Source organism: Bos indicus x Bos taurus, chromosome 1 (assembly GCF_003369695.1).
Source record: "Bos indicus x Bos taurus breed Angus x Brahman F1 hybrid chromosome 1, Bos_hybrid_MaternalHap_v2.0, whole genome shotgun sequence".
NCBI lineage: Eukaryota > Metazoa > Chordata > Mammalia > Artiodactyla > Bovidae > Bos > Bos indicus x Bos taurus.
This window is the reverse complement of record NC_040076.1, coordinates 71,762,024-71,833,542: the sequence shown is the minus strand read 5'-3', so window position 1 is coordinate 71,833,542 and position 71,519 is coordinate 71,762,024. Positions and strand designations below refer to the sequence as shown.

Sequence of the window (71,519 nt, the reverse complement as noted above, 5' to 3'; positions counted from 1 at the left end):
TCATCAGGTGTTCTTATGAAGTGGGCCTGTGGTCTGGGAGTCCAGACCCTCTTCATTCTCCTGTGGCTAAAGCAGGTGGAGAGGGGACCCTCACTAGGAACCACAAAGCCCTCACAAGAGCTTTGTGCCTGGTGTCTAGATGTTTCCTCCGCCTGGACTGGCAGTCAGGAAAGCTGGATGGGAAGACTGCAAGAAAAGCTCACACTTGGGAAGCCAGCAGTGGGCCTCCATTGGTGGGTGGTTTCAGTGCAAACGTTCTCATCTGTGAAACATAAAGCAGGAAACACTGAAGATCGCCAACAATCTTCTTTAAAAAAATATTTCCTATCAAGAACATTCTAAGGCACAGAGGAATTTTCTTTTCACTTTTTCTCATATGTGGGGTTTTCTAGCTAGCATCATGAACTGAACTGAACTAAAAATGAAGCCAAAGTGAATACTAGCTTTGTCCCTAGAATTTTGTTTTTAAACTGTGGCACCTATACTGCTGTATTGTAGGTAACTAACTAGAATGTTCTTATTACTTGCTTGTCATTAATGTTTGACCTACTTGGAAACCCAACTGTGTCCAAGATAGAACCTTGCATGCATGCCAAATTGCTTCAGTCTTGTCTGACTCTTTGCAACCCTGTGGACTGTAGCCTGCTAGGCTCCTTTGTCCATGGGATCCTCCAGGCAAGAATACTCGAGTTTGTTGCTGTGTCCTCCTCCAGGGGATCTTCCCAACCCAGGGATCGAACCTGCATGTCTTAAGTCTCCTGCATTGGCAGGTGTGTTCTTTTCCACTAGCGCCACCTGGGAAGCCCAAGATAGACCCATAGTAAACACTGACTTTCACTCCAGTACTCCTGCCTGGAAAATCCCATGGACAGAGGAGCCTGGAAGGCTGCAGTCCATGGGATTGCTGAGGGTCAGACACGGCTGAGCGACTTCACTTTCACTTTTCACTTTCATGCATTGGAGAAGGAAATGGCAACCCACTCCAGTGTTCTTGCCTGGAGAATCCCAGGGACGGGGGAGCCTGGTGGGCTGCTGTCTATGGGGTCACACAGAGTTGGACACGACTGAGGTGACTTAGCAGCAGCAGCAGTAGCAAACATTGACTTTATCTTAATTTTATGAAGATCCACTGTACCCCTAACACTCTAACATTCCTAATTACAATGCTCAGCTGAGCTTATCAAAGGCAATGAATTATATTTGCCACATCTCAGAGGAAAGTCCAGAAGCATATTTGATTCTGTGCTAAAATGGCTACAGTGCAGGATTGTAGACCTCATGGGTGACTATAGTTGAAACTCACTTTGATCTTGCTAAATCCCTCTAAATAGGAAACAATGAATTAAGCCTGCAGGATAAATTCCTTCCAGCTCTTTCAGGGTCAAAGAGAACACATAAACACATTAACTGCTTTTGTTTCATATTTCTTCTCCTTCCATAGCAGAACACAGAAATAAAGAAAATTTATACAGAGTGGGCAGGAATAAAGTCTTCTGGTTAATCAAGTTAGCACACTTATTAAATATAAGATTATATTTCTTGAAGAATTAGAATGTAATAAAGTCAGTACTAAAATAACTCTCAGTGGAATTTAGCATAAATGTCTTTTGCTCCCATCTCCCCCACACAGGCATCAAACTCCATTTCCAATCTTCCCAGGCTCTGGGACCTGGCCAAACCCTTTCTTTCTGAGCCAGCTGCTTCCAGGAGCCAAGTAGGCTAGCATGCTTCTCTCCTAGCTCAGGCAGCTTTTAGAGAGTTCACATGGCACCATGGACCAGCTCTTAGACACCCACGGCCAGTTCCACTTACTTGGCCTGCAAGCCTGTTACCCCCAGCCTCCCTGGACCTGAGACCTCATTCCCCACTGTCACCTTCAGGCATCTCAGTGCTCATTCTCCCCCATTGCCTTTGCTGCTGGCACTCTAGCTTCCATGCCTCACAAACAAGCTGCTCAGAATATTGGATAACCAAAACGGTGTGGGCTAGCTCCAAACAGGCAGAAAGAAAAATGACCATTGTACAGGTAGGCAAGTGTTCCTCCTTTAGTTTCTGGGCTCACTGGGGGACCTAAGGATGGCCAAGTGATGGGGAACAGTCTGGAGACTCAGAAGAGTGGCTGTATACCAAGCAGGTCTGTTGTGATGGCATACACGCTGAGTGTTGGCCTGAGACTCCAAATGACTTTATCAGAATATTGCCTGCATTCATCACCTTAGCAGAATTCTGGTTTTTCTCTCCCACACAGCTCTTATAAGTCATGGCTGGCAGCTCACCCATGTGTCATGGAACCCTGGGATTGGAAGGAAGGGTGGGCCTTTCTCCTTGATTCTCAAGGCTGCTTCCTTTATCATCACTCCCACTACCCTGACCCGTACCCCAAGGTAAAAACTCCTTCGGGCTCATATCAGCTAAAATATTAGATAAATACTCTGTCTGCCCCTTTCAATTGCAGCCATCTCCTAAGCTCCTGCCAGTCTCTAAATTGCATCCAGAACTTTGACTCATTTTTTTTTTCTCATATAAGAAATAGTTGAGAATTTCCTGGTGGTCCAGTGGTTGGGATTTGATGCTTTCACGGCAGGGGCCCAGGTTCTAGCTCCAGTTGGGGAACTAGGATCCTATAGGCCACATGTCATGGCCAAAAATAAATAAATGAAAAGAAAGAAATATTCATTATTAAGCCTTCATTGTTCCAGTGTGCACTATGTACAAAGATGTGTAAGAATTCTTATCTTTAAAGATAAGCTCATAGTTTAAAGAACCAGACTAGATAGTAAATGCCTGCATAGACATATAGCATTTACAAATATGGAAATATGAGCACAAAGTAATAGTTGGTATATTAGTTTTCTGTAGCTGCTGTAACAAAGTACCACCAAGCAGCTTAAAAAAGCAAAACTTTATTCTTCACAGTTCTAGAGGCTAGAGGTCTGAAGGCAAGGTGTCAGCAGGGCTGTGTGCCCTCTGAGACTCTGGGCAGAATCCATCCTTAGCTCTTTCTGGTTTCTGTCAGTGGCCGATAATCCTAGCTTTCCTTAGGCCACTTCATCATTCTAATCTCTGCCTCTGTTGTCACATGGTGTTCTCCCCATGTATTTCTGTCTTCATGTGGCATTTTCTTCTTCTTATAAGGACAGCAGTTGTATTGGATTAGGATATACCTTAATAACCTCATCTTAATTTGATTAAATAGGCAAAGACCCTGTTTTCAAATAAACTCACATGCTCAGGTCCTGTGGGTTAGAATTGTCAATGTATCTTCTGGGGGGATACAATTCAACTCATAACAGTTGGGTAGGAAAGAAAGCAAGGGAAGGGCCAGAGAAGGCTGGCTGGACAGAACTGGTGAGCTGGTAAGTTGCAGTCATCCAGGAAGAGCAGGAGAAGGGGAGCGTATCATGTCATCTGGAGCTATGTGTACAAAGGGACTAAGATCTGAAGGGTAGGCACCTTTGGGAAACTGCAAGTGATTCAGTCAAGCAGGTGAAAAGGATCTATACTCAGCAGTGGCAAGAGGTAATCCTAAAAGGTAGCAGGAAGCAGGTCATGAGTCTAGTTATCTTCCCATACAAACATGCCTTCACACCTTGACTCTCCCTCTACACCTCCTGGTAACCATTTATCTTAGACACCCACTTCCCCATCACTTCCCACATTCAGTTGGTCCCTAAGTCCATCTGATTCTGCCTGCTAAGAATATCCTAAGTCTGCCTTGTCCGTTTCATACCCACTGCCTTAGTTCAGACCCTCAACATCACACACATTAGTGCAACAGCCACTCCAAAGAAGCTCCCACTTTTATGCTCACCTGTCTCTCTCCATCTTCCTTTGCTGCCAGGGCCATCACTCAGCTCAGAACAGTGTCCTTCCCAGGAGGAAGGTGTCTGGGAGGTGGTAGGTAGATGTGTGAAGGTGGACCCTAATCCAATATGACCACATCATGTGTGGAGTGGTCTTAGCCTGCTGTCTGAATTTCACCAACTTCTTCATCACGCCCTGGCATCCCCTGCAGCCAACTGAAGGCAGAGCACTAGCTTCCCAGAGGACTCCAGCTTCTGATCTACTCTTTAGGGACTGTTTTCACTGTGGCTTAGTAAGCTGGTATTCTGGTTTTATTTTTCTAATGCAAGTTCTATTACTTCCTAGATTTGAATCCTTCAATCATTCCCCTTCACCTTCAAATTGACATCGGAACTCCTTGTCATGGTTTACAAGGCTGTGTGTGATCTGACCTTGGTCACTTACCTAGCTTCATATTCCACTGCTCCTCCATAGACCCTGGGCCCCAGATCTACTGAGTTCTTTGAGTTCTCTCGAGTGACAGTCTTTCTTCTGCCTGGGATGCCGCCTCTTCATCCTTCTCTTTCTGGCTGCCTTCAGCTTGTGTTTCCAAAGGTGCATCAGGATTCGCTCCTGAGAGAAACCTCCCCTGACCCCTCAGGCTGGGGTTGGGTGCCCCTGCTTGGTGCTCCCAGTGCCCAATTCTCACCTCGATTACAGCTCCTAATCCTATGAGGCTTCTTAATCCTACATTGTAATGGTTGATTTTCTTGTTTATCTTCCTCTCTAGAGTGTGAGCAACTTCATGAGGCTCCACGTCAATTCTCCGAAAAGCAGTGTACCCAAAGTACTGCACTCTCGGCACCTGTGGAGGTATCCTTTGCTTTTTTGGCCTAATGTTTGACATTTTTGTTTTGCTTATTCTTGATGGAATTGCTGAATTCCCACAGACGTTAGAGGTGTACTCTAAGACAATCTGCTTCAAATAGGTAATGTTGGCAGTTTCCCTTGATGGAGCCTGAGCAGCAAAGCCCCAGTGAGGTGGGGATGGAGCCCTTGCAGGCAGCTGGACACATAGCTGCGGATGAGATGTGGAGGTTATATGGACTCTCTGAAAACCATGGTCTGTGGGTGGATTATAATTGTAAATACTTGAAATAACTTGCTCTCAGTTATCCATAATACTTGGTACAAGTTAGTTTTTATCATTTGTAGTACTTGTAATTGGAGAAGGCAATGGCACCCAACTCCAGTACTCTTGCCTGGAGAATCCCATGGATGGAGGAGCCTGGTAGGCTGTGGTCCATGGGGTCGCAAAGAGTCTGACATGACTGAGTGACTTCGCTTTCACTTTTCACTTTCACACATTGGAGAAGGAAATGGCAACCCACTCCAGTGTTCTTGCCTGGAGAATCCCAGGGACAGTGGAGCCTGGTGGGCTGCCATCTATGGGGTCGCACAGAATCGGACACAACTGAAGTGACTTAGCAGCAGCAGTACTTGTAATTAACATTTCAGAATCCAGAATATTAATATTATTTAGCAATTTGAAGATCTTGACTCATAGTAAATAAAAGAAAAATAACAGCCCCAAGGGAACTAACAATATCATCCTTCATAAACGGTGCAAATCTATTATAAGCTAAAGTCTGAGGTGCTTTTGGTCAAAATAGTTTAAAAAGTCCTTCAAATGCCAAAAAGATAGGTATAAAGAATAGAACAAATAAAATTTTAAAATAAAGGGAATTTATTTTTTTCCCCACAATTTGAACTTTTAATTTTGTATTGGGGTACAGCTGATGAACAATGTTATGATACTTTCAGGAGAACAGTGAAGGGACTCAGCCACACATGTACATGTATCCATTCTCCCGCAAATCCCCCTCCTATCCAGGCTGCCACATAACATTGAGCAGAGCTCTATGTGCTGTACAGTAGGTCCTTGTTGGTTATCCATTTAAAATATAGCAGTGTGTGCGTGATAGCCCCAAACTCCCTAACTTTCCCTTCCCCGAAGCAACCATAAGTCTGTGAGCCTCTTTCTGTTTTGTAAGTTCACTTGTATCATTTAAGGGAATTTGACTTTTGAGGCAGGCTTCACACCTGTCCATGTGTTAACTCCACTCCTCTGTAATAGAAGTGAGGGAAACAAAACTGAATGGCTGCATCCCTGCGCTAAGGCCCTCATCATCTAGTGGGAAAGGCCAACCAATGACTAGGAGTGAAGGAGATTATTTAGCATTGACACATCGGATTTGTCTTTGGAGTCAGTAATCCTAAGAACAAGAAGAGCTGCTTTCCTGTCAAAGCTAATATGTGAGCTGTTGGCGTTCTTAGGCATAATTTTAATAATGAGTCAAACCAGTCCCCTGAGCAGAGAACTGAACACATTGCAGGAGTTACCAGTCTTTGTCCCTCAGGCAGAAAACTATCACATTGTTTCTTCACATACTGAATTTGGTGGCCTAAAATCATGTTTTCTGGAATGTTCTTTGGATTCTGTTTTCACAAAGTTTCTTTACTCCCTGAATAGTTAACTTTTATTATGCTGAAATAACAATTTTTTCTTAATTTTAAATTGTTTTGTAATTATTTTTTTCCAGTTTGTGTTTAACATTTAGGGAACCATCATCCTCTATTGAAAATTTTTCTCTCAGGTAGCCACCTGCTGGCTGTTCTTGGTGACTTTAAAGGGAGTTGTCTTTTTTAAGATGGTGGTGGAAGTGGTTGGTACAATACTAGACATTATTGATAAACAATATCAATGAATAGTAAGGTTTGTTTGAGAGCAAAGAAAGAGTCTCTAAGTTAGGCTATTCTTCTGTAAAACACTAATGTTCATAGTCTCCCTTTACTGTGGGTAACTCTTTTGCTGTAGGTTGGCAGTGAACTTACTTACTAGAAGATCTGGTACCTCAGGGCTTTTATTTGTTTGAAAGGGAAAAATTCCTTCTCCTTTCAATGGCAATCATACTTTCCTATTACAATTCAAAACTAGTTTCAGAAGGAATGACATTTTCAGAGTAAAAAGTAAGCAGGAGTGAACCAATGAGCAAGGTATACTTTCTATAACGTTGTTGCAGTTGTTTAGTCACTAAACCGTGTCAGACTCTGGCGACCCCAGGTAGCCTGCCAAGCTCCTTTGTCTGTGGGACTTACCACTGAGAACACTGGAGTGGAGACATTGCTATTTCCTTCTCTAGGGGCTCTTCCTGACCCAGGGATTGAACCCATGTTTCCTGCATTGCAGGTGGATTCTTTACCGTTGAGCCATCAGGGAAACCTTTCTATAATGTGCAAAGGGAGAGCTGAACACAGAGAAAGTATTCACATTTAGTAAGAAATTATGGTTTTCCAATCAACACATTAAGTACATAAAATCGGCATTTGTCCCTCAAATCAGGAGGAGGCCTCAGACGCTCATGGGAAGAGGGGGTGTTAAAAGCTTCTGTTCTTCATGCTTCCTGTCCTGTCTTTGTCCAGATGGCTCTAGATGCTGGGAAGGCCTCATGAAGTCAGTAGGTTCCCTGCTTCCTGGTAGAGTTGCCGCTTGGCCATATGAAACCATATTCCTAATGCTAAAAATAACCAGAGTCTGAGTCCAAAACTTCCTTGTTGTTGACATCTCATGTGTCTGGTAGCCCTGGGAAGCAGGACATCCTACTCTCGTCTCTAATAACATAGAGGATCACCAATCTTAGCCAAAAGTCCCGCCATAGTAGCTATTCCTTGACTACAGCCCCATATAGAGAAGTTATTGTCTTCTCAAATGTAACACTGACTTTGTCCCAAATATTTTTCTCACAGCAGGTGTTTTGTTGTTGTTTGTGGCAAAAGGAACAGAAAAAGTTAAAAAAAAAATTATCCTGTAAATTTCTGCTGTGGTAGAAATGAGTGCTCAAATTCAAGTCATCACTGTAACTAAGCATGTAGTTTTGTTCAAGTCCTTTCACTTTGCTGGGAATCAGTTTCTCTATTTGGAAAATGAATATGCATATGAGGGGGATGATATTCCAGTAGTAAATTGTAGAAATGTAGCAGAAACAGCAAATTGGAGGCAATCTTAGCTGAATATGTCAAAGCACATTAATTAGGATATTTGTATTTATTTGGATTCTACTTTCATTTTCCATGACTGATGCTTTTTGGGCCCTAGGGCATTTATTCATTTGCTCATTCCCACATTCATTCAATAAAAATTTACTTTGAGTGTCTATTCTGTGTCAGGCATCATCCTAAACTCTGAAGATGCAATAACGTACCAAAAAGCAAGGTTCCCGTCTTCAGAAAGCCTACATTCTTTTTTTGGCTGCACCATGTGAGTATGTATGCTAAGTCACTCCAGTCCTGTCTCTTTGTGACCCTGTGGACTGTAACAGCCCGCCAGTCTCCTCTGTCCATGGGATTCTTCAGGTAAGAATACTGGAGCGGGTTGCCATGCCTTCCTTCAGGGGATCTTCCCGACCCAGGGACTGAACCACGCTGCATGTGAGATCATATATCCCTAGCCAGGGATTGAACCCACACCCCCTCTATTGGAAGTGTGGAGTCTTAATCTCTGGATTGCCAGGGAAGTCCAGAAAAACCACATTTTAGTGGGACAAATAGATAATAAATACTTGATAATTGCAGATTGTGAAAAGTGGTAAGAAAGAAATTTTTAAAAACATATGGAATGGATGGTAACTAAGGCAATCATCTTTAGGTATATGGCTGTTGTGATGCCATCTGAGCTGAGAAATGAATGTCAGAAGACATGCCAACAGCCTCAGCTTCTAAGCCTGGCAAAGCAGAGATTATTCACATTAATAACTCATAGGTGCAAAAATGACCCATGTAGTCTGTTTCCTATGCACAGAACACTTTGTTGACACAGTGCCTTTAGGCAGAATGCAGAGATGTCAGATTTCCATAGCATCCTCCAGTAGGGTTGGTCTTGGTCATCACCAACCAATCCCTCATTTGGGGAGGGTGGATGCAGGCAGTCCTCTGACTCTGTGCAGGCCCTGAGCTCACCAGTCCTGCTCTGACCAGGCTGCAGACAAAGAATGAATATGCGCTTAGTCACAGCCAAACTGTGCTGACAAAGGAGTGACCAACTGCTTTTCCATGTACCCATTCTGGTCGGGGAGCTTCTGAGCCCATTTGTCACCTCCTGGGGGCAGAGCAGACTCACAGAGGGCTGGTAACTCTTTTGACCTGGGAAGGGCTGGAGACAGAAGGCTTGGATTAAAGGTAGGTACAGCTGGTGACTGCCTATGTATTATGACTAGAATTTTTCTTCCCTGACCTGTCCTCAATGCCTGAAATTCTACTGCTAGAAGTTAGCATCCAATCCACTCAGTTTTTGAAAGGTTTTTTGGAGGGAGATTTGTTTATTTTTTACTCTTCCAGCCCCTGAAGACTAAATTTTCTTCAGGGAAGACTTGAAAGTCTTCTTCAGGAAAAGACTTGAAAGTCTTTTGGAGAAGTAAAGTGTTTCACTCTCTAAACATTTTAATATGACACCTTAAAAGAGACTCACAAAAATTCTACAAACAAGAGGAGTCAGTTTATAGGTGTCATGCCCTGAATCTTATCTGAGCCAGAATTGACCTGTGAAATGACAAATGCATACACCCTACTCTTAGAACATGACTCCTAGTTTTCTAAGCTTCCCACTGAGTTACTCCCACTACAACTCTTCAATCTCCTGGAGACCTCTCCTTCCTCGAGAGGTTCATGGTCACGGTCAGTGTCCGATGTAAGATACACGCACAGATAACAGTATCTCATGGTAGACAGCTATGGGCCTATATGTGCTATCTCTCCCCATTGAGCTCAAGAAATAAAACATTGCTGTGGTAGCTGAAAATGTACCCCTCCCAAAGATATCAGGTCCTAATTCCTGAAACTTGTAAATGTTAAATTTGGAAAAATAGATCTTTGCATGTGTGCTCAAATTAAGGATCTTGAGATGGGAGGGGGGGAGGATTATCATGGATTATCCAGATGGGCCGTAAATGCTATGGCAAGAGTCTCATAAGAGGGAGGCATAGGGATATTCACATACACACATTTGTCTGCACAAGGAGGTCTTGTGAAGATGGATCAGAAAGAGATTTGAAAGTTGGAGTGATGTGGACACAAACCAAGGAAATGCTGGCGGCCACCAGATGAGGGAAGAGGTGAGGAACAGATTTGCCTCTAGAGCCTGCAAAGGGAGCATGGCACTGCCCACACCTTCACATTTTGAACTTCTGGCTTTCAGAATTTTCAGAGAATAAAGTTCTGTTGTTTTCAACCATCAAGTTTGCAGTAATTTGTTACAGCAGCAACAAGAAAATAATACAATTCCAATGCAATGGTAGCTACCTGTGTTGCAATCCAATTGCAACCCTCCTCTCTCCACCCTCTGGAAGTAACCTTGAATTTGGTGTCTAATACTCTCTGAATTTCCTTATGCTTTTATTGCATATGTTTGTAATCTGAAATAATAAGCCACTTTATATACAGTATCATACCATATCCTTCTGCCTATTGCCATTTGCTTTTATCCTCTGCCTCCCTTTGCATATTTTATATTATATATATACGTAAACACATATTTTATACATTATGTATGTTGACACATGTAGCTATAGTTCACTTTAACTGTTGCATAGTATTTCTTTTATGTGTGTGTGTGTGCATGTGTGTGTGTGTGTGTGTGTACCACAATTTTAAGATCAATTCTGCTGATGGACATTTAGGTTGTCCCTGGTTTCTCAGTCCTTCAGGCAGTGACACAATGAACGTTTGTGCTCATATACAGGAATATTTCTAGGATATTTACCAGAGAATAGAATCACTAGGTCGAAGTCTGTGTCATTCTCAACTTTGCTAGATATTGTCAAACTGCTCTGCAAAAGTACTGATGTACACCTGATGGTTAAATAAGGATTTTGACAGCAGCAGATGTTAGTAAGGGAAAGGATATGCATGAAAAGGATTGGGATGGGAGACAAAGGGAGAGGTAAATAGTTCTAACAAAGAAAGAGTTCTCTACTGAGGCATTAAGCAATTTTGAATTGCTTGGGGAAATTTTTTGTAAAATTTTCCCTCTTTAGCCCACACTCTCCCCATTCTGGGATGTCTTCCTAAGGGAAGCATGTATTCTCTCAGGAAACTGGCCTGCATTAGTTGAGAGCCAGTAGACTGGGTGCCTGAGAAGTAACAAAGGGAGGAGAGACAGGAAAGGTGGAATTGAGGGGCCACCAGGAGGATGGCGCTAGGCCAGGAGGGTGTGTTAAGCAAGGAACCTGTTATATGGTGCAGGGGGCTCAGGTGCATGCTCTGTGGTGACTAAACGGGTGGGATGGGGGGTGGGGGGAGGACCAAGAGGGAGAGGATATATGTATACATATAGATGATTCACTTTGCTGAGCAGCAGAAACTAACACAACGTTGTAAAGCAACAATACCCTCCCTCTGGAAAAAAAAATCAAGGGGCACTGAAATAAACAGAAGTGAGCACCTACCCCTCTGCAGGAGTCCAGAGGCACCATTAGGGCTTCAGCATGCTTGAGTGAAGGGATTGGGACAAAAGTCCGAATACTTGACTGTACTTATCCAACTTTGGCTCCTGACTGCTTGTCCCAAGCCCTCTTCGACATTTTGTTATGGAAGAGTCACTTTATAATTCAATAAACTACTGCCCCCCTGGGTCTCTGAAGAGGCTGAAGAGTTAAGGTTGGCATTTTTACATTGGAATTAGCAGCCTAGGAAAGTTCAGGAGAATTAAATATAATACTCCCAATGCATTTACAGAACATAACATGTTATGGAAGTAAAATATTCATCCAAATACTGTAGAGTAGGAAAAAAGATACATGTACTGATTGAAAAACAGAGTAAAGTGTGCGTTTGTATGTGTGTGTGTACGTTGATAAGGATAAGGAGAAAAAACGATTCAAAGAATTGGTCTTTTAAATTTATGATGTCTTTTCTCTATAAAGCTACAGGTATTCCTCCCCTCTTAGAAAAAGTTACTTTATTAACAGTTAGAACTGGACATGGAACAACAGACTGGTTCCAAATAGGAAAAGGAGTACATCAAGGCTGTATATTGTCACCCTGCTTATTTAACTTCTATGCAGAGTGCATCATGAGAAATGCTGGGCTGGAGGAAGCACAAGCTGGAATCAAGATTGCTGGGAGAAATATCAATAACCTCAGATATGCAGATGACACTCCTTGATGGCAGAAAGTGAAGAAGAACTAAAGAGCCTCTTGATGAAAGTGAAAAAGTTGGCTTAAAGATCAACATTCAGAAAACTAGGATCATGGCATCCAGTGCCATCACTTCATGGGAAATAGACAGGGAAACAGTGGAAACAGTGGCTGACTTTATTTTGGGGGCTCCAAAATCACTGCAGATGGTGATTGCAGCCATGAAATTAAAAGACGCTTACTCCTTGGAAGGAAAGTTGTGACCAACCTAGACAGCAGATTAAAAAGCAGAGACATTACTTTGTCAACAAAGGTCCATCTAGTCAAGGCTATGGTTTTTCCAGTGGTCATGTATGGATGTGAGAGTTGGACTATAAAGAAAGCTGAGTGCCGAAGAATTGATGCTTTTGAACTGTGGTGTTGGAGAAGACTCTTGAGAGTCCCTTGGACTGCAAGGAGATCCAACCAGTCTATCCTAAAGGAGATCAGCCCTGGGATTTCTTTGGAAGGAATGATGCTAAAGCTGAAACTACAGTACTTTGGCCACCTCATGCGAAGAGTTGACTCACTGGAAAAGACCTTGATGCTGGGAGGGATTGGGGGCAGGAGGAGAAGGTGACGACAGAGGATGAGATGGCTGGATGGCATCACCAACTCAATGCACATGAGTCTGAGTGAAGTCCGGGAGTTGGTGATGGACAGGGAGGCCTGGTGTGCTGCAGTTCATGGGGTCGCAAAGAGTCAGACACGACTGAGCGACTGAACTGAAGTGAACAAAACTATAATGTACAGAACTATAAATGTGTGACCTGGAAGAGTCCTTAAAGGTGCATGGTGTAGTTCAGTTCTTTTAATGACACATAGGTGAAGAGACAGGCCTGGAGGGGAGAGGGATGCTGGCTAAGTCCTCTGAAGCCAGGACTAGAGCCCTGAATCTCATCTGAGGTCCCAACATGCTTTCCATTACACTCCCTTTCAGCTCTCCCAACAACGTAGTTCAGATTGTCTTATTCTGCTGGAAAACCTACATTTGATGAACGTATTTTCATCTTATATTTGATTTTAGCATAAAAGTTAACCATATTTAACAAATATTCAAAATGTTAATAGTTTCTCCTAATTATTAAGATGAAAGTGATTGTGTTGGGGGGAACTTTTCAATAAAATAATACAACAATTAGACAACTGTGAAAACAGACATTTTCTAAATTTCTATTTCTTTGGCATTTGGAACTCAGCTTGCCAGAGGGTCGGGCTGAACTAGAAGAAGGTTTTGGGGTCTAAAGTTTTAAGGCCTACACGACAAATACCAGCAGCAAAAATAAAAAAGGAAAGCACATCACTGTGTAATTCCACTATTCTAAGACATTAATTGCCTTCATTTCTTTGTTCACCTTCAGTCCTTGATTGCATGCCATCATTTTATGTAACTAAGTACAACTTAAGTACAATACTGCTGTCTTTTTTCACTCAAAAAGTGAACACTTTTGTCTTAGGGCTATTTTAGGTTGCAAAGAACATTACTCAGTCAAGTTAAATTAGCTCAAAAGAAAAAAAAGTTGTGTGTGTGTGTGTGTGTGTGTGTGTAGGTGGGTGTATGTGTGAGCCTAATCTTAAAGAAATCCAGGGACAGGAACCTAAGACAGCTAAGCCCCACAGGAATTAGAGCTGGGACACAGCCATCGGCTACTGAAGCCACTCTCAGAAGCCTTAGGTGGGGTATGAGCTTATCTGTGCATTTCTCTTCTGCACTCTTATAACTTCAGTTGTGGATCGACAAAAACGGCCACCCCAAACCACACGACCTCTCAGTTATTACTTACAGAGTTTTCAATTATGCTTTCTCTAGATCTCTTAAAGCCAAATTCCGATTAGATTGGCCTAATTTATCTTTTCCATCCAGGTAGGCCGTCAGAAGTTTGTTTAGCTTGTGGATGGGCAGTCATTAACTCAGGTGGACACACCTTGATCCTATTGGATGTGGTGGGGTCAGCACAGCACATGTTCCAGACTCTCTGCAGGCAGCAAGGCCACATACAGGGACCCCTAATCTTCCTCCCTACTCCCCCTTCATCCTCCCTACCCCCATCAGTAGTGAGTGTGGCAGGCAGGCATCAGCTCTCACGTGACCTCTATCTTCATAACGACAAATTTACTGAGTATGCCACATTACATCAAGTGGCTGTTCCATAATTTATGATCTCACTCCTCTGCATGCATGCTAAGTCGCTTCAGTCGTGTCTGACTCTTTGCGACCCTGTGGGCTGAGCCCACCAGGCTTCTCTGTCCATGGGATTCGCCAGGCAAGAATACTGGAGTGGGTTGCTTGCCCTCCTCCAGGGGATCTTCCCTTCGCTCCTCTGCTGTTAGTTTTCATTTTACTTTAGCTCCTTTTAGTTTGGGGGCTGCTACGAGTAAAAGTATGATGAACACCTCTGTACATGTATCTTCCCTTTCATATGGAAAATATAAAATAATCTTTATATTACATAAATTACATTCTCTGAGTACTTTCAGGATGTAAGATATAACCTTGCTTTTCTTTTCTTTTTTTTGGTTTAAAAAGTGCCTGTACTTGCTAGAGATTTATACTTAAGTAGTTAACAGGAAAAATAATAGGATGTGCTATTTAGTATTTTTCAAAACACTATTTGAAAAAACACCAGAGGTGGATGGGTGATAGCTGAAGCAAGATTGGTGAAATGTTGATGACTATTGGCACTGATGATGGGTATGTGGGGGTCATTTATTTATGGGCACACGGGGGGTTGCTACTGTCTCTATTTTGCTGTTTAATTCCCACTTCTTTTGCTTTCTCTTCTGAAATTTTTGTTGTTTTACCCCATGATGCCCCCATGCTACCCTCTGAATTCCTCCCATTTTCTCGGATTCAATGACCCCTGATACTTGCTTCTTAGTTTCCTTATCCTTTCCCAAACATCTCAAGTCCACCCATCTATTGACTTACTCAGTAATTGATTCACACAAGAATTGTGAGCCTATGTTTGGGCAAGACGCTGTAAAAGGTGCAAAATGTAGTCACGTTTGTTGTTTTAGATGCTATTAGACAGCCGTTAAGAGCTATTAACACAGTCATGACTTCTTGAACTATGAGGTAAGAACTAGACAATCAGCTTAACACTCTGGGAAGAACTATAGAAGTCAATAGAACAGTCTTATGGACTCTATGGGAGAGGGAGAGGGTGGGAAGATTTGGGAGAATGGCATTGAAACATGTAAAATATCATGTATGAAACGAGATGCCAGTCCAGGTTCGATGCACGATACTGGATGCTTGGGGCTAGTGCACTGGGACGACCCAGAGGGATGGTATTGGGAGGGAGGAGGGAGGAGGGTTCAGGATGGGGAACACATGTATACCTGTGGCGGATTCATTTTGATATTTGGCAAAACTAATACAATTATGTAAAGTTTAAAAATAAAATAAAATTAAAAAAAAAAAAAGAAGTCAAGCCAGGCGCCCTTCACTGGGATGGGCAGTGACATAAGGCACAGGAAGCAGCAGAAGGCTGAGATGTGGGAAGAGGCTCTTCTTTAATACCTACAGCTTCCTTCCTACCTCTTTGTCTAGTGAGTTTCAGCCTTTAGGAATTTTGAATTGCAAGCTACCTTTTGAGGTCATATTTATTTAGTAAAATGAAAATGATACATATTAAGCTTCTTGTAATTTTTATAACCTTTAATATAAAGCAGTGAAGAGTCTCAAACGCTCCAGGAAATGAGTATTTTATATTTGTGCTGAAAACGCAAAAATCTAACCAAATGGCTTCATTTTCTATTCATTTCCCAAACATTAATGGATTACAAATTTTGTGCAAGATAAGAATAATCGCAGGGTGATCATTTTGAGGCTGTTTTGATTTTAAGAGTTAAAATGTAAAAAAAAAAAAACCAATCAGGAGCAAACTCCAGGTGCTTCCTGACTCCTTGAAGCTGGAATGCCCCAGTGTGTGACTGTACCACCTCGTAAGTGCCTGTGTCTGGCAGGGGTTGAGATCTTCTCAGAGCTTCCCCAGCTCCCGCCACACGTCTCTGCCTTTGCATCCCTCAGCTTGGATTAAAATCCATATCTCTACTTGTCAGTCTCCCTCGCTAGTCTGTGAGCTTCTGTGGGAGAAAATGGATTCTATTTCTCAATGCCTGGAATGCTCTTGAGTCCCAGTAAATATCAGCTGAATAAAAGACAAAAAAAATTATTTTCTTAAAAATTCCCATAGCTTCTCCCTCACAGACTCTCTTCATTGTACAGACTTAAGATGGTCCCATTCTTCACGTGGTTCTGAAGACCTCCTGAGAGCAAATGTTTCCAGGAAACTGCCTGTCAGAGACTCAAAACTTCCATAGGATTCCCCCCACTAAGGACTGCCTATTGCAGGATGGGGGCACCTGGATTCGGGTCACTTGGAATGTGCCTTTGCCATCAGCTTTCTCTTTCTAGAAACAGGATTGTTACCTTTAAACTGTTCAGGGCTTCATTTTTTTTTTCAACATCACTGCTTAAGGATTTCCAAACTTAGGCTTCTCATTAAAACCCCACAATAATTAGTCCAGTTTAGAATCTACTGTGAGCACAGCAGGTCAGCAGCAAGTTTATTATCAGACTCGCAAGGTAACAGAATGGTGCATGGCTAAATGTCTGGGCCAGCTTGCCTTGGGTTCTTCTCCATTAGCTTCTGCTGCCACGTTTCCCTTCTGGTAGGTTTGTAATAGGTTGCTCTGGTGGTTTGGTTTGTCTTTATGAGGGTCGGTATAGGGGAAAAGCAAAGCAAGAGAAGGAACATGGAGTGAATGCAGCTCCCTTTAGAGCCTGGTTACATGGACTCGGGACAGTTCACCTGATCTGTGATCGTCATTTTCTCAACTTCAATGTTATTAGAGGTCAGGATATCTTTGAGATAGGTCACTGTTTCTGGAGGGAGATAAGGGTTTCTTCCCAAGATCCAAACATGATCCATGTGAAAAAGCCAGATGATTGTGGTACAGGAGTACACGAGGGCGTAGTTCTCATAGTCGGTGGCCAGGACCCAGTACGGAGCTGACGGCATGACTGAGAACCAGAGGAAGGCAGTATTAGGAGGGACCAGGGCAAGAGAAACCTTCATCTCCAGGGTCCTGGAAGCCAGGCTCTGGGATTCTAGTTCTTCTACATCAGTGGGTCTTCATTCTGGCTTCATGTGGGAATCATATGGGACCTCTGAAAAACACCAGGCGCATCTCTCCCCACCCCAACTCCCAAAGGCCGAACTGGAGCTTGTTGGTACTTTGGAAAGCTTCCCAGTAATTCCAATGTGCAGCCAGAGTTCAGAGCCACCATTCTGGATCCCCATTCCCTGACTGCAGGCTGGTACCTGGAAGCCCGTAATATCTGGAAGTTGGGCCGGATCCCCTGGACTGACAGGTGCACTGAGCACAAGTGCCTATGGAGCCATTACTCAGTAAGTGCAGTTAGGAATGCACAGTCAGGGGCCCCAGGCTTTCCAGGTTTGTACCATCCAGCTTCCTCTATAATCCACCTACAGGAGGAGGTAGAGGCTAATGTTGGCTTGCTTGTTTTTCTTCTTGTGTGAACTTTGAAAACCCCACTATTCTTAAGAATATGGTAAATCAGGTGATGGCTGTTGTTTAGTCACTCGGTCATGTCTGACTCTTTGTGACCCTATGGACTGTAGCCCATCAGGCTCCTCTGTCCATGTGATTTCTCAAGCAAGAATACTGGAGTGAGTTGCCATTTCCTGCTCCAAAGGATCTTCCAAAGCCAAGGGTCGAACCCGCATCTCCTTCATCTCCTGCATTAGCAGGTGAGTTTTTCACCACTGAGCCGCTGGGGAAGCCCAAATAAGGTGGTAACAGGTTACAAATTCTTCCTAAAGAGCCTATAGAGATTCACTGATTGACATCTGAGTAGTGTTGAAAGTTCAGTATTAAAAGGGTCTTTAAGAAGACAGATGGAGGGTTTACTTTTCCATTTGAATCCAGAAATTTCCTTTGTGAACTTGACCTCCACAGCCAAGCCAAGTGTGTGGCTCAATGGCACTGGCTCCATTGTGTCAGCTCCATCTTAGGCCTGCACTCCTAGCCCTCCCCTTTTTCGCCCTACTGGGCTTTAGCTTACTCACAAGGAAAGCACCCAAGCCAAATAAGTTCCCTACAGTCTTTATCTCACACGAAAACTGAAAGAATGTCTTTTGCTGACACAGGTGGTTAATGGTCATGAGACCCCTGGGGTGAGGGTAGGAGGAGGCAAATCCCTCAGTTTCCGTCAGTGTGGACATGCTTCCTCTAGTAGTCAGATTCTATTTTTAGCTGTGGCCCCATTAAGCATCCCTGTCCCCCTTTTGGCAGAACGCAGTGCAGCTGGGAATGCCTCTGATGGTCGTCTACATGATTCTGTCTGGATGTAAGTTACCCATAATAAACATAACCGTTCTTTATGGAGTTGCCTGCTTTCCTTTCCAGTCTCAAAGTTCCTTTTAAATTCAGAGGATATTATTCAATAACTCCACCTCCCAACACCAAGGAAAACCCACTGTCCAACTGGAAGGGGAACCAAATGAAACCCCCAAAATTTGGATAGAAAGTGGCAAACAGAGCCAGGACTCCAACTTACCTTCACTCTTAGCAGCTCTTGCTTTTAAACTTTCTCACATGTTAGTCGTTTTTCTAATAACTACTAATTTTGCAGTTATTAGTTCCCTCTGGGAAAGAAGACTGGCTTGAGTCTCCTAATACTCATGCCCAACAGGCTTCAATCTGTGCTTCCTCCATTGACATACTTCCTATAGTTTTATAATAAATCACCTGGCTGCTTGTCAGTATCCACACTGACATGTAAGCTTCACAGGGACATTGGCCAGCTCTGTCTTGCTCATCTTTGCATCTCCAGGGCCTAGCCCAGCATACGGCAGGTAGGAGGTGTTCCACAGGTAATTATGCATTGAATCAGTATAGGTGACACTCAGATGTGACAGGACTGCTCCGACCCAGGGCTCTAGCCTTCAGTTTGTCGAGCTCCTGTCCCTGACGCCTCCTGAGAGAAGTGTATACTTACACCAGAAAAACTTAACTGCCAGCTTGGCAGGCTCTGTGATGTTCTCCGGGGTGGCTTCACCTTCAATTTGATTCACAGTTCCATCAGCTCTGCAGTGAGTAAAAAACAGAACAAAAAAACCTGAACCAGTTAAAAGCCACAAATCAATGAAAGGCAAGATTTGTGACACCAACAATCATGGTGGCCAACAGTGCAATTTCTGGGTAGGAGATTCTTGACGGTAGGCTGGGTCCTGGGTCTATTCCCTCCCCTTTGCTTTATTACTGTCTCTGGACTGAGCAGAGAAAGACAGTTTTGGGGTAATAAGGATCAACAATTGCAATGGCCAAGGACTGGATGATATGTGAGACCCTGGCACTTCAACCCTTTTTTTCAGAGTATATGTAGTGGCCTGCAAGGCTGTTTCTTGCTCCTGGACTCCAAAGCATGACGGAGGAAAAAGGGAAAATTTACAAACAAATGAATCAACCTCACACAAAAAGAATATTCATTTCTTTAAAAATGACAAGGGTCCAAAGGAAAACATAAAGGCTGACTAGATCACTAAAAATCATGCAAAACATGAAGTCTGGAGATCTGCAAAGTTTTCCCCCTCTTTGGGCCTCAGTGATATCAGGAGCTCTGAAACGAGTCTGATTTTTCTTTATTCAAGACTCTTCCAGTATTGTTTTGGTTTATGCGGGGTCAGAGAATCAGCCACTGTGTTGCGGCTCACAGGAAGCTTAATGGGTAATATAATGGCCATGGGAAGTCTTTCTGAGCCTGTGTGACTACCAGTCTGACTGGTACTTGTTTTCTTGGAGTTGAACACACTTCTTAGACAACTTAGGAAACAGGAATGGCAACCCTTCATGTCCAGCTTCTTTCATTTGTCTTCTGGTTTCTTCTCCATTTCACTTCTCCCTGGTTTTAATTTACTTTAAAACTTTTAAATTTATTTTTTAATTTTAATTTTTTGGCTATTTCTGCTTTATTGACTATGCCAAAGCCTTTGACTGTGTGGATCACAATAAACTGTGGGAAATTCTTCAAGAGATGGGAATACCAGACCACCTGACCTGCCTCTTGAGAAACCTGTACGCAGGTCAGGAAGCAACAGTTAGAACTGGACATGGAACAACAGACTGGTTCCAAATAGGAAAAGGAGTACATCAAGGCTGTATATTGTCACACTGCTTATTTAACTTATATGCAGAGTACATCATGAGAAATGCTGGGCTGGATGAAGCTCAAGCTGGAATCCAGATTGCCAGAAGAAATATCAATAACCTCAGATATGTAGATGACACTTCCCTTATAGCAGAAAGTGAAGAGGAACTAAAAAGCCTCTTGATGAAAGTGAAAGAGAAGAGTGAAAAAGTTGGCTTAAAACTCAACATTCAGAAAACTAAGATCATGGCATCTGGTCCCTTCACTTCTTGGGAAATAAATGGGGAAACAGTGGAAACAGTTTCAGACTTTATTTTTTTGGGCTCCAAAATCACTGCAGGTGGTGATTGCAGCCATGAAATTAAAAGACGCTTACTCCTTGGAAGAAAAGTTATGACCAACCTATATAGCATATTAAAAAGCAGAGACATTACTTTGCCAACAAAGGTCTGTCTAGTCAAGGCTATGGTTTTTCCAGTGGTCATGTATGGATGTGAGAGTTGGACTGTGAAGAAAGCTGAGTGCCGAAGAATTGATGCTTTTGACCTGTGGTGTTGGAGAAGACTCTTGAGAGTCCCTTGGACTGCAAGGAGGTCCAACCAGTCTATTCTAAAGGAGATCAGTCCTGGGTGTTCATTGGAAGGACTGATGTTGAAGTTGAAACTCCAATACTTTGGCCACCTCATGCAAAGAGTTGACTCATTGGAAAAGACTCTGATGCTGGGAAGGATTGGGGGCAGGAGGAGAAGGGGACGACAGAGGATGAGATGGCTGGATGGCATCACTGACTCAACGGACATGAGTTTGAGTGAACTCCGGGAGTTGGTGATGGACAGGGAGGCCTGGCATGCTGTGATTCATGGGGGTCTCAAAGAGTTGGACACGACTGAGCAACTGAACTGAACTGAACTGAACTGTGGCATCTTAGTTCCCTGACCAGGGATCAAACCCTCACCTCCTGCATTGGAAGTGTGGAGTCTTAACCACTGGACCACCAGGGTAGTCCTTTCTCCTGGGTTTTGAATCTCTTGAATCTCAGCTTTGTCACTTACAAGCTCTGTGACTCTTGGGCAAATTACTTTACCTCTCTGTATCTCAGTTTCTTCATCCATAAGAATGGATTTAATAATAGTACCTACCTCAGGTTGCTGTAGGGATTAAATGAATAGCAATGCTCATTTACATATACATAAATACATGCACTTGTACTCACACATATATATATGCATACAGAAGAGTGCCTTGCACATAGGAAATGCTTAATTAATATTAGTTATCATTGTTTATTGTTACTCTCATGTTTGTTGATGGTGGGTGGGTAGCAGTTCTTACTGGGTTTCTTTTTAAGTTTATATTTGCTTTTAAAATATGAATTTTGGGATCAGTGAAGAAGCCCTCAATGATAGAAAAGTATATCTCTGTAGACTCTCCTGTTCACAAAACCTAGAATGTGACTATGTATGCATTTCATTCTTGCTTAATAAGAAAAGGAGTTTTCTAACAGTTAAAACTGTCTGAAGATGGAATAAACTGTCATGGACATTGATGAGCTCCCAGTTTCTGGAAGGATTCAAGCTAAGCTAGATGCTCTCAATCAGCAGGTGGTATAGAAAGGGCTTCTCTTTTGGTACTGGAGATCAGACAAGAGAGTCCCTGCTGTCTTTTGCTTCCAGAAGGTCTATTTTGGAGTGAGAGCAAGAAATCTTGCAGTTTGTGTTACCATTAAGTCCCCAGGGTCTTTCACAGGCTCTGGGACACAATAAGTTGCTCAGCAAGTAGCCATGGAAATGAATGTGTGACTTGTCCCTACCATCCTGCCTGCCAAAAGCTGTCCTTTCAGGACCTGTTGTGAGCAGGCAACCAAGACCCAGCCATGTCCCCATCCTCTCACACTAGAAGGCAAGGGCACCAGTCATCCCAGGACAAGTCTGCAGGGCTGCCTCCAGGATGTACAATGCCTTTGAAACCACAACCACTCACCTCAGCTCCTTGTTTATCACTTTGACGTTTCCATTTTCCTTTAGTGAGTAGTTGGCTTGGATGCAACTTCCCTTCTCAAAGCTCACTGGGATCTTCTCAATTTCATACCATTTTCCAAGATACTGCAGAGACAACGACAGGCAGAGAAAACCCTGCGGCTCTCTGGGGACCTGAAAACTCTTCCCCATTGCTGTCTTTCAGAGCAGAGCCCTTTCTTGGGGAAGCCAGGCAAAATGGGCTGCATTGTTCCCAGAAGCCACTGAGCAAGATATTGATTCCAATGGGAATAAGTGAATCGGATGTGTGGGCATTGGTTGAATGCCACCGTCCATTCCTAAAGTGCTCTTATTTAGCTATGTTCTTGGTGTCCCCTTCAGTCAAAACCTACGTGAAATTCTAAACTCTGTAAAAGGAAGGGATTGGTTTAGATGATGTAAGATGTCATCTCAAATATTTTATGATTTTACAAGGCATCTTTGAATTGTGTGCAAAGTCAGATATGTTTACTGTGGGGAGCTGGGACTCCAGAATCGACTCAATTTTCCTCATAAGATCCCACACGAGGAGTTGGTCACAGAGGCTTTTGGCAGGAGATCAGGATTTAGAAGACCTATATCATTCTTCCCCTGGGGGCTTGCTCTCAGACCGTAACTTCAGTGCAGAATCAGCTTTAGAGGAACTGAGCAACCGTGTGGGTGAGAGTGAAGGGAGACAGTCACACCCTGCTTCCACACATTCCCCGGCGTAGAGACTGCTTCAGTCTACAACCTTCGTGAGGGCAACTTGGTAATGTCAAGCAAAACTAAAACTACGTTTACTCTGGCCCAGCAATCTCACTTCTGTAAAGGTATCCTCCTGAAAATAAGAAATGATGTATGTCTAAGGTCATTCATTGCAGTTCTCTTTGTACTATCAAAAGACAGGAAGTGGCTTGAGTGAGCATTAATAGGATTAACTAAATGATGACACATCCATACAATGGAATGCTGTACACCCTCTTTTAAAACACAACAGGCAATTATCTCCAAGATACACTTAATGGGAAAAGAGCCAGGTGCAAAATAGTGTATATATATTAAGCTACGTTTTATGTAAAACTGGGAGAAAAGGTTATATCGGTTTCCCATTGCTAATGTAACGAATTACCACAAGCTTGAAACATCACAAATTTATGGTCTCATAGTTTTGTACATCTGAAGTCTGACAAGGTTCTCACTGGGTTAAAATCAAAGTGCGGCAAGGCTACATTCCTTTCCAGAGGCTCTAGAGGAGAATCTGTCTTCTTTCCAAGTCCTTTCCAAGTCCTAGATGTCGTTTGCATTTCTTGATTTGTGAATCCCTTTCTCCATCTTCAGAGCCAGCAAAAACAGGTCAACTCCTTCTCACACTGCATCTCTCTGAGTCTTCTTCCATCATCACACCTCCCTGACCACAGCTGGGAAATGTTCTCTGCTTGTAATGATTAGATTAGACCCACCTGATAATCTAGGATACCCTTGCCATATCAAGCTCCATAACTTTAATCACAACTTCAAAATCCCTTTTTCTATATAGAGAAACATTACTTGCAGATTCTGGGGAATAGGACATGGACAACATTCTTCCTACTGCAATTATATATGTGCTTTTAAATATATATACACATTATCTCTCAAAAGACACCATAAGCTGTTTTTACTGGGGAGAAATGAGGCTGGGTTACAGGGGTGGAAGCGAAAGTTTTCATTGTATCTTCTTTTGCACCCTTAGAATTTTGAACCTGGTGAATATATTTACCTAGTCAAAATGTTAATTGAAATGATTTTAGAAATTTACAAATGTATTACTCAGCAAAACAAAGCAAAATTAAAGAGATGCAATCAGAATTTGAAATGAGAGCATACTGCAAATAGGTGGCAGTATTGCTTCAGTCACCTGGCTCTTTGTTAAAATTACGTTCACATTTATGACATAAATTTTCCTCTCATTTGTTAAAGGACATCTTTCAATTAAAATCACTGAACTGAACATGCATTTAAAGAATAAGCTTAACATGCATTTAAAGAATAAGCATCAAAGAATAAGCTAAAGGTCAACTGGTTTCATAGGCATCCTCCAAAAATATCTCCATTTTATACAGTGCATTTAAAATAGTTCCATTACTGTTAAGGTGAATTTAATGGTCCACAATTTAAAACAAGGAAGCTTAATTTTCCAGAAAGGAAGAAACTCAGAGGTGGAAGATTGCTCTTCATGTCATGTTCCCTCATGATCTCATATTATTTTTGTGAAGGGTCTTCATTTCTCTATCTATATAAGGAGAATGCAATGTTTAGAAATAATTGTGAAAAGGAAGAAGTAAAACTATCTCCATTTTCAGATGACAGGGTTTTGTAGATAGAAGATTCTAAGGAATACACACACGCCCCCACGCACAACTATTAGAACTAACAAATGGACTCGGCAAGGTTAAAGGATAAAATAACTAATATCTAGGAAAAAAAGTATTCCTATACTTACAATGACAAATCTACAAATTAATTTAGAAAATTTCCACTTATAATAGCATCAAAAAAAATAAAATTCTTATGAAAATTTAACCAAAGAAGCATAAAACACACTCTGAAAACTACAAAAGACTGCAGAAATAAAGAAGACCTAAATAAATGGAAAGACATCCTATGTTCATGGATAGGAAGACTTAAACTTGCTAAGATGGCAATACTCTTCAAATTGACCATAGACTTAACAGTACAGTCTCTATCAAAATTCCAACTAGCTTCTTTACAGAAATTGACAAACTGATCCTAACATTTATGTTGAAATACAAAGGACTCAGAATAGCCACAAGAACAAAGTTGAAGGACTTATATGTTCTGACTTCAAAACTTACTACAAAGCTGCAGTAATCAAGACTATATAGTCCTGGAATAAGGACAGACATATAAATCAATAGAATAGAATTGTGAGCCCAAAAATAAATTCTTACACATATGGTCAATTGATTTTCAACAATTATATCAAGACTATTCAGTGTGGAAAGACTCATCTTCTCAACAAACAGTCTGGAACAGCTGTATATCCTCATGCCAAAGAAAGAAGTTTCCTTTCTGTATCACCAATGTACAAAATATAACTTAAAATGAATCAAAGACTTATATGTAAGAACTAAAACTATAAATCCCTTAGAAGAAAGTATAGGAGTAAATCTTTATAAACATAGACTAGGCGACTTTTTTTTTTTTTTTAAGATATGCCACCAGAAGCACAAGCAAAAAATGAAAAGATAATTTGGGCTTCATTAATATTGAAAAGTTTTGTGTTCAAAAGACATGAATAAGATGATGAGACAATCCTTACCATATATGGGGGAGTTGATTTTATTGATATCTTTTTAGCACAGGTGACAAGAAGGCCCCTGGGGGAAGTGCTATCCCATCCTGGGTCCTATTTGAGTCACCCATGGGATCCCGCACTCCTGGGAAGCCTAGTTTTGAATCCTACTCTGCATTTACTGGCTGTGTGACCTGAGCAGGTGGCAAGCTCCCTGACGTTCAGCTTCTTCATCTGTAGAGTGAGGATAACACCTCTGCAACATCTGCTGCTGATGCCCTGTGTCCCATTGTCCTCTCAGCCCACCTCTGGGCTCACCTCCATCATGGCAATCTGCTGTTGATGCCCTGTGTCCCATTGTCCTCTCAGCCCACCTTTGGGCTCACCTCCATCATGGCAAGCACTTCCCACACACACTGCCAGCTTCCAACTCAAGCCCCTGGGTCTCCTTCCCTGTGAGAGGCTTGTCCAGTGTCATGGGAGCTCCCACTGCCTGCTTGCACCTATCCATGGGACAAGCTGAGGCACATTCTGTGCATTTCCTCAGAGGACCCCCAGCAGAAGTGAACCCTGTTCACAGAGTAACCTGCTCGTGAGCTCACCCTTTACTGCTTGCCTGCCTCCTCTGTTTCCACACAAGCCCACTCAGGCTTCTTGGGATCATCTCCCAAAACCTCTCTGCTCCCCAGTTCTTGTCTCAAAGTCTGCTTTTGGGAACTCTTTGGAGGCTAAGTACCTAACCCAAGGCTTGCTGTGGTCATTAGAGCAGGAAAAAAAAAACCCAAACCTGGTAGGATGCTTATTCAAACAGGAGACAGCAAAACAAGCAGGGATTTATTCTTTTACTACACCTTATTCACGTCGAAATTCTCCTGCACGGGAGGATGGGGGCATTTCCCGAGATGGAAAGCTTGTCCCTCAGCTGCTCCGAAGAGGCCAGCCAGGGCAGGGAGCAGCAGCAGCACTGGCACCATCCTTGGGCTGGGTGGCTGGAGATGGACCTGGAGTGGGGAGAACAAAGCAGCTGCAGGCGTTCGAAGTCTCTGAGGGCACGGAGTCCTTGGAGGAACATGTCTGGGCTCGTCGGTCTCTGTGTGGGCAGCCTCCTACTCAGCCCCTCTGAGCCCCTCATCCTCCGGGGCCACCTCAGTCATCGGTGTGGCTGTGAGGTCTTCCTCCTCTGTGAGCCTCACTAGAACCTTCTGTGCCTCCATTAGAACACAATCTGCCTGGCATTACAGTTTGTTGGGCTTATTTGGCCAGCTCCCCTGCTGACCCCACACAGCTAATTACATATTTTTCAAGGATGGGCATGATGTTTAATTCTCCCTGGACTCTCCCACAGAACCTCCCAGTGCCAGGCACAGTAGATGCTTGTTGAATGAACAGAAGCCATGTGTGTGTGTGTGTGTGTGTGTGTGTGTGTGCGCGCGCGCGCGCGCGTATGTGTGTGTGTGCACTTGTTGAATGAACAGAAAAAATGTGTGTGGGCGGGGGTGGGGTGGGGTGGCAGGGATTGGGAGAGAGTGAAGCCCTCAAGTGAACCATGAGAGAAAAAACTAACCGAAAACAAAACCTGCATTTAGCGCCCTATGAGGTTCATCAAAGAAATGCCTCCCCTGACTCCACCTCCCCACCCTATCCTCCACTTGCTGGCTGTTTACCAGGCCAGGAGTAGGCCTGGGAACCTTGGGGACCCCAGGATCACCTTGACTGGCTTTGAATTCTGGCTCTTCACATACTAAGTATAACTGTGTCCAATGGATGCTTTAATTTCCTTGGCTGTTAAGTGGGAATGATAATCATACCAACCTTGTGAAATTCCGAGGGAATTAAATGAGAAAATATAGACAGCATTTAGAGCAGTATCTGACACAAATGCTCAATAAATGCTATTATGAAATGCAGAAGCAAATTATTGTATTTCCTGAATTTCTCTTCCTTCCTTCCTCCTTCCCTTCCTTTCTTCCTTAATATTCTGTTGAGGCTACTTTTCGTACATGCTATACATTTAAGCAGAGAAGGACCAGTAGCTGATGTGAGCCCAGAGCCCTTGGGTGTGGAAGCTGCTTTGCGGGGGGTGCACAGTGGGCAGGGGTGGGGGCTGCAGCGCTGCTGGTGGGGTCGAAGCCTGGGTTGCTCCCAGCTTCTTTCACTGACTTGCTCTCAGTCTGTTCTCTTCCTTGTGAGTCCTCGCCTGTAGCTGCACGAGAGCTATTTCCAGCTCTTTGCCTTTCTCCCTGTGATGAAGAGGCCTGAATTGAGGCAAGCAAGATGTTCTCAGATTTGAGTTTTTAAAAGAATGTGTCATAACTGGGATAATTATAACCACTTTCTTAAGAATCTCTAAAGCTCCAAATAACCTTTAATAATCAATAGCTCTTCTGGAGGTTTTGTTGCGTGTTTTTCAAAAGAACAGTTACATAATGAGTAAAAGTTGATGTGAGGTTGAGGGGAGGAGGGACGGTCCCTGAGTCCCCGCCTTGAGCACGTCTGCCCCGTGAGGCGGGGAGGGCTACTTTCCTTGGTCTCTGAGGCTCCGTTTCCCATCAGCCCCTGCCACCAGGTAAACAACATCTGTTTTTAACCTTTTGGGGGGTGATGGATTTGCCAAAATCCAGCCTAAACCCACAAAAATTTGCATTCCTTTCCAAGCCCTTCTTAAAACCACTGAAGTTCTACTCTTGGCCCCTAGTCAGCTCCAGGCTCAGTGCCCTGCCCAGGAGTTCTAAGCTCAAGGATGGCCACACATTATGCACATTCGCCACGGCCCCCAAACTGGGCAGAAACTTAGAGGTCATTTATCCACCCTCTCCCCTCAGATGTACCGATGGGGAAGCTAAGGCCCAGAGGGGCAGAAGGCCGGGGCTCAGGCCCCGTCTCCAGCTCTCCATTCTGCCACAGCCCTGAACTTTGCTGCCTTCTGTGACCACCTTCAGTGCTTCAGTAAACACCTGCCTCTAATACCTGATGAATCTCATTTTACCACATGACAGTTTGACCAAAAGTCAGCTCCTGACAAATATCTTGTTACAAAATGTTCTGTAGTGAGCTGAAATGTGTTCTTTAGCTCTGCAGGATTTCAGAGCATAATTATCCCTGCCTGCATCTCTTCCAAAGATGCCTCTTTATTGCAGTAGTTTTTGTCCTATGACTAAACTTCTTGTGAGAGAAAGAGTTGATAATATCCATCATTTTTTCCCAGTGCCCCTTGCATTCTAATTCATGCAACGCTTGTTGAGCAATTTCTGAGGGTAAATCACATTATTAACCTGTATCTATGAACTCGGATATGTATGACTTACTTTTGCATCTTCTTCTAACACTAATGGGAAGATGGTCCTAACGAAGAGACTTCAAATACTTTTTAAAAATAGATATAATTTAAATATTATATAACTGAATATTAAATAATTAGAAAAGAATTCTACTAAGGTTATGGTGCATCCACCCTGGGACAGAATTGACTCTGTGTATTACTACTTACACTCCTCGAGCTTCTCCAGGGAGAAGCCCTGGTTTCAGAATTTTACATGGACCTAAGTCTCTACAACACCCAGTCTGGAAGAGTCCTGCACTAACATTCTCCATGTACTCAGTGAGGTTACTTCCTGATAAGCTGTGAAGCCAGAACTTAGACCAGGTTTCCTAAGAGTCTACACACCTGCACGATAGTGTGGACCTGGCATCTGGTCTCGAGGAGCTTCAGAATATTAGGGGTGAGACTTTTAGATTTCACTTGACAAAATAAAATACATTTCCACAAGTATATGGGTCTTAAAAACCATTTTGCTATTGAATCTAATAAGAAAACATATCGCCTGAAGAAAATTTTTCAGGAGATAAAAAGCTTTGCATTTTCTGTTAATATTATTTAATTATTTAATAATTAATTCTATAATACTAAATGAATTTTCAATTCACACAGCACATTCCAACTCACTTTTTGGTCAGTTTTACTGAAATGCACACTGGGTAACCCCCTGAGAATTCATCTAGTACAGTATTGATGCAGGAATAATTCCTTATTGTCCAATAATGGTATCAAGGGGGTTGCCTGACACAAGCAGAAGACTTTGAGGTGAGTCTTCTCAGGGTGACACCCCAGCTCTGGCATTTGTTGGTGGTCTTACTTTAGGCCTGTTGCTTAGGATATCTGAACTTCAGTTTCCTCATTCGAAAAACGACACTAAAAATATCCCCCTTGTAACGTCGTTTATGGAAAAATGAAACCAAGTCTGCAAAGCAACTGGCCAAAGGCCCTCAATCATGTTAGTTATTATTTTTAGCTGAAATGAGAATTTAAACCACAGTACATACCTTTTTTATCGAGGTGAAAGCAGTTTCCACACGCAAAATCATCCACTCTGAGATGCCCTGTCTTGGTGACTGACTTCTCCCAAGCTATTTTATAAGCTTCCTCAGGTCACTGATGTTTAATTTTAAGGCATGCCCCGCCCCCTAAGTTCAGGAAGGCTGGTCTAAAAGCTTTGCTCTGTATGAAACACAAAGATGGGATGTTATGTTCATCTCCCTCCCCCAATTTCTTTCACAGCTGCTCTCTGAAGAAGAAACAAGGAGATATTGTTCATGTGTGTGTGTGAGAGAGAGGGAAAGACAAAGTGTATTTCATTCAAAACATCCTTTTTGCTGTGTGGATTTTCTAATTTAATTTTCTCAGTCAGAATGCACTTTTAAGTTCCAGTAAGAAGAGTTGCGACATGTGCTCAAACATCTGTTATTTATTTTTAATTTTTTGTGTAAATGAAAAAACAACAAACCCCGTTTCCCGAAAATAGAGCCTGAATTCCACCCATGTGGTCCCTGGCCTGGAATGTGACACTAGCCACAGAGTGAAGGTTAGGAAAGAGAGTTGGCTTTCTATGTGATCCTGGGCAAGCCACCCACTTGTCAGAGCTTCAGTCTCCCCACTGTGAAGGACAGATTGTCATTTCTATCTCCACCAGAGATAGGTGTGTAGGGCTAAAAGCGGAGAACGCCAAAGACTTCTTCTGCAGTTCCTCTCTCTGTGCCTTGGATGACCCTCCCAGCTACAAATTCTAGGCAGTCTGTTCTGCTCGGGGTGAGAGAGGGAATGGGGGCGGGAGAGGGGGAAAGTGCAGTTGTAAGCTCTGGGGCACTTTTGGTTGGGCTTCTTCTCTCTCTTTGGAATGACCAGCTTTGGAAAGATTCTTTCTTAGGAATTGGATTCTATGCCTTTGTGAATATGCAGAGGGTTTTCTTTTATTGTTTTATTGAAGTATAGTTGATTCGCAATGTTGTATTACTTTCTGCTGTACAGCAAGGTGGCTCAGTTACACATATATATTCCTTTTCATATTCTTTTCCATTATGGCTTATTACAGGATGTTGAATATAGTTTCCCTCGCTGTACAGTGGGACCTTGCTGCTTATTCATCCTATATGTAATCGTTTGCATCTGCTAATCCCAAACTCCCAATCCTTCTCTCCTTCCACCTTTCCTCCTCCTTGGCAAACACAAGTCTGTTCTCCATGTCTGTGAATCCCTTTCTGTTTCATAGATAAATTCATTGATGTTGTACTTTAGATTCCACATATAAGTGACATCATACGGTATTTGTTTCTCTTTCTGACTTTCTTACTTTCTGTGATGATCTCTAGGTCCATCCATGTTGCTACAAATGGCATTATTTCATGCTTTTTTATGGCTGAGTAACATTCCATTGCATCTATCTATCTATATATCACATTTGGCAGAAGGTGGCATTTAGATAAGACAGTACTTTTATAACAGACTTACATTCCTAAACACAATTCATTCTCAAATTTGTAAGCAATAGAGAGAAATTCACAGCACTAGGCCTTATAAACATTATCATTATAAACATCACAAGAGTGAAACTGTAACATACCAAACTTTAAAAGCTCTTTCTTTGAGATATTTACTTTCTAAGGAAAAGAAGGAATTCTTTCTGTTCAGGGCAGTGACTCTGACTGTACTCCTTAATGCTTTCCACTCAGAACTCAGTGGCCGTCTCCCTCCCTCCCTCCAGGTCTCTGATCTAATGTCACTTCCTTTAAAGGCCTTCCTGACCTTTCAAAAATAGCACTCCTGTCACTATCATTTTACTTGGTTCATCACATCCTTACTATATCTTTACCTGAAATTATATCCTTCATTTTTGTTTTCTTCTGCTTATTGTGTTTTTCTCAGTGGGAGCTAAGCTCCACGAGTGCAGAGAATTTGCCTCGTTGCTAGTGGCTAGATATCTTAAGGGCTTCCTGGTAGCTCAGCTGGTAAAAATCTGCCTGCAGTGCAGTAGACCCCAGTTTGATTCCTGGTTTAGGAAAACCTCTTGGAGAGGGGATAAACTACTCACTCCCTGGTAACTCAGATGGTGAAGAATCTGCCTGCAATGCAGGAGACCTGGGTTCGATTCCTGGGTTGGGAAGATCCCCTAGAGGAGGGCATGGCAACCCACTCCAGTATTCTTGCCTTAAGAATCCCATGGACAGAGGAGCCAGATAGGCTATCATCCAGGGAATCATGAAGAATTGGGCAACTAAGCACAGCACAGCACAGATAGCTTAAGTGCTCAATAACTACTTAAGAACTGAATGGAAGCGGCCTACCTATTCAAAAAACTCACTGAGTATTCTAAGATATGCAGAAGAAACTAGTAGTAATATTCAAGAGACTTCTAGTTAAATTGTTTTCTGGGCAAAGTACTGCTGGTCTATAACTATTACACTAAATAATCGCACAGTTTTCCACAAAGCAATGTTGCTAAAGTTCCAAATATGTAAGTTAAGATTGATATACTTATATATTTTAATGCTCAGCACGAAATCAAGAACTGTGGAGCTGAAGGTACTAGCAGTCACAGTATGAGAAAAATCAAATCATCTTTCTGGGTCTCAGTTTATTTTCTTCTGTAAATGTTGGCAAGTGATATAATTTAGGGAAATCCTCTTTTTATATGTTTCTGGAACATAGAGCCAAGCACAAGTTCTTAAGCATCATAAAACCAATCAGACCGGTGTTCTAAAAGATCTTTACTTTTTCCAAAATAGCACACATTGTTGTAAACAATTAAAATAGTACCAAATGTAGGCCTCAGAAAGTTTAAGTGTCTCATAATCCCACACCTCAGAGATTGTTATATTTGCATTTATTCTTCTAGGAAGTCATAGACAAATCCCAACATAATAACAATAATATCAAGAATAACCAGTGTTCCAAAACTTTCTTATTTTCGTGGAATAATGTCTGTTGATATCAATTCACGTAGATCTACTTCATTCTCTCATTTGCTATAAAACCTTGTCTTTACCTGACAGCACATTTTTTTTTTTTTTTTCAAGGAGATGGCCTGTGGTTTAATAGGGAAGTAGTTCTTCAGCTGGGTAATCTTTCATCATATAGGTAATTGCTTCAGTGTTTTCACCATAAGACCCTCAAGGAAGATATAATTGTTTTGGTGGATTTTTCATAGCAAGAAACAGAGAACTATCCCGTCTTTAAAAAAGAAAATTTCCCTGATGGAAATTTATCTATTTATTAATAAATGGTTATTTCAACTGCCAGAGTCATCCTGAATGTTTTCCTAATGTGATTTTTCTTTTGTCAGTTAAAATGAAGGGAAAAAACAACTGTTCTTTTCATGTGAAAGCATAAACTATGAGTTGTCGATTACAGGTATTCACTCCTTAAGACAGTTCAAAAATTCCACTCTCTGGCTGTGCTCCTGAATTCTTGCCCACTCGGTGTTATGGTCCTAATTCTCGGCTTTGTGTTTCCACAGCACGTGTTACTTTGTTCTCAAGCCCATCACACCATGCAGACATCACCACAAGGCCCACCATCTCCTTCTGGAGACTAGCACATCCTTCAGGGTAGGTTTGTCTTTTTGTCCCTGGTAAATTGCATAATGCCTGGCACATAGTAAGCGCTTACTAAATGTTATTGGATGACTGAATGTTTAATTCTCATTATTTGTGGGGATGACCACATGCCTCCTGATTTATTCAGATGCCCTCTTTCCTTCCTGTTCCTTTGTGGCTATTTCCTTTATCACTAGGAGCTGGAACCAGTTGTGAATTGAAGGATGCCAAGCATCTGCTGAACAGCAAGAAAACAATCAAACTGGTGAAAATTGCAGCTTGACATGGCACAGGGAGAGGACCACAGAACTGGAAGGCAGGAGGCCTGGTACTGGTCTTCACTCTGTTACTAACTCAGTTATCCACTCATTCACACTTTCAACAAATATCAAGCACTTCTGTGTTCAGGCACTGTTCTAAGTCCTGCAGATGTAATGGTGACAAGATCCTAGCTCTTCTGGGACTTACCATCCAGAAAAGAGTCAGACACACAGAGAGGAAAACATATATGAGAGAATAGGTTGATGTCATAGGGAATGACTGGATGGGCTACCTCAGTTTTGAGGTCAGGAAGGGCGTCTCTGAGTACTGACATTTCAGCTGAAGTGTGAGTCACTAATATAAAAAGTAAACAGTCATTCAAGGATCCTGAGGAAGAATATTCCAGGATGAACACCCAGTGCAAAAGTCCTAAGGTAGAAATAGATTTCGGGTTTTCATGGGACAAAAAGACCAGTATTGCTTGAGTGGAGAGATGAGTGGAAAGTGATTTGAAATGACTTTGAAGAGCTAGGCAGAAGCCATGTAACATCTTGCTTTAAGGAATTTGGACTTTATTTCAAGTACAATGGGAAACCACGGGAAGGTTTTCTGCAGAAGAGTGACAAGATTATTCCGGCTACCTTGTCAAGAATGGATGGTAGAGTGGTTCCAGGTGGATCAGCTGGAAAGCTAGTGTAGTCATTGAGGTAATGGTGGCTTGGACATCAGTGACTTTAATGAAAATGGAGAGAAGCAGATGAATTTGGAATATGTTTTGGACATAAATTGGACAAAACTTGCCAATCCACTGGATGAAGATGATGAAGAAAGAAAGGAATCAAGGCTGACTCCTAGATTTACAGGTTGAACAACTGGGTGAACACTCATGCTAATGACTAAGACTAGGAACTGAGGAAGGAGCAAGTGTGGGAGGAAAACTCGAGTTCTTCATGGGTAAATTATATCTGAGTCGCTGGTTAGATATCCATGTGGGAATGTGAAAAAGGCATTTGGACACTCAAGTCATGTTTAGGAAAAAGTCATGGCTAGAGGCAGAAATTTTGGAATCATAAGCATATAGATGGTCTTCAGAGTTGATGGGGCTAGAGAGCACACAGAAATGGGAGTAAAGGATGCTCAGGACAGATCCCTGCTACTCTCTAACTTAGAGAGACTGAGTAGAGGAGAAGGAGCTAATAAAGGAGACAGAAGTGAAGGAAGATGGTGGGCTATCCTGTCCTGAGCCGAGGGAAGAACAGAGCCAAGGGAAGAAAATGTTTCAAGGAAAAAATAATCAAGTGTGCTGAAAGTTCAAAAGAGACAAGAATGAAGAAGTGGCCCCTGGATTTATCAGATGGAGTTCACTGATTACCTTGACAGCAGCAATCTCCGGATAATGGGAATAGAAACCCACTTTGAGTGTGTTAAGGAAGGGACGTGGAAATTGCAACTCATTTTTGAAGTTGAAGGAAAGTAGAGAAATGAGTTAGCTGAAGGGAGACATGGAGTTTGAGGGAGGTTCTCAGAGCATGCCCATGAGGACGCTTCCACAAAAGAGGACTACTGACTATGTAAGAGAAAGGGAGACTGCAAGAGCAATCCTGAGCAGCAAAGTGGTATGGGATCCAGAGACAGTAAAGAGGCTGACTTTTGAGAGGAACAAGGGATCTGGGTTCACAGAAACAGAAGGGGAGGCAGAGGGGAGGCAACCAGATGTAGGGAGGTGTTTGGATCTGGTGGCAAAAAGATGTGGGGCTTTCTCTCCATGTGACTGTGATCAAGTCACTTATCTTGCTGAGATCTGTTGGAGAAGCTAAATTGGTCTGCTCTGATCATGGTAAATGTACTTCTTTGAGCCCAGTCATTCTGCTAATGACACATGCCTTAATACCTGCTTCATTCATTAAGAGACAGAATGGGGAAGGTGCAGGGTTCAACCTAGAACTAATTGTGATTATAGCTCCTGACAATTGAACACGGCAACACTAGGTCTTATATGGTGCTGTCCTTATATTAGCTCTAACCGCTACACACTCCGCAAAGCAGAATTAGTCCTATTAGAGAGATGAAAAAACTGAGGTGGGAAAAGGTGGTCATGTAACTTTTCTAAAGTGATGAAGTGATGTATATATATGGCTGAGTCCCTAAGTTGTTTACCTGAAATCATCACAACATTGTTAATTGGCTATACTCCAAAACAAACAAACAAAAAGTTTCAAAAAATATATAAAGTGATGAAGTGAGAATTTAAACCTAATGTGGGACTCCAAGTCCATACTTTTACCCATTATATTCTATTGCCCCAGCAAAGAAAGGGGTGAAAGTTTCACTGGGAGATTGGTTGGGGGGTGGGGTGGTTAATACCTTCCAACATTCTCACCAACTGCTTACTAATTCCTGAGACTTGTTAAGGCAAGCAGGAGGCTGTTTTCTGCACCAGGCTCAGTAACTAGTGTTCTGGACTCCTTGATAAAGGCCCCCTGAAAGCAGAGGAATTGAACCCATCCAGCTAGTCCATCCCTCAACACAGTCATCCAACAAATTCCAGGAGCTGGGACATATGCTACCAGTTACCAGTGTACTAGGTGAATCCTCAGTCAGGTTATTGTGGCCTTAAGACTTTCCAGATGTTTCCTGGGAAACAATCTTTGTACAGTTTTATAATCCAATACAAAGTGAGGTCAGTTCTTAAGAATATATACAGGCCCAGAGGGGCTACCTCCATGCCTTTCAGTGGGACTAAAAGTCAGCAGTTTTTAAGTGCAGAAACAGTAAGAGTTCAATTTTCTAAGATAATAAATAGATTAATGAGCAGAGCACAGGTTCAGGAATAGAAACACAGGGTTCTTGCCTCAGCTCTCTTATTTCTTAGCTGGCTGACTTTGGAGAGTCTACCAAGCTTTCAGTCCAGGGTTTGACTATCAGGTGCTTATAACATGGCATCCAAGGATCTCCATGGGAGGTTGACAGAATCCTATTTCAATAACACTGAATTCTTTTGTGATCTTCTTTTGTTTTATGCATTTATGGGCATTTTTGCCAAACTGTCAGTGGGTCCATGACACAAAGCAGGTAGGAACCTGCCAGAGGATCTCTGGGATCCCTGTTTGATTCGACAGAGTGTCCACTCACATACCTTCTAAAAGTGAAAGTGTTAGTTGCTCAGTTGTGTCTGACTCTTTGTGACCCCAAGGACTATAGCCCACAGCTTCTCTGTCCATGGGATTCTCCAGGCAAGAATACTGGAGTGGCGTGCCATTTCCTACTCTATGGGATCTTCCTGACCCATGGATTCAACTTGGGTCTCCAACATTGCAGGCAGATTGTTTACCATCTGAGCTACCAGGGAAGCCTTCTGGGAGAGAATTATTTCTTTTAACGAAGTCCAAATGAGTTTGGAGGAGTGAAGGGCAATTCCCCAATGCAGGTGAAAGAGGTCAATGAACAGGAGGTGATGGAGCATCACACATGGGCTGGGGCCTAGGTGGCAGAGGGAGAGAGCCCAACTCCAGGCTCTCACATACTATCTTCATCAAGTAGAGGGGCTGAACCATCTGGAATTAACAGATACGTACTATTACATATAAAATAGACAAGCAACAAGGTCCTACTATATAGCACAGAGAACTATATTCAATATCCTCTAATATACCATATGGGAAAGAATATGAAAAAGAATATATCTGAATCACCTTGTTACACACCAGAAACTAACACAACATTGTAAATAAATTATACTTAAAAAAAAAAAAAAAAAAACTCTGCTGATGATTTCAATGTGCAGGGAGGTGAGAACCACTGAGTCATGTTTTTCCTTGCCTTTGACCATCCTGCTTGCTTCTCCCTTACCTGGAATCCCTCCCTGTCCTCTTTACCTGGTCACCTCTTGCTGGTCCTCCAGAAGGTTTTATCTGAAAGTCTGGCTGTGCTCTGTGGCCTTCTCTGTGCTCCCAGGGCTGCTTTAAAAACACCTCTCTAACACCCGCCCCCCCAGCATTCTGGTCTGTGGTTTGCCCATCTTCCCTACAAGGCTGTATGTGGGAAGGGATGTGGCTTCATTTCTCTGAAGGTCCAGCTTCCAGAATGGTGCCTGGCGCAAAGTAGGAGCATGGTAAATGTTTGTTGAGTAAATGATGGCATGAAAATGTTTGGGGGGAAAGAAACAGAAATGAGGCCAGACACATGTCCAGTCCTTCTCAGTTCCCTGCGAGGCCTCATAGACACTTTGGGAGAGCTTTAGGATGAGTATGTTTGGAGAGGTCTGAGGCTGAATGTGGTCCTGACATTTGGAAATACACGAGTTCGGGTTTTAGAAAGGTCTCTCGTACGCTGTCGTAGTTTGCACAACGACAAGGACTGAAATATCGGGGGCTCAGCCCCAGCTGCCCCTGGCCAGCCATGTCTCAGCCCACAGCGTCTGCTCGGCTTCTGAGTCAAGCTCCCTCTTTGTGCCTTACAGAGATGTTGGTTCTGTCTCAGAAAAACAAAGAACACATTCTGACTGCGAGAGAATGGCTTTCAGGGTTTTCTGGTGCAGCCCTGGAGAGAAGACACTTTTATTTCTATCTGTTCAGTGGGGACCAGTAGAGGCAGGGGTGTGTCCATGACCTTCAGTCATGAGATTCGGACCACTGGTAGGGCCTCCCTGGGGTGGGCACCTTGAGGTTTTCGGGTGGGATAGTCTTACCTTTATGGAGAGGGATGAGGACGAGGAGGAGGTGGAGGAGGAGGAGGTGGAGGAGGAGGAGGAAAGCTGTTTTTATTAAGAACCTAACTAAGGGCGTGCATACATCTGTGCTAAGTCACTTCAATCGTATCCAACTCTGTGTGACCCCATGGACTGTAGCCTGCCAGGCCCCTCTGTCCATGGCATTGTCCAGGCAAGAATACTCGAGTGGGTTGCCATGCCCGCCTCCAGGGGATCTTCCTGACCCAGGAATTGAACTCACGTCTCTTACATTTCGTCCATTGGCAGGAAAGGTCTTTACCACTAGCACCACTTGGGAAGCCCTAACTAATGGTGCTCAAATAACATGCACCTACTGCAAACAGGAACCCTGTGATACAGGTACTACCTCTATATTACTTTTACCTTTGAGTCACGTGTCTTCAACCCCTACATTCTTTGTCTCCAAATTCCCTCCATCCAGCCTCCTAAATTTCCATTTCGTCTTTTCTCTCCTTCCCCAGAGGCAACGCCTTACCTCAGGCCGCCATCTAATCTGACCTGAGAAGGTTCACATGTCATCAGCTCATGACATACGTCACAACCTTAGTGGGAGCTGCATTTGGATGTGGGTCTTGTATCAAAGGGACCTTCTCTATTGAGTCAAAGATTCTGAGACTCACCAAGATTCCCTTGAGGTTTCTGACTAATCCCCTCAGACTGACTTCCTTCTGTCTTCCCAATCCCAGGCCCAAATCTTTGATCTGTTCTCATAAGTCAATCATTTATTAATTTAATAAATGTTTACTGAGCACTTCATAAAGACTACTCATTTTGCTAGGCAGCAGGAAGACAAGATGAAGAAGGTCAAATCCCTGTCATTGGGGACTTCACTGTTCTGGCTCCTTTCCCCTCTGAGTAGATTGCTCTGGTCACTTGTTTCTCAGCCTCTCTCACCTGAATCAGTTGCCCTTGTAGAAGAAGCTGAACATGGCCATTAATGACACAAACTCCTAAAGACTCAGGAACTCTGCATCCTGCTGTGAAGGGCCCTGGGCAACTCTGTTCTGCCCATCTGGGGGTTGCACATGGTCTCATACCTTCCCCCTCCCCCAGCCATACCCAAGAGAAGGACAAAGCTGGGACCCTTAGCATCTCAGGTGCCTAGCTCAGCCTTGCAGGAACCACTCTGGGTACTTGGGACTACTGGGGGCCCTAGTCTTTAGGGAAAAAGCCTGCTAACCTGTCAGCCAGAAATTCTCTTATCTTTGGTGTCGTGAACTCTCAAGTAAACATGCCTTAAATACATTTTGCCTTTAACGATCCAATGTCTGCTTTCCTGGCAACTCCTGTGTCTTTGGACTGGTCTGCTTTGATATAGTTAGATCAACAAAAATTTAGGAGAACAAACTCAACTTTTAAAAGAAAAATATGTAAACCAAAGAGCTCCAAATAGGGAGGTTTCGATCATGACCAGGAGGCCAGTGATTTTCTTAAAAGGGCCAAAGAGGGGCTCCCCTGAAGAAAGTCTGCGGGGCCTGAAGGAGGGTCTGACCTCACAAGCCTAAGGGATGCACACACACACACACTCTGCCTTTTTTCTCTACAGTTTGGCTTGAGATGACCTTCTTGTTATCATAATAACTATCCCGGCTTGAGAATTTCACTTCGTTGAGATTCACCCTAACTCACTCCAAAGCACCCAACAGACAGCCTGAAGATTTAGGCATCAACCCAATTTACCCCTTCCCCTCCTCTCCCACTAGCCAGGACTCAGAGCTGTGCAATTTTCCAGGAGCTGGTGCCTCCATCTGACTGGATTTCTCAGGACCTTCCCACTTCAGGAGGGTTATCTGAAAAGATATCCATGACCTGCTTAGGGAATAATTACAAGTCGTGGTGTGGGGATATGCTTGGGCAGGGACTGAAGCCCTGAGGGACTGGATTTGAAACTGGGGAGAAGGAGAAAGTTAAAAAAAAGAAAAAAACAACCACCAAAAAACAAAAAAGCAAACAATGGTACAAAGGAAGCACTGTTCCTGTGAGCAGATGGGGTGGCGGGGTCAGCCCAGCCCAGGTCGCTGTACCAGGCCTCCCACCGCATCTGTGCAGGGTTGGGAGGAAGTACATCTCTGGTCCAGGGACAGCATAGGCCAAGGAAATGGCTCAGGGGATAAACGGCTACATTAGGACATCCTGCAGAGCCGAGGGATCCCCACAGGACTTCAGATTAGAAAACTGGATAAGTGGGCAGGGGGATTTCTAGCTCAACTATATAAGAGTCCTGCAATGTAGACTGCCAAACAGAATAACGCAAGTGGCATAGTGAACATTCTGCCTTGAAATACATGGCTTAACAGCTACCTGTTCAGATTAACTAACCAGAAAACTGCCAGATCTTCAAGTCCCACAGGGATCTGTGGACATAGGCATAGGAGGCTGCCTTTAGACCTGCAGCTCCTTCTAACGTATGTGATTTCCTATACACCCAAACATGTGGTTATTCTGTATGCTCTTTAAGGCCTCTTCCTTTCCTGAGCATCTAGAATTTTACAGAGACCCATAGCTAAACACGCAGAAGGCAATGGCACCCCACTCCAGTACTCTTGCTTGGAAAATCCCATGGATGGAGGAGCCTGGTGGGCTGCAGTCCATGGGGTCGCTAAGAGTCAGACACGACTGAGCGACTTCACTTTCACCTTTCACTTTCATGCATTGGAGAAGGAAATGGCAACCCACTCCGGTGTTCTTGCCTGGAGAATCCCAGGGACGGGGGAACCTGGTGGGCTGCTGTCTATGGGGTCGCACAGAGTCAGACACGACTGAAGCGACTTAGCAGTAGCAGCAGTATAGCTAAACATGTTACAGATGAGTCATGCTGTGAATGGTTACTGGGTGGACAGCAGAAGGAAGAAGGATTCATGTGACTGAACTTGTTCTTGGTGATACTAGACCCTACTCAGATCCCTGAGAGTCTCAGGGATGAGGGAATTCATAGTCTCCTCTCAACGATGTTATAGCCAACTAAGGTTTATCCCATTTTATCTTATTTCACTTTTGGTATCTAGACAGGCCATTATTATTTACAGTCAAGAATCTGTGAGACGGACTTCCCTGGTGGTCCAGTGGTTAAGAATCCACCCTCCAACCCAAGGAACATGGGTTCAATCCCTGCTAGGGGAACTAAATCCCTCATGCCTGGGGCAAGTAAGCCTGCACACCCACAACTACTGAGTTCAAATGCTTTGGGGCCCATGCAATGAAAGATTCTGCATGCTGCAACTAAGAGCTGACACAGTCAAGTAAAGAAAAATAAAAGAATCTGTCAGAATCTCCTTAACAGCTCAGTTAAAGAATCCTTTTCCCATTAGGGCTTCTGGAAAAAGCACAGGTCTGTGAATCGAGACTGGAAGGTTCTAGGCCAAGCTTTGTCATCAGTTTGTAGCTGACCTTGGCAAGGAACTTCCTCTGCCCAGATCAAGTTCATCCTTTCTTGCCACTTTAACATTCTATGACTGTGTTGTGGGACGAAGACAGGACCCCAGATAAGTTGGGGGAGTAAGAAAGGAAAGTGAGGGAAAGGTCACATTAGCTTGTGTGTGTGTGTGTGTGTGTGTGTGTGTGTTAGTTGCTTAGTTGTGGCCAACTCTTTGCAACCCCATAGACTGCAGCCTACCAGGTCCCTCTGTCCATGGGATTCTCCAGGCAAGAACACTGGAGTGGGTTGCCATTTCCTTCTCCAAAAGGAACTATAGAAAGAAAGAAAGTGAAGTCACTCAGTTGTGTCTGACTCTGCGACCCCATGGACTGTAGCCTACCAGGCTCCTCCATCCATGGAATTTTCCAGGCAAGAGTACTGGAGGGGGTTGCCATTTCCTTCTCCCACATTAACTTAGGAACCATGAAAATCCTTAGATCCCTACATAACTCTGGTCACATCTTTAAGTCCACTGGCTGCACTTCACCTTCCATGGGCCTCCTCAGAAGCACCAAGACTCACTGGCTCCCCTTTTCTTTTCTATGTATGCACCCATCATGGGAGTAGAGAGCCAAAGGGACAGGCTATGAAGTGAGAAAGGAGGGGGTGTGGAGCATACAGATGGGGAAGATGCCTCCATCTTGAAACCATGTGCTGCAGATCCTCAGTATCAGGAGAGGACTTAGTCATGGGTAAATAGCATATGCTATTTTCTTAAAATGCAATTGTTTACATGAAATAGACAACGCAAACACAGGTTCTATTTTTCTGCACTGTTTCCCTGATGGGGATAATAATAGTTGTGCAATCCAGAGTGTAGTTATAAACCTATCTTACAGTCACCAAGGAGCTGTGAGAAAGCCAAGCAGCACAGACTTGTGGTTTTGCAAACTCCAAACTATTTTCCTGATGAACTGCAATAACCCACCGTGAGACAGAAGAGATAGAGTCAAACTCCAAGTACATTTTGTCCTCACAGAGTTTGTTTTGACACCAGAAAAATTTCCTCTGTGTGCTGTTTTCACGCTCTTACCCCTATGAATTTGTTTCACACTCAATCTAGTGGACACTTGGTAAATATAAAGGTCTGTCTCTCCAGTACAAAGTGACTGACCGAGAATGGGAACATTCCAGAATTCCACAGGTTAGTTTATTTGCAGGACTCAAATGGTCTGGTAGATTCTTACACTAAACTGAAGAACTGATTATTTGAGAATGAGGGTTTCTCACTGATATATAAATTATATATCTATGTGACTGTATGTGGCTGAGAGCTGTATATTGTGACCCTGCTTATTTAACTTATATGCAGAGTACATCATGAGAAACGCTGGGCTGGATGAAGCACAAGCTGGAATCAAGATTGCCAGGAGAAATATCAATAACTTCAGATATGCAGATGATACTACCCCTATGGCAGAAAGCAAAGAGGAACTGAAGAGCCTCTCAAAAACGAAGATCATGGCATCCAGTCCCATCACTTCATGGCAAATAGATGGAGAAACAATGGAAACAGTGAGAGATTTTATTTTGGGGGGTTCCAAAATCACTGCAGATGGTGACTGCAGCCATGAAGTTAAAAGACACTTGCTCCTTGGAAGAAAAGCTATAACCAACCTAGACAGAATATTATAAAGCAGAGACATTACTTTTGTGACAAAGGTCCATCTAATCAAAGCTATGATTTTTCCAGTAGTCATGTATGGATGTGAGAATTGAACCATAAAGAAAGCTGAGCGCCAAAGAATTGATGCTTTTGAGCTGTGATGATGCAGAAGACTTTTGAGAGTCCCTTGGACTACAAGAAGATCAAACCAGTCAGTACTAAAGGAAATCAATCCTGAATATTCAATGGAAGGACTGATGCTGAAGCTGAAGCTCCAATATTTTGGCCACCTGATTCGAAGGGCTGACTCATTCAAAAAGACCCTAATTCTGGGAAAGACTGAAGGCAGGAGGAGAAGGGGATGACAGAAGGTGAGATGGTTAAATGGCATTACTGACTGGATGGACATGAATTTGAGCAAGCTCTGGGAGTTGGTGATGGACACGGAAGACTGGCATGTCCATGGGTCGCAAAGAGTCGATGTGACTGAGAGACTGAACTGAACTGATAAAGATCAAAGAAAGTCTAAACCAAGTTGAAAACCAACAACATTTAACTGATAATAAACTTCCCCAGGTGCTACATCTAGAAGAAATTCAGTACCAAATGATCTTCCCTGGTGGTGGTGGTGGTAAAGAACCCGCTTGCCAATGTAGGAGACATAAGAGACATGGGTTCAATCCCTGTGTCAGGAAGATCCCCTGGAGATCAACCCACTCCAGTATTCTTGCCTGGAGAATCCCATGGACAGAGGAGCCTGGCAGGATACAGGCTATAGGGTCACAAATAGTTGGACATGACTGAAGCAACTTAGCATACATCCATGCACCAAGTACAAGAACCAAATTGTTCATACATCACAGGTGTCTCAGTCACCAATGACATTGTAGCTTAGAAGTAGCATCTACAAGTTGTTCATGCTGAGATATAAGATGCTGCTGGCAATATTTATTTTAAAAACATACAAACAATATATCTCCGTTTCATTGTTCTAGCCACCCTTACTTATTATATTGAAAAGTACTTTTGTACTGTTTTTTTGTGTGTGATTTTAGAGGTAATTCATGTTTCAAAAAAGTGGAAAACACAAGAAAGCACAAACAAAAAAGTATATGAAAGCCAGCAATTCCACCAGCCAGAGAGAACCATGGTTACTATTTGGCATTTCTAATATACTGTATAGAATTATAGAAGCGTTATAGAGAAGCAAATATGTTTTGAAATAAAATTGAGATCAAAACAAAAATTGAGAGGTAGGGAGACAAAAAGGTGAAAGAGAGACTCCAAGTGCATCAGAGTTCATGTAAGAACTTCCAACAGACACCTTCCAACAGAGAAGTGGAAGATTTGAGCTAAACCTTGAACTCTTCCAGGACTAAGTTCCAGGAGTCTGCCTCAGGGTACCGTCTGGTTGTAACTGAAAGGCTCTGGCCCTGTGGCATCCGTGGCCTGTCAGGTTTCACAGCAGGTCAAGGCCCCTTCTAGGATTTACTCTGCTTTGTACCTTCCCACGTGGACCTGGAGGAAGGCCACAAATCAAATGCTTCTAACCCACCCTTCCTTTCCCCTCTCTTCCCCCTTAGCCAGGATTCTTGGCTCTCAGTAGACAAGTTTCTGTATAATTGATATATAATTATATGCTCCACCGTCACTACAATGACACGCTCCATTGTCACTACGGTGATTTTATATTTTGCTCCCTTGAGAGACGTTGTAAGAGAAGGAATATGGTTTCCCCTTCGTTTCACTTCATGCTTATTTATGCTAAATGTATAAAATGGCTCCTCATTCATTTCCCACACTCTGTATCAAAGAAAAATTTTCATCCAGTTGTGTCTTCTAATGACTCCACACAAGTCCCTTTGACTTTGGACCAGAACCATTCAATATTCATTCCACAAAATTTTCTTAAGCACCCACACGGGCCAGGCATCATTCTAAGGTGTCGGGAATACAGTGATGAATGAAATCAACAAAAATCCCATCCCTCATGGAGTGATCATTCTGGTGAGGCCAGATGCCAAAGGCCTCTTGCTGCATGCCAGCTCTTTCATTAATTCATTCAACAATCATGAGTGCCTGTTATAGAGGCTTTTTATGTGCTCACTTGGCTAGACTACATCACACTTGCCCTTCCTACATGTTTTTGGATCGGGTGGATCACAAGAGGGATTCTTATGTGAGATTTGCAGGCTGGGGGTGAAGCAGCAGTCATTTTGTCTAGTTGTTTATCTGCTGGCCCATCTCATTGGCATGAAGCACTGACCAGGCCCATATCTGCCCTCCCTTCCCCTAAGTCCTCCCTTGGCCTCCCTGACTCCTGGACAGTGGTGGGCATTTGCCCTCATGATAACGGACACCTTTGTCTGACTCGTCAGCTCTGTTACCTCTGGTGCACTCTACTCCAGTCTCCAAAAAACCTGATTCTGACATATCTGGCATTGCATGCTATCCACTCTCCTTTACCCCATCAGATCAGATCAGATCAGTCGCTCAGTTGTGTCCAACTCTTTGCAACCCCATGAATCGCAGCACACCAGGCCTCCCTGTCCATCACCAACTCCCGGAGTTCACTCAGACTCATGTCCATCGAGTCAGTGACGCCATCCAGCCATCTCATCCTCTGTCGTCACCTTCTCCTCCTGCCCCCAATCCCTCCCAGCATCAGAGTCTTTTCCAATGAGTCAACTCTTCGCATGAGGTGGCCAAAGTACTGGAGTTTCAGCTTTAGCATCATTCCTTCCAAAGAAATCCCAGGGCTGATCTCCTTAGAATGGACTGGTTGGATCTCCTTGCAGTCCAAGGGACTCTTAAGAGTCTTCTCCAACACCACAGTTCAAAAGCATCAATTCTTCGGCGCTCAGCCTTCTTCACAGTCCAACTCTCACATCCATACATGACCACAGGAAAAACCATAGCCTTGACTAAACGAACATTTTTTGGCAAAGTAATGTCTCTGCTTTTGAATATGCTATCTAGGTTGGTCATAACTTTCCTTCCAAGGAGCAAGCGTCTTTTAATTTCATGGCTGCAGTCACCATCTGCAGTATTTCCCCTTTAATTAACTAAGGAAATTTATTTATGTTTGTTGGTGGTGGTTTAGTCACTAAGTTATGTCCGACTCTTGCGATCTCATAGACTGTAGCCCGCCTGGCTCCTCTGGCCATAGAATTCTCCAGGCAAGAATACTGGAGTGGGTTGCCATTTCCTTCTCCAGGGGATCTTCCTGACCCAGGGATTGAACCCAGGTCTCCTGCACTGCAGGCAGATTCTTTACCAACTGAGCTACCAGGGAAATCCTTAAATTTATTTTATTTAAATTTAATTAGTTCAGTGATACATCAGTTATGAATGTTCTACTTTATTTATCCATTCAACAAATATTTATTAAGGATGTCTTATACGGTAGACACTCTGCTAGGTGCTGGGGATACACAGGGAAGACAGATGTGTTCCTTCCCTCGTGAAGCTTACAGCCCAACAGGGGAGGACAGACCAGAAATTCACATAGACAAACAAAATTAGATTTTAAAAATGAGTGGGGCTGTGTAAACAGAGAAAAGTTGGCCAGGAGGACAGGAGGGTAGGACCTATTCCAGTAAGATAGATGAGGAAGGCCTTAGTAATCCAAGTGCATATTTAAATATTAGAAAGTCAAAAAGATACAAACCCATTAAGTGTTAATCCATTTGAAAAATACTCCACTGCAGTTAAATCTCTTAAGGAGAAATATAAATAAAGATGGAAAGCTAGTGGTTTGGGAGACCCATGTTCAGGAGGAAAGAGACAGTCATATAATATTAACTGGAAGAACAGTGGGAGAACAGTCCTATTTTTTCTTTTTCTTTCGTTTTGATTTGATGTTGAAAGGGGGAAATACATGGAAAGCAAGCCTTTCACTCCAACAGAGATGGTTTACTAAGAATGAGTTATTGAGAGTGAGTTCAGGCTGTGCCATCAAAAACCTCTCCATTAAGATAGGAATCAGGGGACACAACTTAGCAACTAAACAACAGCAGGGGAAAGGATGGGACACAAGCTGACCCTGAGAGAATATGCAGCACATGCTTGGGACCAACAACTGGAGCACGCGTGTGTGCGTGTGTGTGCGTGTGTGTGCATGCACGTGCATGTGTGTGTGTGTGTGTGTGGTAGGATGCACTTCTTCCTTCACAGAAAACCTGATAGACTAGCCCATTCTGGGGAAATGAGTGAGCTGATGGCTCTGCATTTTCTTTGACACTTGCAAGGAATCCAGGATGAATCCATTCAGACTGGCTATGAACATCACGTATTACCTGAGTTGGAAATGCTCCCCAGTGAGAATCATTTCCCTGGTCAGGGGTTCCCAGTGACCCTGGAATAATTCACAACTGTCCCCAGAGTGTAAGCACCCTGAATTTAATCTTTTAGTGTCCCCTCAGTGTGCTAAGCAACGTGCTATGCACCCAGTGGGAGAATCAGTACTTAAGTGATGCTTTTATACAAAAGCTACCCATATGTGCTAAGTCAGCTTTTAAAGATTGGGGCCTGAAGTGTGGACTCAGGACACAGAGACCCCAGCAGGGAGCTAGTGGTCTTCTAATGTTTCTCATGATATTTTCAGGTCAAGGAACTGGTTTTGGATCCAGAGGAACAATGCTCCTCGTGTTTGGAATTCTACAGAAGAGAGTAAGAACTCAGACAGAAAGCTAAGAAATGAACCAATGTGATGAAAAACAGATGAAAGCCCCTTTCTTCTTAAACGAGGACATTACTTTCAAAACAAGGATGAACACTGTGTTGGGAAATTTCAAGTTCTGCTTACTGTTTTGCTCTTAGGGCAATTTTGATAAATAAGATCCCATTGTGATTCGTTGCCTTTTCCAAATTTGCTGTAAACTCCTTTAGCTTGGTGGTGGTAGGTTGATAGGTTATAAAGAAAACAGGAAGAGAAATCCAGACTCAGTTCAGTTCAGTTCAGTTGCTCAGTCGTGTCCAACTCTTTGCGACCCCATGAATCGCAGCACGCCAGGCCTCCCTGTCCATAACCAACTCCCCGAGTTCACCCAGACTCACGTCCATCGAGTCAGTGATGCCATCCAGCCATCTCATCCTCTGTTGTCCCCTTCTCCTCCTGCCCCCAATCCCTCCCAGCATCAGAGTCTTTTCCAATGAGTCAACTCTTCGCATGAGGTGGCCAAAGTACTGGAGTTTCAGCTTTAGCATCATTCCTTCCAAAGAAATCCCAGGGCTGATCTCCTTCAGGATGGACTGGTTGGATCTCCTTGCAGTCCAAGGGACTCTCAAGAGTCTTCTCCAACACCACAGTTCAAAAGCATCAATTCTTCGGTGCTCAGCCTTCTTCACAGTCCGACTGTCACATCCATACATGACCACAGGAAAAACCATAGCCTTGACTAATGCCTTTTTAAGAGTTAGTGCCCTTGAGGGCAGCACTTGATTCAGCTTCTACATCTTTCCATGTATCCTATTATTTCTGAAATCACTTTGCCTATATGTCCTCAAAATACCTAAAAATATACACTCCTTACTAGATGGCACTAAATTTCATTTTAAATTTTAAAAGAGGAAAAATGTTAGTGCCTTTTATCCTGGAATCTGACATTTCTTCTTGGGTCAGAATATCTGGAGTTTCTGTGGTTCATCAATGTCCAGGAAACTAAGCACTAAACCTTTCACAGATTTCTGCTATAAAGATTTTTACAAACATACACTGATGCAAAGGCTCAGTTGTCACCTCGAAAGACAGTGGTGTTCCTCAGCCTTCCTGTCTGGCCCTGATTAGCACAGACATAAATAGTGTAGGCCTCTGGTGTGGCCTTGTCACAGTTCACTCACCTTGGCTATTAATGGCCTTTACCTGACAGAGCAAATGACCTGTCATGGGTCGAGTGAACAAAAGAAATCATAAATATTCAAGCAAAAGGGGAAAAAATATAGGCACATGTAAAGTTCTAACCCAAGGTCACCCAGCCTATAGCTGTCAGCCAGAAATTGTCACCGTCTTTCCTCCCATGAGGCATTACTGCGTGGAGAACATGTAAGTATCATCATTAGAGTCTGTCCTAGGGTAGCTGGGCAATTCTGACAGAGGAACCGCAGCCCAAGACCCCACTCTTGCACAGGTGTTCCTGTGACCTGGCTTCCATGTTGGACTCGGACACCAAGGCCTGGATTCACCACCACTCCACCACTGCAGCGGGAGCTCAAGGAGTCTCAGGTCAAAGCTCAACGTTTATTGCATGAAGCACTTTGAAAATCTTTTGTTATCAAAAGTATTCCCTTGAGCCTTGGAGAGGATTACCAAGTAATGCTTTCTTCCTGCAGCTTATTTCTTAGGAAATTACCTCCAGGCCTGCCAAAGTCACAGAGAGCTGTGGGATTTCACTCGTGTCTTTGCATGTGGAACACTTGAACATCCCTCGTGATTTTCTTCACTCCTATTTACTGAAGAGAAAACAGAAGATCTGGGAAAGATCTGGGCTGCTTGCCTCTGGTCTCTTGTCTGCCCTGCTGGCAAGCATCCAGGTGACAGTTCCAGGAATGAGGCTGGGGACTGTGAACAGATCCATACCTGCTGCTTCAGTTCAGTTCAGTTCAGTCGCTCAGTCGTGTCCAACTCTTTGCGACCCCATGAATCGCAGCATGCCAGGCCTCCCTGTCCATCACCAACTCCTGGAGTTCACTCAAACTCATGTGCATCGAGTTGGTGATGCCATCCAGCCATCTCATCCTCTGTCGTCCCCTTCTCCTCCTGCCCCCAACCCCTCCCAGCATCAGGGTCTTTTCCAATGAGTCAACCCTTGGCATGAGGTGGCCAAAGTATTGGAGTTTCAGCCTCAACATCAGTCCTTCCAGTGAACACCCAGGACTGGTCTCCTTTAGGATGGACTGGTTGGATCTCCTTGCAGTCCAAGGGACTCTCAAGAGTCTTCTCCAACACCACAGTTAAAAAGCATCAATTCTTCAGTGCTTATACCTTGTTATTTCAAGTGTGTGGCTCACTGTCAGGTGAGGGCCACACTCCTGTCCAGGTGCTTTGCCTTCACCTTGTTTTGTTACCATAATTTCCTTTATTTTCTGCCTTTTTTTCCATTCATATCTCATACATCCATTCACTATCTATCCATCCATCCATCCATCATCCATCTATCATCCATCCATCCTTCTACCCATTCATCTCAAACAATGACTTCCTATGTACCAGGTTCTGTGCTATACACTGACTCTAAAGAGAAGAGAGAATGATTTCTGTCCCCCAATCTTGTGGGAGAAGCGTATGTAAATATGTAATGCATATTTAACATATGCAAATGACTCTAACACGTTGCAGAGGCTGAGGTGTGCATAAGACTGAGGGACTGCCTGCATTCAAAGGAGGGGCATCACCTCCAGCTGTCACCTCTTGAGGTGGACTTTCTGTCACAATGGTCCCTCTGATCCCACCTTCTGCTGTTCATGCCCTTGTGTGATCCCCTCCTGTTGAGTGTGGGTAAGAACTTGGGGCTCACTTGATTCCACCATAAGGCAAAGGTGGCAGGATGTAGGTGACTACATGTGTACATGTGTATAGTTACATTATTAGGTTACATAACCCTGAAGTGCCTGTCTTGTTGGAATTTCTGTCTCCCTTGCTAGCTTTCGAGAAGCAAGTGGTCACATTGGGGAATCCCACATGCCAAGGAACTGCAGAAGGGCCCTAGGAGCTAAGAATAGCCTCCAGCCAACAGCCAACAAGAAACTGAAGCTCTGAAGCATGTAGCCTCAGGAACTAGGCTCTGCGGACAACTCGAGAGAATTTTGGAAATGGACCCTTCCTCAGCAGAGCCTCCAGTGAGATTCAGCCCCAGCTGACACCTTTTCTTTAATTGAAGTTAATACACAATGTTAATAGTTAATATATAATGTGTTAATTTCTGCTGTACAGCAAAGTGACTCAGTTATACCAACTAACACCTTGATTACAGTTTTATGAGACCCTAAGTAGTAGACTCAGATAAGCTTTGCTGGGATTCCTGACCCATAGAAGCTGAGATAAAACATGTGTTTCAGTTACTTATTCTTTTTTTTTTTTTTTTGGCCAGTTACTTATTCTTCTGGCTGCACCACGTGGCATGTGGGATCTTAGTTCCCTGACCAGGGATGGAACCCGCGCCCCCTGCAGAGGAAGCTTAGAGTCCCTGGACCACCAGGGAAGTCCCTTATGTGTTGTTTTAAACCCCTGAGTTTGTAGTAATTTGTTATGCAACATTAGAAAACTATCACACCTCCTGCCAGCTATCAGAAATGTCAAGTTCTGGGAAGGGGCTGACAGATGGGGGAATGTCTCCAGCTTCCACATCCATTCATTCAGCAAATATTTATTGAGCATTTATGATATATGAGGCACAGTTTTAGATACATTAGTAAACAAAAGAAAATCCCTGCTCTCAAAGCTTATACTCTAGTCAAGGAATAAAAATACTAAATTCATAAATAATTGTATATAGTATGTTATTCAGTGATGAGAACTATAGAAAGGATAGAGGGGCTGGGGATGCTAGGGAGTGGGTTGAAGTCTTTCATAGGGTCCTCAGGGTAGGCCCCACTGAAAGGGCAAAACTTGAAAGGAAATATTACACAAGAAACTCCAGGTATCATCCATGCGTATGACTTCTAGCACGGGTTCAAGGTCTCATCCTGCCCTGGGGGATCATGGCGTCATAACTGCCCTTTTCAACCTCTTCTCCCACCTCCACCCTCCATGCCCAGGTCCACCCTGCATCCCCGCCTTCTAGCCTTCTGCTGTCCTCCAAACCCACCTACCAAGAATCCTTACTCTTCATTGTTTCCCTGACAAAATACTTCTCCCCCACATTCAGCTCAATGGCCTCCTCCCCTGAAGCCTCCCCTGGTGCCTTCACCCCACTCCCAGCAGAAAGTCTACTCCTCCTGCACATGCCCTCCAGCTTTGCTTATGACTTATCCCGAGCTTCAACTTTCTACACGTGTTACGGCTGGCAGCCTTTGTCTCTTGGAGAGACTGTGGAATGCGGGGGCTGGGGCTTGTTATCACTGAGCTTCCAGGCTCCAGCATATTACAGTTGGAATTTGTTGAAGAAAAAAATTAGTTAGATGGGACTTCACTGGCAATCTAGTGGTTAAGACTCTATGCTTCTAATGCAAGGGGCACAGGTTTGATCTCTGCTCAGGGAACTAAGATAACACATGCTGTGCAGTGCAGCCAAGAAAATATTTTTTAAGTTAGTTGGAGATCAGTCCTCTGTGGGTTTTTTCCTTTCTCTTTAAAGTCCTTAGAGGAGATTTATATCATTCTTTATTTGGTTTGTTACTGAGAGAGTATTTGGACAGAGTACTATTCATTTTCCAAATTCTACTTTTGAGCCAACTTCTTCCACAGCATAGCCTGACCCAGCTCACAGAATTGCACACATGTTCAAGACACAGCCTTGGACACTAAAACAAGTAATTCATGCAGCCACATCTGTCTTTTCCAGAGAGGTTTAGTTCAGTTCAGTCGCTCAGTTGTGTCCGACTCTTTGTGACCCCCATGGACTGCAGCACGCCAGGCCTCCCTGTCCATCACTAACTCCCAGAGTTTACTCAAACTCATGTCCATTGAGTTGATGATGCCATTCAACCATCTCATCCTCTGTTGTCCACTTCTCCTCCCACCTTCAATCTTTCCCAGCATCAAGGTCTTTTCAAATGAGTCAGTTTTTCACATCAAGTGGCCAAAGTATTGGAGTTTCAGCTTCAGCATCAGTCCTTCCAGAGAGGAGAAAGACAGAATAATGATGACTTTTCAATGTTATTAGTAAGCAGCAAACATCTTGAGAAAGGAATGGTTTCCCTGCTTGAGTACAGAGCCCCAAATATGATGACTAAAAAGTCTAGCAGTTTAATTAATTATTGCAATTAAAAATAAAGCAAGCATGTAGGAGCAAAAGCCCTGCGGATGGCAGCTTCCTGATAAAAAAAAACAATGATACCACTCACCACGTAAGCCAATGACAGGGGGAAAGAATTTGTTTGCCTCTGATTACATCTGATTGCCATTAGTGATGACAATAAACCAGGCAGAAGGACCAAATGATACTTGTGGGAAGCATGAAAAAGGGCCTGGGAAATACTTTCAATTGAGGATACACCAGAGAAAAATACCAACTGGAAGTCACAGAGATAAAAGCCACTCTGAGTTAAGTCAGTCATAACAGTGTACAAATTAAAATAACAGAGCCATATCACTTTTTACCTGTTAGATTGGCATATGTTAGAAAACTTGAAAACGACAAGTGTTGTGAGGCGGTGGGTTAAAGGAAACCTGAGCTCCTGCTGGGATGGGGCACTTATAGCAATTCTGGACAGAGTCAGGATTTAGGCTCTAATCACTTTCTGGCTAAATTCCTAGCAGAAAACCTAGGCCAAATTCTTTGTGAACTTGGGTTAGGTAAATTTTCTTAAGACACAAAATCTATGTGCCATAAAGGAGAAATTATCAATTGGACTTCATACATTTTTTAAAATTTACTCTTCAAAAGACATTGTTAAGAAAATAAAAGACAAGCCACAGGCTGGGAAGTAAACATTGGCAAATACATCTGATGAAGGTCTTATATGCTAAATACAAAAAGAACTCTTACAATTTAGTAATAAGTAATAATTTAGTTATTATTATTAATCTTAATTAAAGAAATAGACAAAAAGAATGAACAGACACTTGATCAAAAAAGTTGTATGAATGGCTAATAAGCATGTTCAATCTCATTAGTCACTCAGTTCAGTTCAGTTCAGTCACTTAGTCGTGTCTGACTCTTTGCGACCCAATGGACTGCAGCACACCAGGCCTCCCTGTCCATCACCAACTCCCAGAGTTTACCCAAACTCATGTCCATTGAGTTGGTGATGCCATCCAACCATCTCACTCTCTGCTGCTAAGTCGCTTCAGTCATGTCCGACTCTGTGCGACCCCATAGACGGCAGCCCACCAGGCTCCCCCATCCCTGGGATTCTCCAGGCAAGAACACTGGAGTGGGTTGCCATTTCCTTCTCCAATGCATGAAAGTGAGAAGTGAAAGTGAAGTCGCTCAGTCGTGTCTGACTCTTAGCGACCCCATGGACTGCAGCCCACCAGGCTCCTCCATCCATGGGATTCTCTAGGCAAGAGTACTGGAGTGGGGTGCCATTGCCTTCTCCGATCTCACTCTCTAGGAAAATACAAATTAAAACTGCAATGAGAGAAATATCAGCATACACCCACTAGAGTGATTAAAATTAAAAAGACTCACCATACCAAGTGTTAGTGAAGATGTGGAGCAACAGAATGTCTCAGGCATTGCTGGGGGGAATGCAAATAGTACGACCACTTTGGAAAGCAGTTTGACAACCTCTTATAAAGTTAAATAATACATGTCACATGTGTTTCTATACACAGGTATTTACCCAAGAGAAATAAAAACTTATGTCCATATAAAAGGCTGCTACATGAATGTTCATAGCAGCTTTATTCTTATTGACCCAAACTGGAAACAACCCTAATATCCATCAACTGGTGAGTAGATGAATATCTACATGGTGAATACTGCAAATTGTGATACATTCATAAAATGGAATACTACTCAGTAACAAAAAGGAATGGACTACAGATATGTATGAGAACAGGTGAATCTCAAAGGCATTATGCTGAGTGAAAGAAGCCAAGCACAAAAACTACATATCATTTATACAACATTCTAGAAAAGGCAAGAAAACAGTGATAGAAAGCAAAGTGGTCCACATGCCATGGGGCAACCAAGCCCATGCGCCACAACTACTGAAGCCTCACACCCTGGAGGCCATGCTCTGCATCAAGAGCAGCCTCACACCCTGGAGGCCATGCTCTGCATCAAGAGCAGCCTCACACCGCAACTAGAGAAAGCTCCTGCTCATCACCCAGCAAGGGAGACCCAGCACCGCCAAAAATGAATACATCTATTAAATTAAAAAGTGTTTTAAAAAGTGAGTGAATTTTATATGTGTAAATTTTACCTTGATGAAGCAAATTAAATATGTGTATGTGTGTGTGTGTGTGTGTGTGTGTGTAAGACAATGCTACTTGAAAAAAAGATGAGGTAGGGGAAGTTGAGTGTTGGTAGGTGAGAAGAGGGAAGCCAAGAGAAAATAAGAGACAGACAGACAGACAACCAGAAAGGAAAGACAAGGACACAAGAGATGTAGAGGGTGACATTCAAACATGGGGCAAACCCCTCATCAACAGAGACATGCTCAGAGAAACATAGAAACAGAGAAAGGAAAAAAGAAAGAAACGCTTAGCAGATATGGCAAAGATGGAATAATACTTGTTATTCTTACCTTTTGGAATGGGGCTTCCCAGGCGGTGTTAGTGGTAGAGAACCACCTGCCAATGCAGGGGACATAAGAGACATGGGTTCGATCCGTGGGTTGGGAAGATCCCCTGGAGGAGGAAAGGTGGGGATAGGGCCCAAAGCCCCACAGCTGCGGCTCTGAGGGTGAGAGGGATCCGTTCCTCCCTCCCGGCTTCTCTCTCACTTCCTCCTCTGGGATCACAAGGGGTATGGAGGATGCTTCCTGCTCCCCTGGACGTATTTGAAGGCTGGGGGTCTATGCCCCTTTAACCCTCTTTATTCCAAGTTAAACATTTCCTGTTCCTTTCACTTTCCTCACCCTAGATAGTTGCCAAGTCCTCCAGCATCCAACCCACCCCTTTCCCCATCCCCTGGGCTCTGATTTATCAGTGCTCTCTGGGGAGTATGGTGCCACCACGTGGCAGAACTGAGAGACTGAGCCCATGTCTAGTGGGGCGAGGCGGTGGGGAGGGCATGCAGCTTTCCCTCTGTGTTTCTTCTAAGCACGTGTAACACCAACCCCAAGGCTCTATCAGTTCCCTTGGGATAGCAGTCTGATCAGTCTGAGAACTAAGAACAGACACACACTGGGGAGCCTCTTGCATCTAAAGCAGGGAGACTCAGGCACTGGCAGGTGGGGTGACAACACTTCCCACTGTTTAGGGAAGAGAAACAATTGTCAGTGAGGAAACTTCTTGCAAAGGTTCATGACAAAACATAAAGATTTCTGAGGCTAGGGGAGAAATGATTAGGTTTGCACTAACCACAACCCACCCACAGAGATGCAAATCCTATTTCAAGCAGGCAAGAGGTGGAAACAGGGAGAGAGAGGTGTATCCCCCTCCAGTACCCACCCCCCACACACCGGGAACTGCACAAAAGCTAAGTCTTCTCTACAAGCATAATTGCCGTTAACTTCAACTTTATAAACATCTTTTAAAAATAATAACTGTGGCTGGAATGAGAGTTTTGAAAAGCAGCAACGAGCAGGTTGTAAGTCTAGGTTAAATGGTTTACAGAGATTGAAAGTGGCCTGGGACAAGGATAGAGAACCCTGTTTCCAGGGAAGAAAGTTTCAAGGACTTGAGGGCTGGTTATCACGCTGATACTATGCATAGAATCACTTACTTGAATTAATCATTTCATCATCAAATAATTCTCACATTAACAGATCTTGGAAGAAAATAATCAATTGTAATAAAAAGCAAAAGAAGAAAATGTACCTTAGATTCTATCTCCTCCAAATTTTACTCATTTTCTGGGTTCCCCACATATAGTCTTACTCAGTTAAGATTATGCAGTTAAATTGTGAAACTTTTTTTCTAGGCATAGTCCTGAGAAAGAGGTCATTTGGGAGGGTTATGCCTTCAGTTCAGTTCAGTCACTCAGTCGTGTCCCACTCTTTGTGACCCCGTGAACCGCAGCACGCCAGGCCTCCCTGTCCATAACCAACTCCCAGAGTCCACCCAAATCCATGTCCATTGAGTCGGTGATGCCATCCAACCATCTCATCCTCTGTCATCCCATTCTCCTCTTGCCCTCAATCTTTCCCAGCATCAGGGTCTTTTCCAATGAGTCAGCTCTTCGCATCAGGTGGCCAAAGTATTGGAGTTTCAGCTTCAGCATCAGTCCTTCCAATGAACACCCAGGACTGATCTCCTTTAGGATGGACTGGTTGAATCTCCTTGCAGTCCAAGGGACTCTCAAGGAGATTCAACCAGTATTGAAGATTCAATCAGTATTGAAGATTCAATCAGTATTGAAGTATTAGAGTTTCAGCTTCAGCATCATTCCTTCCAATGAATATTCAGGACTGATTTCCTTTAGGATAGATTGGTTGGATCTCCTTGCAGTCCAAGGGACTCACAAGAGTCTTCTCCAACACCACAGTTCAAATGCATCAATTCTTCAGTGCTCAGCTTTCTTTATAGTCCAACTCTCACATCCATACATGACCACTAGAAAAACCATAGCCTATTTTGATGCAATTTAGCAGAGTAGTTATGCCTCATGAGTCCTTTCTGGGATCTGTCTTGTTCAGTGATGAAACCAGAAAGCCATGAAATCCTGGGAAGTGTGAATGGTGGTGGCTGGAGTGTAGTGCATGAGGGAGCTGACCTTGAGCAGGCTACCACTTGGGGGATGCCCAGAAATGAGTGGGGCAGTGGGAGATGCTGGCGGGGTGGGCCGAGATCCTCAATCATGTGGGTGTGGGTGACAGAAAATTAAAATATGACTTATATTAACACGAACTTCTTTGTAGCCATAGGTTGGGGCCTGGGGACATTTTGGCAATAGAAGAAATCTACCAGCAAGGAAAACACATAAAAATCTCAGGGATATTTTGTCTCATTCCCTGATAGTTAAAAGATGATTTTCAAGGTTAAGAAGAGTGTAATAACAGCCTGTTCTCACCCTGACCTCCCTACTTGCACAATCCAGTTTCTCACGGGTGGTAAAGCACATTGAGAAAGGCACTCTCTTAGGGGAAAAAAATGTAGGTTCTTGATAAAGAAACAAAGAAGAAATATGACAATGTGTGCTCTTGGTAGACACTCAGAACCGCTGGTGAAGGGTCTTTTCTTTAGGAGTTATTTTAAAATAATAAACAGATGCCTTTTGATGATTATAGTGTTTCAAAATGTTGACTTGTTACATCCAAGGATCCTCTCTGTGTCCCAGAATAACAATTTCTCCCAAGAGAAGTAGCTTAATTCAGTTCAGTGGTGAGGTGAAGAAATGGTTGGATTGGGAGTGTATGTGCTATGTGTTGTGTGCTAAGCTGCTTTAGTCGTGTCCAACTCTTTGCAGCCCCATGGACTGTAGCCCACCAGGCTCCTCTGTCCATGCGATTCTCCAGGCAAGAATACTGGAGTGGGTTGCCATGCACTTCTCCAGGGGATCTTCCCAACCCAGAGATTGAACCCGTGTCTCTTGGTCTCTTGTGTCTCCTGCATTGGCAGGCGGGTTCTTTACCACCTGGGAAGCCCTGGATTGGAAGAGTACTCCCTAAAGCACCCAGCATCTGCCTTAAGTGGATTGTCATGGTTCCTGTCCGCAGGATGCTCACACTCTAGCTGTAGAAAGAGCTAGTGCTCAGCAGGGCGAGTAAATTCATATCTGCATTAAACACTGGTTCTGCCATTATGGAGACCTTCACTGTGCCACAAACCAGCATGACTCATAGCCCCTGAGGATGCTTGGCTTGGATGGTTTGTCAAGGGAGGACCTCTGGGTCACTTTACAGATGGGCAGTGGATTGCACTATTCCTTGCAGTGGGAGGAGGAGGAGCCACTGTGTGCCAAGTGTGTGGACCTGCCAGGCTCCTTTGGGCTTTACGTGGAACCATCTCCTATTTGTTCTCCAGCTAAGACACAGATGGCTACATTTCACTTAGGACACAGGAGCACTGGTGGTGCATAATCACCCCAGTTGAGCTCTGCCATACTGTCTGGATGAAGAGAAGTTTGGGGGTGCTAGAGTGGCAGGCAGCTGACCTCTTTGTCCATCCCATAGGCCCAAGTCAGAGGGCAGATGGATATTGGTTTGGCCCTGCCTCAGGGACCGGCTTCCCAGGTGGTGCTAGTGGTAAAGAACCTGCCTGCCAATGCAGGAGACTTAAGAGACATGGGTTCAATCCCTGGGTCAGGAAGATCCCCTGGAGAAGGGCAGGGCAACCCACTCCAGTATTCTTGCCTGGAGAATCCCATGGACTGAGGAGCCTAGTGGGCTACAGTCCACGGGGTCACACAGAGTTGGACATGACTCAGCACTTAGGGACTGAGGGACTGCTCACAGGGCCCAGAGGTATGCTTGCTTCTGTTCCTTTTCCTTTTCTTGTTGTTTTGAGGCTCTTGCCAAGATTAGAGCTTTTTGGCCCAGGCAGAGTTTTCTTTTCAGCTCTGGGTCTTCTCTGAGGAGGTGAATAGCCCTCTGGTGAGAGGAGGCAGCTGGGGCAGTGTGGGAGTGCTGCCTAAGAGTGAGTAGGCGAGGGTTCTAGTCTGGTTCCAGCAAGGTATTTAACCTCCCTGAGCCTCAGGGTTCCCATGTTGTAGAGAAGAATCAATTCTGACTCCATGTTGGAACTGTTTCTTTGGCTTGCTTTTTGTTGCTGTTGTTATTATAATCATACATAATCAGTTCAGTTCAGTCACTCAGTCGTGTCCAACTCTTTGCGACTCCATGGACTCCAGCACACCAGGCTTCTCTATCACCAACTCCCAGAACTTGTTCAAACTCAGGTCCATCGAGTCGGTGATGCCATTCAACCATCTCATCCTCTGTCATCCCCTTCTCCTCCCACCTTCAATCTTCTCCAGCATCAGGGTCTTTTCCAATGAGTTAGTTCTTCGCGTCAGGAGGCCAACGTATTGGAGTTTCAGCAATATTCAGGACTGATTTCCTTTAGGATTGACTGGTTGGATCTCCTTGCAGTCCAAGGGACTCTCAATAGTCTGCCTCAAAGGACTCTGCCCCTCTGCCTGACTGTTAAACTAAAGTGTCTTTTGTTCAGCTCATAAAGAGATAATCTGACCCTGCCCACCTGTGAATGGCTGCAAGAAAGGAGAGGACCCAGAGGGATGGTATGGGGAGGGAGGAGGGAGGAGGGTTCAGGAGGGGGAGCACATGTATACCTGTGATGGATTCATTTTGATGTTTGGCAAAACTAATACAATTATGTAAAGTTTAAAAATAAAATAAAATTAAAAAAAAAAAAAAAGAAAGGAGAAAGAAGAGATTAACACATCCCCTCCCAGAGTTGTTTTGCAAGACTAATAGCCCTTTTTACCTTACTGCTTCTCTGTTTCTATTCTGCCTTTTGACTTCAGTTCCTCACCGCTCTCTCTCTGGTTCTATGAAAGAACCTGGTATCCCAACAAGATGGTTATTTTGAGACATTAGTCTGCCATCAGCTGACTTTCTGAATAAAGTCATATTCCTTGCCTCAGCGCTTGTCTCTTGATTTATTGGCCTGTCGTGTGGCAAGCAGAGCAAGCTTGGACTAGGTAACACCAACTTGCTCACAGAGCAAGCCCTTGTGACTTCCAGCTGAGAATGGTTGTGACCAGAAAACTAAAGATTATAGAATTGTCATTTAGAAACCGTCCTTCCCCTTTACACAGAAAACCAGGGCTCTGCAAGAAAACCTTGGGCGAGAAGAACACAGCAGGAGAGAACCACCCGCAAGCCAGGCTGGGGGCTTTCCTGTGAGCCCTGGCCCAAGACAGCCTTCATGGGACACCTGGGCCTCCCTTACATGGTGTCCACATCTGCAGAGAATAACAAGCCCATTAAAAAGGGTGTGTGTAGCACTTAACAATTCGCACATACACTATCTCAGGCTCTCTCTAGACTGCATAGGCTTTTGTTGCTTCAGAACGTTTTTGTCTCTTGTGGAAAGTACTTCTACCTGTATTTGGTTTTTCCCAGCCCTGCGTCCAGGCAAGTCCTCAGATCCCAAGGCTTTGGACTCCCCACAAAGCACAGCATCCTCCCCACCAGGGAACGGCTGGGACTGGAGAAAGGACTATGAAGATGGGTCCTTTTCCTCCTACAGTCACACCTCACCGCCCAACCTAGCGCTGCCTCTGCTCAGAGCTTGCGGCTCAGTCTCCTCCTCTGAACTCTGGCCCCAGCAGCGCCTTCCCACCCGAGATGCGGGTCCGCCCTCCAACTTGCAATTTAAGCAGAAGATGGAGCTTCTCCCTCTAGGCGACTTGCTAGATGTTGGAGAACGGCGACCTCTAGTGTTGGTTCTTGGATGGAGCGGCTTTCTGCAGCCCAGTGAAGTTCCTGGAAACCGTCCTGCTGGGGACTGAGAGGCGAAGCTTAACTGGATGGGTTAGAGAGATGGGGAGGATGGACTGAAGGGACTCTTCATTTCCAGGAAGCCCAACTGCGCACACTTGGTCTCCGAGGCTTGCTCATGGTCCAAACACATCTGTCCCTCTTGCACTATCTTCCTCTTTCATAACACACAAGACTCAGCCCACCCCTCACCCCTGACTCACCTTGACAAAGCAAACTCACCTGCCTCTGTTACTGAACCAAACTTGGATCAGCTTGCCCCACATACAGTGAAGTCAATCAACTGACACTGGGTTGTGGCAAAGGAAAGTTCAGTGTTTATTGCAGGGCACCAAGCAGTTAGTACTTAAAAGCCCAAACTCCTCAAAGGCTTTTAAAGAAAGGTGTTTAAAGACAGGGTGAGAAAGAGGGGGTTATGGGTGTGTGATCAGTTCATGGACATTCTTTTAACTGGTTGGTGGTGATGTAATTGGGAGTCAACATCATCAATCTGCTGGTTCCAGTTGGTCTGGGGTCTACAGGCTTGTGGACAGCATGCAGTTAACTTCTTCCACCTGATGGGGGTTTCAGTATCTGCCAAACAGCTCAAAGGACATGTCTCAGGATATTATCTATAGCCCTTGAGGAGGAAGTAAAGGTTCTTGATTTTGTTTAATGGCCACACTATTATTTTGTCTTCCTTGGCTGTTTCCCTTTCTTTCAACATTTTCTCACTTCTCTGATTAAATTTATTATTTGGAACTTGGGGAAGGCCTAGGAAGATAGTTTTTCTACTGACAAGAGGCAGGCAGAGGACGCGGTGGGGGAGTCTGTTTGGGGAAGGCTTCACAGGGTCCTGTTTAGTTACACACCTTTGCCTAAGGAAGGAGAAGGTGGGACAGGCATCAAGCAGTGTGTCTGGGTACGAACCAGGACGCCTGGCTGAGAGAGCCAGTCCTCAGGTGGCCTCCTTCTGTGTCTTCGTGGTCCTGCCATGACCAATGGATTAGTCTAGTCTTTGGCAGGAAGTGGGTGTGGGGAGAGTGTGAGTAGGTGAATATTGGGTGGCATGTCCTGTAAGGTAGCAGGACTGCTTGGTAACTGTGACTTTTCAGGGCTCCATGACCTTCAGCAACAGCACCTCATTCTTTGAGATGGAAAAATCCACATTTTCCCCCAGTCTTCAGTAAAGTGCTACACTATTCAGATTACTACGCTATTTGGCCACCTGACGCAGAGAACTGACTCTTTGGAAAAGATTCTGATGCTGGGAGAGATTGAAGGCAGGAGGAAAACGGGGCAACGGAGGACGAGATGGTTGGATGGCATCACCGACTCAATGGACTTGAGTTTGAGCAAGCTCTGGGAGATGGTGAAGGACAAGGAAGCCTGGTGTGCTGCAGTCCATGGGGTCACAAAGAGTCAGACACAACTGAGCAACTGAATAACAACAACAACAATTCGGATTAAAGCCTCCTTCCCCTTTTCCTTCTAAGCAGACTGCCTTGCTTAAGCCCCTCCTATAAGGAATTGTATGTGACACCCAAAGGGCTTAGAAGGCAGAGGCTTAAGGAAATGAAGGGTTTGGGATGCTTAGAGGGAGAAGGCTCCTTCTCGGCACTACGCCCTCTCCTTTCCCAGTCTCGCAAATACATTCAGAATCTTTTGTCGCTGTTGTTTCCTATGAATCATATAATCTTCCTTCAGTTCTATGAGACTCTAGTGAGTTTAATGAGACCCTCAAACTGCCACACCTACGAGATCAAATTGTTATTTGTGTATAATTTTTGCCAAGTCTGTCTCCAGTTATAGGTAGGGTGACCACCCATCCCAGCTTGCCTGAAACAGTCCTGGTATACATCTATCACCGAGACATAATTATTCATGGTGTTCTCTTTCACTTTGTAAAGGGCCCCATTTAGATGGCGAATTACACTGTCACGCTAAACACAGATAATCTATTAAGAAAACATTTAGGCATTAGGATTTAGAGGATGTGAGAGATAATGTTACCAGGAATTTGAGATTTAAGTCATTATTATAATCTTGGCATAATTAGCTCTATTCTTCCTGGCAGCTGAAAAGAAGGAAAATATGAAGGGTTAGGAAGTTGATTCAGTCTTGTAAAATGGTGCAAATTACATCTTCTGGAGGGAAACGTTTATCAGGCACTCAATTTTAGAAGGAATTTTTCACATAAATTGTTATATAAGGGACACTGAGTAATATAAAGAGCTGTATCTTTCATGTTAGTTTTCGCAGAATTTTGTGGCCACTTTTAATATTGGTCCCCCAAATTATTGTGATTTTCCAATTCTCTTTCTCTGTGAAAAATGGAGAGGAATCAAAAATTATTTCAGAGGGATTAAGTGAGACAATACATATGCAAGTGCTAAATAAACTACAAGTATCAATATTACCTTGTTGAAAACCCTCCTTTCATTGATGAGGAAACCAAGGCCCAGAGAGAGAGAAGTAATGTGGTTGCTGCTGCTGCTGCTGCTGCTGCTAAGTCGCTTCAGTCATGTCCAACTCTGTGCGACCCCATAGACGACGGCAGCCCACCAGGCTCCACCGTCCTTGGGGTTCTCCAGGCAAGAATACTGGAGTGAGTTGCCATTTCCTTCTCCAATGCATGAAAGTGAAAAGTGAAAGTGAAGTCGCTCAGTCGTGTCTGACTCTTCCCGACCCCATGGACTGCAGCCCACCAGGCTCCTCGGTTCATGGGATTTTCCAGGCAAGAGTACTGGAGTGGGGTGCCATTGTTAGTTAGTGGCAAAACAAAGGTTGACACCCCTGTTTAATTCTCAATGCTAATATAACCTCATAGAGCTGTTCACCAAGACATTCTGAGATTCTGCCTGGCCACCAGCACAGGCTGGAGTCAGGGGCAGGAAGAAGAGGTAGAAAGACCTTGGACAGTAATGGCCCGGTTGCAGATGGTGTTTTAAGTTATCATCATAAGAGATGTTTTTAAGGTAATTTTCTCTTAGCAAAACAGAAAGCTTCTCATGGTGCTTGTTTGAGTCACTCTTGGTATCTATTTTTTGCAAATTAAGAAAAACGTTGCTCCCAGTCTGGTTTCCAGGGGCACAACCCTTTGGGGCTAGTTTCAACAGTGGGTTTTCCAGCATTCTAGCACAACTTCCTTTTCAGCTTCTCCTTCTCCCAGCCAGTGGCTCTCCAAGTTTGGTACCAGGCCAGCAGCATCAGCATCACCCAGAAACCTGTCGGACAGGCAAATTCTCAGGCCCCACCCAAGACCCACTGAATCAGAAACTGGGGGTGATTTTGCTGCACACTAAGGTTTGAGAACCACTGCTCCAGGCAGATCTTAGGGCCCTTTCTGGCATCCAAGAGAGAAGAGAAGCACAATTATGGCAATTCTCCCCTTGCTGCTCTCCCCACCCCCTAGGCAGGCTGTCCTTTCCAAACTCCTAATAACCATTGGTTTTTCAGGTTTGGCTGTTGCACTTGGGCATGCCCCAAAATGAAGTTGCATGGCCTGTTTAATGGTCTGCCTAGCCAATGCCAGCTTTGAATAATAATACCTTTAGCAAGCACTTAATGTACACCCTGATCTGATGGCCCAAGTTTATTTTGTTTTAGAGGAAAAACACTTATCTCTTCAACCTCTGATATCTATGGCTGATGTCCAGTTGAAATACATTAGAAAGGATCCCATTTATTTTTTTAAGGTTAATCAGGTCTCCAGGAAGTGGAAGCTATAGTAGTTTAGAATGTAGAACTCTGTAGAAACTGCAATCTCCTTTGGAAAGAGCTTTTCATATTTCCAAATGGGTCTCAACAGAAACAGTCTGTCTGAACCTGAATGCATATTGATTCATTTTTCAAAGCATAATGAGCCTAACAGTTTTACCTGCTCACCCCATGACTGCAGCAGACCAGTTTTGAGCATATGGACTTCTCAGTGAGGAAAGACCCCTCAACCTTCCCCACAGAGGGCTTTTCTTGACTCAGTGTAAACTGAAAAGGAAATGAGAATTTTGGGTGCATGGTTCTCACTTTGCCCTCTTCTGTGTAGTTCTTCCTAGTGGGGCTTTCTGGACTACTCAAGGGACTCTTCCCCAAGCTTTGCTTTGTATACAGCATGCTGCCAGGAGAGTGGAAACTTTTTCTACTCATGTGGCAGAGGGAAGCTGGAGGCTGGAGGATGGGGCGGAGTCCCTGCCCAAGTAGGAAGGAGGGCATACCTCAGAGCTGACTTCTGCTCCCCATCCTGAGCAGTCAGCACAGACCCTCTGAGCTCTGGAGCAAGCTGCCTTGGCCAATAGCAAGGGGGGAAAGCTCTTAAGAATAAGGGGCGTAACTGAGTGGGATCCTCTGGGACCTTCCTGGGACAGAGCTCCTGCCCTGTGTCCTCCACCTGCCTCTTGTCTGTAGAAAACTTTAGCCTCCTAGGCCTTCCCCAAGTTCCAAAGAGCAAATTTAATTGGAGAAGTGAGAAAATGCAAAAAAAAAAAAAAGGAGGGAGGGGAGGGGAGGGAATAGTCAAGAAAGACAAAATGATAATAGTTTAGCACTTAGAGTTAAGGAACTTTAGTTCCCTCTCTCGGGCCATAGACAATATCCCAAGTCATATCCTTTGACCTCTTTGGCAGATACTGAAACCCCCATGCCGACTAAAAAGATGCTTAACGTGAGAGTTGCAAGTTAAGATTTATTTGGGGCAAAACGAGGATGGACTGCAGCCTGTGAGACAGCACCTCAGACAGCTCTGAGAAACTGCTCCAAAAAGGTAGTGGGGGGAGGCCAATATATAAGATTTTGGTGAAGGGGGAGTTCAGTGCAATCAAGCACTCATTCTACAAAAGTTTTTCTGCTAGTCACAAGGAGCTGATGTCAGCATGAAGGGATTTAGTGCTTTTCTAGATATGAAGATATGCAAGGATTGGGATCATGCAATCAGTTCCTGAAAATATCTATCTAAAGACCTGTTCCACCAGTGTCCCTGTATCAGAGTGCCTCACTCTCTACCTTGAATTCCCCTCAGTGGGTGTTGAAGGTTGGCAACTGCAGCAGCACAGGGTTCAAACTCCACAGAGGCAGATGGCAAACACCCTTGGCAAGCACCAGTTTGTAGTTGGCACCCACCAGGGAGAAGAAGTTAACTGTATGCTTCCCACAAGCACAAAGACCCCAGATCAGTTGGACCCAGAAGTTTGATGACATTGAAATTGACCCCTGATTACCTCACCATCAACCAATCAGGATATCCACAAGCTGATCAAGCGCCTCCCAACCCTCTCCCTCACCCTGTCTTTCAAGACCTTTCCCTGAAAGTCATCGAGGAGTTCAGGTGTTTTAAGGCGTAGCTGCCTGGACTCCTTGCATGGTGCACTGCAGTGAATGCTGCACTTTCCTTCACCACAGCCAGGTATCAGCAGATGGGCTTCACTGTGCACAGGGGAGCCGACCCAAGTTTGGTTGGGTAACGGGGACAGTAACAGATGGAGACGAGTAAACAGAATCAAGAGACAAGTATCTTTCCTCCAGAATGATGGTTCTCAGCCTTGAGTCGACATTAGAATCACCCTGGGAAGCTTTTAGCGTTTCTACCAACCAGGTCATACCCTAGATCAATTAAATCAGAAACTCTGGGAGTGGTAACCAGGCAACAGCAATTTTTTTTTTTTTAAAGCTCCCTGGGTGGTTCTGAAACTGCTGGGTATCTTTCCAGGGGCTCTGAAGAGCTCTGGTACTAAAGTCCTTTATGTCTCAGCATAGCAAAGACTTCAGTGAGAGGCAAACGATAGAAGTGATTTATTAAAATAGGACACTTGTGAGGCTTTCGAGTGGGTGGGCCGTGCTGCACCACAAGAACTTCCTGGGCTACAGTTTTATAATCAAAGGAAAAGTGCAGAGGGGGAGAACTTCTTTGTCTTTCTTGAGTAGACATCATGCTTCCATCATCAGCTCCTCCTCCAGGTTGAACAGGAGAGTTTTCTTGTCCCTACATGGTCAAGCTAGGTCCACAAATTATTGTTTTTTAATGTGTGCAGAGAATGTGTCCTAGGGATCGTTAACTTACTGAGCTCACTAGGCAGACTGCAGGTCTCATGCTGCCATTATTTTATTATTTGGGGCATATCTCATGTGTCTAATACATGGTTTGTTGCTAAGCAAGCCTGCTTGGTTTTGTGGTTAAGCAAACCACTTTTTTGAGTAATCATTAACTTATAAGGATCTCCCATGTTTTTTCTACTTGTAATTCTCTAGTGGGGTTACCTATTCAATCACCTACTTTGTCCCTTTGCTCAGTGGCTATCAGTTCCAATATGTAGGTATTAGTGGCTATCAGTTCTCAAGCCAGGCTTGAGAACCATCTTTGTAGCATCCACTTCCTCCAGTAACCACTGCTTTCCTGCCTTATCTCAGGTCAGGGCCCCTTCTCATTTGTCTTGTTTGTATTTCTTCATTCTTCTGGCTTTGAGGACCATGATGTAGAATTAGGGGCATCTTATGCTAAGTGAAAGTTTAATCTGAATTTCTTTTGCTTGGACCCCTTATTTCCCCTTGGATCTTATATCTTTATTAATGGGATTCCCTGGGAGTTCATCTGGTAAAGAATCTACCTGCAATGCAGGAGACCCTGGTTCAATTCCTGGGTCAGGAAGTTCCCCTGGAGAAGGGATAAGCTACCTACTCCAGTGTTCTTGGGCATCCCTGGTGTCTCAGATGGTAAAGAATCTGCCTGCAATGCGGGAGACCTGGGTTCAATCCCTGGTTTGGGAAAATCCCCTGGAGGAGGGCATGGAAATCCACTCCAGTATTCTTGCCTAGAGAATCCCTATGGACAGAGGATCCTGGCAGGCTACAGTTCATGGGGTTGCAAAGAGTCAGTTGTGACTGAGAGACTAAGCACAGCACATCTTTATTAAACAGTTGGAGTCCCAGAAGAAATTATTGAGATGATTCAGAAATGAGATATAATGATAGATTTCTCACTGGACTTTGAACTTCTGGTCACTTCCCATTGACTGTGATGAACAAATGAGCCTCTCCTTGAGATGGTGCTTCGTGGTAATAGGTTACAGAAAAATAGGGTCTCAGCAACAGGATAGACTCAATGTTTTACTGGACAAATATAGTGATACTTTCAAAGGTATACCACTAGAGACTCTTCCTAACAACCATGTTAAAGTTTGCCAACTTATGACCAAAAGATCTTCCTCCTTCTCCCCTGCCAGGCATGGTGGGGTCTTTTCTCCTTTACAAGTTCCCTCCCCCACTTACTGACTATAAAGCCATTCTTGGAAGAATTCTTGAACTTGTATGCAAAATAAAGTCTGTGATTTGGGAATCTTAAGGTACCTAGGTGTGGTGGTCAACAGTTTTTGCCTAATAAACACTCCTCTCCTTTCTTACAATGTAGCTCTTATACTAAAGGCTTTTTAAAATTCTGAAACAGGTTCCCTTACTCCTTCCCTTAACCCCTCATCCTCTCCAATACACTGACTCACCATACTTTGGCAGGATCTGGAGCATCATGGACCAGGAGAAAAGGAGAAACACAGTACAGGTTGTGAACCAGAAAAGCATATGGTACTCTCTTCCCTTCTCCTTTACTCCCCTCTGCTGCCTGGGGCTAAGCACCATCCCCAGCTGCTTTCAATGAAAAAATGCTCCGTCATTACAGGGAGGGACTAAATTGTGAAACTGCTAAATGTCTATTCAACCTTTATGTTACCCTTCCTAATGTTTTATATATATCTACAAAAGTTGGGTTTTCTGCTTTCACCCCCAGGCTAGACAGCCCTGCTCTGGACACTCACCAGTCCAAGGGCCAGGAAGAAATCTTCTCTTCTCAGAACAGGTAAATTCAGGAAGATGCTGGCCTCAGCCTAGTTTCCCCAGAAAACAGAGCCTGAGGCCAAGCTTGCATGTTAAATCTCTACTGGGAAAGGGACTGAGTTCCAAGGAAGTAAGAGTAAGGGGGAAAAGGAAGTGAGGAGACCAGGCAAGACAAGGTAGCTCCTCACTAAACAGGCCTCAGCTTCTTAAGCAAGCACAACTGGTTGCTTAGGGAACAGTGCTTGATCCAAGAGGCTGGGATATAAGTGCCCCCAAGTAACTAAGCAAGAGCTGACTTGGCGGACACTTTCTCAAGACAGCAGATTTAACATCCTGGCAAGGACCCCAGGGGATGAGGCAAACTCTAGGGTGACTCCTAGAAGCCTGGAGACAGTGCTGGCCAATGCTGAGTGCTGGAGTGGACATGCCTGACACCCTGGCTGATGGCAGTGAGGGAATAAACAGGTTGAGGAAAGTGGGCACCTGGAATTGATATACAACACAAGGCCATAAGTTCCACAGGGGAAGTATGTTGCACAGGGGTTTCTGCTGGAGGAGGAAGGTGGAGGGAAATGAAATTTTTATCTTATTTGACTAGTAATTTTTATTTTCTAAATTTTCTAGAATAAGCTCTCAGTATTAAAGTGAGCAAGTCATCAAGAGTTTCTCCCAGGGGCTTCCTGGGAGGAACTGGAGGCTTTCTGGGAGCCACCTCAGTCTGGTGGCTCTGTGGTGAAGAATTCACATGCCAATGCAGGAGACACAGGTTCAATCCCAGATCGAGGAAGATTCCACATGCCATGGAGCAACCAAGCCTGTGCACCACAAGTCCTGAGGCTCTGCTCTAGAACCCGGGAACTGCAGCTACTAAAACCCAAGCACCCCAGAGCCCATGCTCCACAAGAGAAGCCACCACAATAAGAAGCTGGCACATGGCAACCAGAGTAGCTCCTGCTCACCGCAACTAGAGAAAAGCCTGAGCAGTAGCGAAGACCCAGCACAGCCAAAACTTTTACAATACATAAATTAATTAAATTAAAAAAAAATTCCTCCCTTGGTGAGTTTTCCCAGCTGCACAAGGCAGCTTCCGCAAAAGGATGGCCCACCTTTAGGAGCTGAGTGCTCCAAATGCAAAGGAATGAAGCTCAGAAACAGTCAGCTCTCCACAGAGGATGTGTGCTGTGGCGGGAGAGGGGACAGGCCAGACAGACACGAGACGGGTCAGTTCAGCAAATGCCTGCACAGCATCACCTAGGTGCCTGTAGTACAGAGGCAATCTGCACCCTGAGGTCCAGGAACTCCCAGATCAGCAATCAACGCCTTGCCATGGAGGATGTCATGCCTCAGTAGAGCTCATCATTTTGGGCGTCTCTCAGAACTGGGGGGTCGATACTGCCGGGAAGGGCTGACTTTGAGTTGTTTTCCAGGTAACAGAGAGTCTCTCTGATCCACTGGCCACACGGTGAGACTAGGTAACGTTGGGGCCAGAGCTTGTCCCCAAACCTGCAGGAGCCTGTGCATGAACCAGCAGCGAGAGGAGCTGCTGACTCACTGCTGCCCAGATGGCAGCCTTCTAAGGAAATCCATGAAGGAAGCACCCATGTGACATGTTTTCTCTAGGGTTTCTCTAAGGGTTCTGCCACCTTGAAAATGAAGAAGGAGAAAGAACTGACAGCAAATGGCTGAACAAAATTCCATCAAACTGGAGAGGAGATTCTTGGTTGTGTTGCCCCAGTGTCCATGTACTCCCTGCACACCTAATGGATTCTCGGTTGTTATTGGATTCATCTGAGAAATGTTTACAGAGTATCTTTTTGTTATTGTTTTAATTATGAAAATACTAAATGCATTGACAACAAATTCAGACAGAAAGAAGTGTGAAGTAAAAATCTCCACCATCAATCCCTGGGGCTTCCCTGGTGGCTCAGATGGTAAGGAATCTGCCTGCAAAGCAGGAGACCTGGGTTTGATCCCTGGGTCGGGAAGATCCCCTGGAGAAGGAAATGGCAACCCACTCCAGTATTCTTGCCTGGGAAATCCCGTGGACAGAGGAGCCTTGTGAGCTAGTCCATGGGGTCACGGAGAGTCGGAAACAACTTAGTCACTAACACACATCAATCCCTGCTCTTCTAATTGGAGGCAATCACCTATAATAGTTTCTTATAATTCCTCTGGAAAAAATTTGTAG

The 71,519-nt window shown here is 43.9% G+C and overlaps 1 protein-coding gene and 2 long non-coding RNA genes across 7 annotated transcripts; 2 read left to right on the top strand and 1 right to left on the bottom strand.

Moving 5' to 3' along the window:
- Positions 1-15,704: 15,704 nt before the first annotated feature.
- Positions 15,705-30,081, bottom strand: APOD (apolipoprotein D). Of its 2 annotated transcripts, none has more exons than XM_027537802.1 (5): positions 29,804-30,081; positions 26,335-26,484; positions 22,172-22,293; positions 19,043-19,131; positions 15,705-17,041 (listed from the first exon to the last, which is right to left on the bottom strand). In XM_027537802.1, the coding sequence occupies exons 1-5, from the start codon at positions 29,843-29,845 to the stop codon at positions 16,806-16,808; spliced, it is 639 nt and encodes a 212-aa protein (XP_027393603.1). In that variant the 5' UTR covers positions 29,846-30,081; the 3' UTR covers positions 15,705-16,805. The 2 variants fall into 2 exon arrangements, with proteins under 2 accessions (XP_027393603.1, XP_027393594.1); XM_027537793.1 differs by having other exon boundaries at positions 26,335-26,494; positions 29,802-29,911.
- Positions 30,082-30,322: 241 nt separating this feature from the next.
- On the top strand, positions 30,323-48,212 carry LOC113890132. 4 transcript variants are annotated; one of them, XR_003510432.1, is made up of 4 exons: positions 30,323-30,566; positions 33,271-33,361; positions 33,547-33,677; positions 47,967-48,212. It is a non-coding gene; the product is annotated as an uncharacterized LOC113890132 (long non-coding RNA). The 4 variants fall into 4 exon arrangements; XR_003510433.1 differs by lacking the exon at positions 47,967-48,212 and adding an exon at positions 43,067-43,109; XR_003510434.1 differs by lacking the exon at positions 33,547-33,677 and having other exon boundaries at positions 30,333-30,566.
- Positions 48,213-48,688: 476 nt separating this feature from the next.
- LOC113898868 lies at positions 48,689-50,015 on the top strand. Its single transcript, XR_003512761.1, has 3 exons — positions 48,689-49,403; positions 49,489-49,583; positions 49,691-50,015. It is a non-coding gene; the product is annotated as an uncharacterized LOC113898868 (long non-coding RNA).
- The last annotated feature ends 21,504 nt before the right edge of the window (positions 50,016-71,519 follow it).

What these genes read in the sequence shown, in the direction of transcription:
- APOD (XM_027537793.1), bottom strand. Translation starts at nt 29,845, where the DNA reads ATGATTTTGCGTGTGGAAACTGCTTTCACCTCGATAAAAAAGGT. An exon ending in GTGATAAACAAGGAGCTGAG is followed by an intron (nt 19,132 to 22,171) that starts GTGAGTGGTTGT and finishes TACTCACTGCAG; the next exon opens with AGCTGATGGAACTGTGAATC. An exon ending in GGCAGTTAAGTTTTTCTGGT is followed by an intron (nt 17,042 to 19,042) that starts GTAAGTATACAC and finishes TCTGGTTCTCAG; the next exon opens with TCATGCCGTCAGCTCCGTAC.